The sequence below is a fragment of the Clarias gariepinus genome, chromosome 27 (assembly GCF_024256425.1).
Source record: "Clarias gariepinus isolate MV-2021 ecotype Netherlands chromosome 27, CGAR_prim_01v2, whole genome shotgun sequence".
NCBI classification, from domain to species: Eukaryota; Metazoa; Chordata; class Actinopteri; order Siluriformes; family Clariidae; genus Clarias; species Clarias gariepinus.
Genome location: NC_071126.1, coordinates 3,636,879 through 3,708,967, shown reverse-complemented (window position 1 = coordinate 3,708,967; position 72,089 = coordinate 3,636,879). Strand labels below are relative to the sequence as shown.

At 39.3% G+C, this 72,089-nt stretch overlaps 4 protein-coding genes across 4 annotated transcripts; 1 reads left to right on the top strand and 3 right to left on the bottom strand.

The window, feature by feature from the left end:
* Positions 1-26,156: 26,156 nt before the first annotated feature.
* LOC128515077 (flavin-containing monooxygenase 3-like) lies at positions 26,157-28,115 on the bottom strand. Its single transcript, XM_053489100.1, has 4 exons — positions 28,043-28,115; positions 27,766-27,960; positions 26,841-26,913; positions 26,157-26,730 (listed from the first exon to the last, which is right to left on the bottom strand). Exons 2-4 carry the CDS (start codon positions 27,917-27,919, stop codon positions 26,364-26,366), a joined length of 594 nt encoding a protein of 197 aa, XP_053345075.1. The 5' UTR covers positions 27,920-27,960; positions 28,043-28,115; the 3' UTR covers positions 26,157-26,363.
* A 324-nt stretch (positions 28,116-28,439) lies between these two features.
* Positions 28,440-37,492, bottom strand: LOC128515078 (flavin-containing monooxygenase 5-like). The gene is made up of 5 exons (XM_053489101.1): positions 37,267-37,492; positions 35,923-36,111; positions 35,682-35,838; positions 33,923-34,065; positions 28,440-28,643 (listed from the first exon to the last, which is right to left on the bottom strand). The coding sequence occupies exons 1-5, from the start codon at positions 37,396-37,398 to the stop codon at positions 28,440-28,442; spliced, it is 825 nt and encodes a 274-aa protein (XP_053345076.1). The 5' UTR covers positions 37,399-37,492.
* Positions 37,493-51,789: 14,297 nt separating this feature from the next.
* plpp6 (phospholipid phosphatase 6) lies at positions 51,790-55,619 on the bottom strand. The gene is made up of 2 exons (XM_053488508.1): positions 54,933-55,619; positions 51,790-53,188 (listed from the first exon to the last, which is right to left on the bottom strand). Exons 1-2 carry the CDS (start codon positions 55,465-55,467, stop codon positions 52,821-52,823), a joined length of 903 nt encoding a protein of 300 aa, XP_053344483.1. The 5' UTR covers positions 55,468-55,619; the 3' UTR covers positions 51,790-52,820.
* Positions 55,620-56,754: 1,135 nt separating this feature from the next.
* Positions 56,755-67,197, top strand: prdx6 (peroxiredoxin 6). The gene is made up of 5 exons (XM_053489517.1): positions 56,755-56,929; positions 60,383-60,539; positions 64,450-64,596; positions 66,636-66,782; positions 66,875-67,197. Exons 1-5 carry the CDS (start codon positions 56,838-56,840, stop codon positions 67,001-67,003), a joined length of 672 nt encoding a protein of 223 aa, XP_053345492.1. The 5' UTR covers positions 56,755-56,837; the 3' UTR covers positions 67,004-67,197.
* Positions 67,198-72,089: the final 4,892 nt, after the last annotated feature.

The following is a 72,089-nucleotide window of genomic DNA, read 5'->3' as shown; positions in this document are numbered from 1 at the left end:
AAAACCGCATTTACCACCGCACCTATTTAAACTTCCCGACCCAGAGAAGCCCTTTTTAATAGAAGTTGATGCGTCAGAGGTAGGGATAGGAACGGTGCTGTCTCAACGTCTAGGCAACCCAGAAAAACTCCACCCTTGCGCATTTTTTTCTCGTAAACTAACACCTGCCGAACGAAACTATGATATTGGTAATCGAGCAGTAAAAGCGGCGGCATTGGTTGGAGGGAGCTAAACATCCATTTACAGTACTCACAGATCACTGCAACCTAGAGTACAGTGGAACCTCAGATTACGAGTAACGCGGTTTACGAGTGTTTCGCAAGACGAGTAACAATTTTTTATAATTTTTGACTTGAAAAACGAGCATTGTCTTAGTTTACGAGCACCGAGTATCATGTTTCACGCATGCGCTTCTTGTTTTAACAACGAGCGTTACATCATCACAAGTGAGCCAACGGTTTTTCTCTCTCTTGCAGCAGAATTGTAGGTAATCGCCTCTCCTGGTGGGTGAATACACACATACACACACACACACACGTGTGTGTGTGTGTGTGTGTGTGAGATGTGCGTGCGTGCGCACACACACATTAACGGAGAGAGCATTTTTAAAACCTTTTTAAAAATTAGCAAGGAACATTCCTAGTCACACTAACGCATACTAACAGGATCACTGCTGTCAGTAAAACAACAACAAAAAACAAATTAAACAGCTCCTCACCTTTGAAAACAATCGCGACAGAGAGTAGTTTGTGTGTTTATTTGGCAACCTGAGAGAAGGGGAGTTGTAAAGCAGAGACCTATCGTCTCCCCTGCTGGGTCTTTTTGAGTGCGCATGTGTGTTTGTGTCTGTGTAAGGCAGAGAGTTTGTGTGTTTGGCAACCTGAGAGAAGGGGGCCGTAAACGCGAGCGAGCCCCCCCTTCAGCCCCCCTCCTCTCAGGTTGCCAAATAAACACACAAACTACTCTCTGTCGCGATTGTTTTCAAAGGTGAGGAGCTGTTTAATTTGTTTTTTGTTGTTGTTGTTGTTGTTTTACTTACAGCAGTGACCCTGTTAGTATGCGCTCACGTGAGTGTGATTAGGAATGTTCCTTGCTAATTTTTAAACGGTTTTAAAAACGGTCTATCCGTTAATGTGTTTGTGTGTGTGTGTGTGTGCACAAACGAAAACCCTTATCTGTCGGGATTTATTTTTATTTTATTTTTTTTTAACGTAAAGTACAGGTTAATTTGTTTTATTTTTACTTTATATTTTGTATTAATTATATTTATGTATTTATTTTTTGGGGCTGTAGAACGAATAATTTAAGTTTCCATTATTTCCTATAGGTAAATTTAATTTGGTTTACGAGTGTTTTGGAATACGAGCCCGCTTCCGGAACGAATTAAGCTCGTAATCCGAGGTTGCACTGTATATCCAACAAGCCAAAAGATTAAACACTCGCCAAGCCCGCTGGGCGCTGTACTTCACGTGTTTCCAATTCCATATCACCTACAGGCCTGGCTCAAAAAAAAAAGAAAACAGATGCCTTATCTCGTTACTACCTAAAACTCGTTGTGCCACTCTGCAACCGGCCTAACACCGTTTCAGTGTGTGTTAGGGCATCAGCCACCGCTTTGTCCCTGGGATGCCACTCCCACCGACGTTTCCATGGTGGATCAGTGGTTCAAAAAAGTGGAAAAAGTATGGGAGAATGCACACACAAAGATCTCCCAAGCAGTTTGTCGTTTAAAAAAAATTTCTGATAGACGACGAAGAGAAAGTCCTCCGCTCCAGGTACAGATGGAGCCACGCCAAATAGCCGCGACCGTGTGAATGGCGTGCGAATGGCCTACGGCTGCCCTATGCACGCCGTAATCCCCCCTCCTTTTCCTTTGAGAAATGCGTGTCAAGATTTCACAGTAAACATGCCCATTCAAGCCCTATTTATGCATTTACCTGGTTCCACCACTAGATGGCGCTTTGTTCTCAAGAACCCGTTAACACAAGCCAGCAATTTAGCTGCGCTGAGTTGCAATCACGTGATTTAAACAACCCACCCCCGCCGAACTGACGCTACCAAACTGCACTAGAAATGAAGATGGCGGCTTAATGTACTATTCGCGGTAAGTGGTGTTTTAATTTATAAAAATTTTTTGGGATTAGTTTACAGTTTATTTCCCAGTTTAGTTTTTTATCTGCCGTTTTGAAAATCACTGGCAGCACCAGCAGCGTGCGATGTAACTTTAGATAACTTAATGATCTGTTTACCAAGTCTTAATTTAATGCAGACGATATACAGACAGACCGTGGTTAACGCTAACAAAGTTGAAGTTAGCACAGGCAGTTTACACTCCAGAATTTCCCAAAAAAGTATTTAACACACTCTGTGGTGTAGGTTTACTAATATCTTTTATATTTATTACAACTAGATATTCTGTAAAGTTTATTTATCTTTGTCTTCACTGAATTCTCCTGTTTTCTTTAATCAGAGCTCTGCTGTGGAGGATTGGGGGGTCAGACGGATGACGGTTGGCCCTTTGGAGATACTGGAGGAGCCTGAACAAGCTGTTGAGGGAGCTGTAAGAGGGATGACGTCACAGTGTAACAGCTTTAGAATGATGTTTGGTCAGGTCTACTGTATATTTTGAACATAGAATTGCAAAACGTCTGATACTAGGACAATAATAGGAGAGAAACAAAGAATTAAACAATTCCATCTTTAATATTTTTAAAAAGTGATATTTTAATATAAAAGAACCAGATAGAGACTGATATGCAGCTGGTGTTATTCTGGTATTTTAATGACCTTTAGGCAAAAATTAAACATGCTTTCACCTGTTTTATACAAATTATTGTTTTACCTTCGACTAGTTTTGGAAGAATAAATTTTATTTTTAAAGTCATGTGTGTGTGTTTTATTGTTGGGGGATTGTTTGGGTATTTAAAAATACATTTACTTGAACCAACAACTTCAATGTGCAAAAAATGGGAACCGACATTGTTTTAAATAGTTTAAGAGTTGGGCTAATAATAACTTAGAAGACAAACTTAGAAGGAGTGGAAGGTAAGAAACCTCAGTGGAGAATACTGACTATGACATGGTGCTAATTGTGTGAGTGTGTTTTGGGCGGGGGGAGGGGTTCTTTAGACTTACTTGTCTGTGCGCAAATGTTTGTGTTAAACCAACGGAGAAATGCAGGAGCGCACATAGACACACCTCTCATCCACAAACGCTTTAACTGTTGTCTTGTAAATCGTTGATTAAACCTATGAACACAGCTGTTCAGCATCAGTTCTAAACAAAAAGTGCTGTGTATAACCAAGTGCCCCATCAAACATAGCAACAGTGTAGAGAGTGTGTGCGCTGTGGGGGTTTGAAAGGTGAATGAGGATAATCATTTACAAGACAAAAGATGTTCAGAGGTGTGTTATGCGCCCCCTAAAACAGCTTTAGTAACTCTGGATAAATCACAATATAAGCCCTCTCTCACGCACGCGCTCTCTCTCACTCTCTCTCTCTCACACACACACACAAACAAATAACACATGAAATCATATAAAACCAAATAAAACTATGGCAAAAATATATAAGCAGTGAAAAATACAGTAGTATCCTGTAGGTGATTCCTGTCCTGATAACAGTAGCTGACCCTCTGGAACTGTTTAATTCTGTTAGTATTGTGTTCAAGTGTAAATGTTAATGGGGATTTAATCTGTCTCTGCTGCCGCATCTATTCACCGTAGTGATAAGTGATTAATGTCCCATCAGATCTTTGATGGGGAAACGTTATGCTGGTTAAATGACTAAAGAAATACCGATCCGTATGGACAGATATTTGTTCCAGATATTATGCGTTATTAATCGATTTGTTATGCCAATTTTTGACTATCAGCGAAAAAAAACATCAGCGAAAACATCAGAAATATAACGAAAACAAACCCAAGCAGAAGTTAAATTTTAAGCTTTACTTTGCAGCAAAATACTATCTACCAGTGTATTGAACGAAAATAGATAAAATACACCATAATGTAAAATACTGTACATACTGTGGCTCGCACTTGTATTCCGTACCTACAACGACCAGTATAGATAAATTATAGATGTTACCCTGTCTTTAAGGAATATTAGGGATGTCATGAAAAATATTGCAATAAGTAGTTTTATTAATTAATTAATTAAAAATAGCATAAGCATCATGGGTTGTGTATTGAGTGATTTAAATCTTTTTTTTGTTCAAATTTTTTTTATTAGTTTCCGCAGCATATATAACACATACATAGAAATCCAAGCATAAAAGTACAGAAACAAACACAGAAATACAAAATCACCAAACTAAACTAAGGTCAAACATCCCAACTCCCCAATCGCCAGACATATATATATACAATGCATACATACTGAAGCCCAAAAAAGGATGGAAACAAACAGTGTATTCTAAGCCTAGGGTAGCATATCCTAATAAAGATTCCCCGTTCTGTTACTTTTTCTTTGTCTTTGTCACATTACCGCCTTATCTGCATCCATATCTACTATGACAGTTAAAAAAGGCTGCCAAATATTATAAAATTTCTCAGTAGACCCTTTAACGGTATATCTAATTTTTTCCAGCTTAAGTTGACCCATACTCTCTCTTATCCAGTGGGTGTGTGTCGGTGGAGCAGAGTCCTTCCATTTAAAGAGAATCAGCCTCCTAGCTAGGAGAGATCCGAAGGCCAGCACAGTGTTCATCCTTTTGTTAATAATTATGTTTTCTGGGGCCACACCAAACAACGCAATGAATGGAGATGGTTCTATCCTCTCTCCAAACGTCTTGGAGAAGGTCTCAAAGATGTTAACCCAATATGTGTAAAGCTTCGGGCATGTCCAAAACATGTGCAGCAGGGTGGCAGGATACTGTCTGCATCGATCACATATAGGGTCTATATCAGGCATAATTTTAGAGAGTCGGGTCTTGGACCAATGCAAGCGATGAACAATTTTAAACTGTATCACAGCATGCCTAAGACAGATGGATGACGAAAAAATTCCTTTTATTATATTGTGCCAAATTTCTTCTGAAATAGGTTCCTCTAAATCTGTTTCCCATTTATTTTTAAGCAAATTAAGTGACTCTAGATTATGCCTATTAAGTAATTCATATATCCTACTTACAGTTTGTTTTCCGATTGATTTATATTCAAAAATTGAGTCTAATAGAGAAGCAGGAGGCAATGATGGAAAGCAATTAGAGTTCAACGCTACAAAGCTCCGAAGCTGAAGATATCTATAAAAATGCGAATTAGGGATGTCATATTTTTGTACCAACTGCTCAAAGCTAGCAAAATTCCCCTCGATATAAAGATCAGATAATGAAACCACACCCTTTTTAGCCCAAACATCAAAAGCTTCATCCATCATTGATGGGGTGAACATGAAGTTCTTTGCAACTGGAGCAGCCTTTAATAGATCTTTAAGTGCAAAGGACCGTCTGATTTGGTTCCAGATCTTAACTGAGTGTATAACTATTGGGTTAGAGGTTAAGCTAGATATGGGCTGTGTAAATGGTAGTTTAGAACACAATAAAGCTATTAACGAAGTAGGTCTAACTGCCGCCGCCTCTAAAGCGGGCCAAGCATGGGATGAGTCATCCTCAGTTATCCAGTAGAACATTGGTCTTATGTTGGCTGCCCAATAGTAGTACATGAAATTCGGGAGTGCCATCCCCCCCATTGAACGCGGTCTCTGTAATATACTTCGTTTGATTCTTGGCGGTTTTTTATTCCAAATGAATGATGATATTTGATTATTCAGTTTAGAAAAGAAAGATTTAGTTAGAAAAAATGGAAGGCACTGAAAAATATATAAAAACTTTGGCAGTATAGCCATCTTTACTGTATTAATTCGTCCACCCAGTGAAAGAGGCAGATTGACCCAACGTTCAAAATCATATTTCAAATTAGATAAAAGGGGCTGAAAATTGGCTATATATAAGTCTTTATATCTGCGCGTAATCCAAACACCCAAATATTTCAATTTATTATGACTAATTTTGAAAGGGACTGAGCCTAAGCAAGACAAATTAATTTTATCACCAATAAACATTAATTCACTTTTTTGAACATTAATTTTATATCCAGATATTTTACTAAATTCGGTAAGTAAGTTCAACAATTTAGGAAGACTTGAGCTGGGGTTTGATAGATACAGCAACATATCATCTGCATATAATGAGACTTTATGCTCCAGCCCCGCCCGCTGAATGCCCTCGATATCAGCCCTTTGCCTCAGGGCTAGGGCCAACGGTTCCATTGCTACTGCAAACAAGAGTGGGGACAGAGGACAGCCCTGTCGCGTGCCACGATGGAGCTCAAAGTAAGCAGATATATTATTGTTAGTCCGGACAGCAGCTAGCGGAGTTGTATAGAGGAGTCTGATCCAAGCAATAAATCTGTGCCCAAAACCAAATTTCCCCAAAATATCAAAAAGATAGTCCCATTCCACCCGATCAAATGCTTTTTCAGCATCTAATGAAAGAACTATCTCCAGCACACCGGGCGGGGAGGGGCTATGGAAAATGTTTAAAAGTCGCCTGACATTAGAGAAAGAATAACGATTTTTAATAAACCCTGTTTGGTCTGGGGATATAATAGATGGTAAAACCCCTTTCAAACGTCGCGCAAGGACCTTAGCCAGCACTTTGGCATCAGTATTTAAAAGGGAAATTGGTCGGTATGAGTTGCACTCTAGGGGATTCCTATCCTTTTTAAGAATTAAAGAGATAACTGCTTGCCGCGTAGTTAGTGGCAGGGATTTTAGTAGGAGCGATTCTTCATAAACAGAAAGCAATAAAGGAGAGAGCTGATCCGAAAAATTTTTAAAGAAATCTGTTGGGAATCCATCCGGTCCCGGTGATTTGCCACTTTGCATAGATCTAATGGCTAAACTAATCTCTTCGACGGTAAGGTCTTTTTCCAACCCAGCAACCAGCTCTGGATTGACGGAGGGAATGTGAATTTTTCCAGAAAAGTCCTCCAAGGAAGAAGGGTCCTCATAAGCCTCAGAGGTGTATAATGACTGGTAGTAGTTTTCAAAACATGCATTAATTTTTAAGCTATCAGTATTTTTGCAGCCCTGCTCATCATTAATTGCAGAGATTGTCTGATTGGCAGTTTTTTGCTTCAACTGATGAGCAAGTAATCGCCCAGCCTTTTCCCCGTGCTCATAACATGTATGCCGTGATTTAGAAATGAGATATTCTACCTGCCGCGTTGATAGAAGATCAAATTCAGTTTGTAATAATATACGCTTTTTCATCATATCCACAGAGGGCGTATGACTGTTAAGCATATCTATCCTCTGTATTTCATCTGTCAGCTCTTTGAGGCGCATAGTGTTAATTTTATTTTTATTTGCACAATATGATATTATCTGGCCTCTTAGGTATGCTTTTAGCGCCTCCCAAACAGTTAAAGAGGACATCCCTGGCGTTTGATTTATCTCGAGGAATGATGCAATCTCAGAAGAAATAAATTTAATAAAATTATTTTCTGACAGAAGCAGAGGATTGAGTCTCCAAGGGCGATAGCTGGTCTGTGTATCAGGAATACACATTGTCATGGCTAAGGGACCGTGATCTGAAATGACTATGCTTTCATAACCACAGTTAGTAACGAGGGGAAGAAGTCTATTATCCAGAAAGAAATTGTCTATACGGGAGTAGGTATTATGAACTGGGGAAAAAAATGAGTATTCTCTTGAGGTAGGATTACGAAACCGCCATAAGTCAGCCACTCCATAGTTTTTAAGAAAGAGTTTAATTGAGCGAGCCGACCTGGACAGTGATACCCTTTTGGGCGAACTACGATCTAAAACAGGGGAAAGTACACAATTTGTATCGCCACCAAGAATAAGGTGGTGTGTTGTCAGATTTGGTAAAAGGGAAAAAATTTTTGAAAAAAATGCAGGATTATCCCAGTTTGGTGCATAAATGTTGGCCAAGATGACTGGAAACGAGAACAGCTGTCCCACAACAACAACATAACGCCCGAATGGATCAATTTCTGTTTTAGTCATTGTAAATGGTATATTTTTATTAATAAGTATGGCAGCCCCTCTAGCCTTTGAGTTAAAATTAGAGTGATATATCTGTCCCGACCAACTGCTTTTAAGTCGAGAAAGATCCATAGTGCGCAAATGGGTCTCCTGAAGGTAGGCAATATCCACATTATGTTGCTTTAAATGTGCAAATACCTTTTTGCGTTTCACTGGGTGGTTAAGCGATTTAACATTCCAAGTCATGAAATTGACTCGGCAGCCTTCCATTCTTCTAGCTTTATTAGTATCGGTCATATTATAGGGATATAATTGGATACATGAAAATTAGGAATGCTACAGTGTAATAAAGAACGCAAGATACAGTGGGCATCTGTCAAAATAAGTCTGGCACTTAAGCTAACCCCACCCACCCCTTTATCACCAACAAGAACAGGGTGAACCCTATACCCTTCCAAAACAAATCCACACATCGAGTGTTTGTGCGTGTCGGGGACGCTATAAGATCAACAACAACAAAAAAGAACAAACAACAACACAACCCCCCCAGGCTCTCGACAAACCCCTCAATCAAAAATCCTTTAAGCAGCGTGCACTGTTATTAAATCAGATTCCACTTTGAACAGTGCCATACGCAACACGAACATTAACATCTTTCAGTGAAACATGGCTGATCATCACGATTCCTTAATAGGTGAACCAAGTTATTAACCAAAGGGAACAAAAACAAATAGCAATTTAGGTCAATTAAACCTTCACATTCTTGTACCTGCGTAGCACTTGGAGTACGGTATACATCAGTAAAGTTCAGTCTCAGTCCTTCTCAGGGGGAAATGATGTTCTTCTTGACATACCTCTTCCCTTCCTCCGCATCTGTGAATTCTTTTTCTTTACCGTCATGTGAGATACGTAGCCGGGCTGGGAACAAAATACCGAAACGGACGCCTTGACGATTGTGCAATAATTTCCGGACCTCCGTGAACGCAGCCCTGGCCTTAGCAACGTTTGCCGTATAATCTGGGAAGATGGCGATTGATTCCCCGTTGTAACTTAACGGAGCTCGGGCGCGCGCGCTTCAGAACTTCCGCCACATCCTGATAGTAATGAAGTTTAGCTACGATGGCCCGCGGCTTTCCATCCGATCTCCTTGGCGCCAAGCTTCTATGGGAACGATCCACAAGTATATCTTTTTCCAAATGCAGCGATTCCCTCAGAAGCCTAGCCACCGACACGGTGGAACTTGACCCATCTGTCTCAGCTACTCCAAGTATCCTAATGTTACACCGTCTCATCCTTCCCTCCAGGTCATCGCATTTTCCTTTCAGAGCGGTCACCTCGGCTTTCAAGTCTGTTACCACAGTCTGTAGACTATTTACTTCGTCTGACCATGTTGACAATCCACTTTTCACCTCTTTGATCGAGGTTTTCATTTGATCTATCTCGGAGTGAATCGCCGCTGTATTATTCATAATTTCGGCCTTAACCGCCTGCATTTCGTTTTTAAGGTAGTTGAAATCGTCAGCAAGCGCATTTTTCAACTCAGATTTAATCACCTCCGAAATGTCCGTTCTGAGGGAGCGAAGTATCTCTGCTTTTAAATCTGCCACCTCCATCTTTTCTGGGCTGTCCAGCGGGGGCGGATTCGTTCGCGATCTAGTAACGGTGGAACTCGAGGCCGGTGCGGCGCTGGGCCTAGCAGCCGATGGTGTGTCGAATTTGTATTTACGCAGTTTTTCAGCCATTAGTTCGTACATCAACTATTTTCCGGGTTTAGGAACACATTCACACAGATTTCAAACAGATTTCTCGTGCTGGTATGTAAGATAAGGCACTTATTAATTTTATAGAACAGGGGTTCAGCGAGAGCCCAAGCTAAATACGTCCTACTCCATTGACATCTCCCAGCATCCCCTGAGTGATTTAAATCTGTTTTATTAATCGTTTTTTCCCTTTTTCATCTATTTATGAAACTATGTTGACATAAGTTATGTTATATATGGTAAATATAGTAACCGGCTGCTTGGACACTGCAGTTAAATGAAGCAGTCAATGCTCCATTTGGCGTGATTATACAGCATTGCAACCATCTTTTTAAAAAGCGCATGGGGGCGTTTATGGGGCGGGGCATCATTAACTACGTCATCGCGGGGGATCACATTCCGTGCACGGATCGATCATGGTCCTGTCACGGTCCTGTCATGGACCTGTCATGTTCCAAGCGGCTGTTTGACGTGGCTCCCACTGTAGGCGATCGAGTGTGGCTCTCGACATGGGACCTTCACCTCAACCTCCCCTGTCGGAAACTTACACCCAAATACATAGGTCCATTCCCCATAATCGCTCAAATAAATCCAGTGTCTTTTAAGGTAAAACTTTCCTCATATATGAAAATCAACCCAGTTTTCCATGTCTCTCTTTTCAGGTCAGTGATCCGGGGTCCGGGGTTCTGCAACAGAACCTTCGCTCCCCGGGGCTGTGGAAATTGGAGGGGCACAGGCGTTCCGAGTCAAAGACCTACTGGACTCACAAAGGAGGGGGGGTTCCCTCCAATATCTTGTGGATTGGGAAGGGTATGGTCCGGAGGAACGGAGCTGTGTCCCGGCCAAAAGCATCTTAAGCCCCGAGCTTATTGCAGCGTTCCATTGAGCACGACCAGATCGCCCGGCACCGCGAACTCCGGGCCATCCCACCCGCCGGGCGGGTCCCTACTCCCTCCGACAACACAGCGAGCGCGGCCTCGCCTCCCTCGGGAAGCCGGTCCTGATGGGGGGGGGGGGCGGGGGGGGGGGGGGGGGGGGGGGTATACTGTAACACCTGTACCACCACGGTCCCAGGGGGGAAATAAGATCAGGTTCTCCGGATTACTGAGCCGCTGCGCAAAAGGCATGACAAACGGTAGGGGGCGTGTCAAAATGGTTCTCACTGGTGAAAGGAGCTTCTGCAGGTTGCGTGGAGGGGTTATTAATTTTTTTTTAACTTGTGAAGACAAGCTCTTAAATGGAGCAGCTCTGCCTCCACATGTAGAACGAAATAAATGTTTTATTGGTTAAAATTTTGTCTGTTTACTAAATTTTTTCCCCTTTCAAAGATTACTAAACTGTACTTCTTCCCCTCCTTATTGTGGTGTTTTATGAACCATATTTGTCCTTATCAGGCAATGTGTTTTTAGTTTTCATGCACTTTTAGTAAAACTACAGAAAAATAACTGTCAGTTCAAAACATTCTAAATGACTAATTCTGTAACTTTTTTTTGGTCTTGTTTAACCAATACAAAGTTAATAGTTTGCAAAAATATTAAAATTACATAAATTTTATGAACAGCTTGTGGTACTATATTCTTTTAAATAATTGTAATTTGATTTTGATTATGGGTTTAATACGGGTAAGGCTAGAAGGAATACAGCTCTAGCTATTGGGCATGCGCACATCAATCTAACGATATATTTCTCTCACTGTACAACAATAAAACTTTGTATTTCAGAAAGGATTAGGTTTAGACGTGAACAACAATCCAATAGCTATACCAATTCATTTCATTGTTAGTTTCTGGTCGGAGCAATATATCCCTTCTAGCCACGACCATGACTCAAACGTGCAGGAATGACGTCAGTAACCCGTGGCAACGCAGTAGAATGTTTAGAAAGGAATATTTGTAATATCGATATTTTACAGGAAAATTATGTTGGCTGCATTAGAAAGAACAATAGCGTTTAATATTAGCCTTTGTGTGAAACAGGCAACTAGCGCGACCAATTATAAAGACCTTTCGCCACGCCCCAACCTTTCGACATGCCCATTACTCCTATCTGCGGGTACTCCTGTCTCACTTATTATTTAAAAAAAAAACTTTTATTTACATGATATAAACATACCTCTCCTTTACTACATTTCATTACAGATCTAAAGAAGCAAGACGTGCAACAAAAAGACTCAGGAGGCAAACTGAAAATAATGTGATTTAATTACACTTTTTTTTTGTCGTATTCTCTTGACATATGTAGAATTACATGTCTTCTCTGCTATCCTTTTTGAGCACAAAAGTGAATTGCAATTGTGCAATTGTGAACAGGACCCAGTTTAGACAGAAGCACACTATGCATGGCTTGACATATACAAAGCCATGCTTTAACTTAAAGATGGCGCCGGTGAGGTCGGCTGCCGTCACGACTGCTCCGACCACCTTTTCTTTGTTTTGGTTCTTGAAGTTAGTTAACAACGTTTTAAAACCAGGAAAATTACCACCATGGGGTACATTAGTTATGATAGAGACACTCTTGTTTCTATTGGTACTGTAATTGTACTCACAATTCGACGTTTTTAACTCCGGATCCGAGCTGGCCGAGTGAGATCCTGAGGGACAACAAAGGACGCGACGCGAAGCGGCGGCCCCGAGGGAAACGAGCCGGCGTCAGGAACAGGCTGAGAGCCCGTGCACACCGCACACCTGTGCGCCTAGCATCCTGCTCGCCAACGTCCAGTCACTGGAAAACAAGCTCGATGACCTCAGGGCCAGGATAAAGTTCCAGAGAGACATTCGGGACTGATAAATCCGACCACGCCGCCATCTTCCTCATGCCAAAATACAAACGAAGGCTGAAACAGGAAGTTCCGGTTCAGAGGGAGGTCGCGCGCTGGACGGACCAATCGGTGGCCGCGTTACAGGACGCACTCGATGACGCAGACTGGGACATGTTCAGAAACAGCTCCAACGATGACGTCAGCGTGTTTACGGAAGCGGTTGTGGGATTCATCGGGAAACTAGCGGACGATACCGTAGAAAAAAAGACTATTAAAACGTTTCCCAACCAGAAGCCGTGGGTGGATAAAACCATCCGCGACGCTCTGAAATCTCGCACCGCTGCCTACAACACGGGACTCGCGTCGGGGGACATGGAACCATACAAGGCTGCGTCATACAGCGTCCGGAAGGCGGTGAAAGAGGCGAAGCAGCGCTACGGGAGGAAACTAGAGTCACAACTCCAACAGAGTGACTCTAGGAGCCTGTGGCAGGGATTAAGGACAATAACGGATTATAAAGCACCAACATCCGGTATGATGAACGCAGACGTGTCTGGCAGACGAGCTGAACACTTTCTATGCTCGCTTCAAGGCTGCAGCTAAAGACGCTAGCGATGCTAATGATCACGAACAACGATCAGATGGCCTACCTGGAGGAGGTCGGAAATCTGGAGAACTGGTGCCAGAGAAACACTCTCCTCCTGAACGTCAGTAAGACAAAGGAGCTAATAGTGGACTTCAGAACAAAGCAGGTGAGGAACTACCAGACCTCCGTCATCAACAGGAGCCCAGTGGAGAGAGTGGACAGCTTCAGATACCTCGGTGTTCACATCACGCAGGACCTGGCATGGTCCTGTCACATCAACACCGTGGTAAAAAAGGCCCGGCAGCGTCTCTACCACCTCAGACGCTTGAGAGACTTTAGACTGCCCTCCAAGGTGCTCAGGAATTTCTACTCCTGCACCATAGAGAGCATCCTGACGGGAAATATCACGACCTGGTTCGGGAACAGCACCATGCAGGACAGACGAGCTCTACAGAGGGTGGTGTGATCAGCTGAGCGCATCATCCGCATCGAGCTCCCTGACCTGCACTCGATCTACAGCAAGCGGTGCTTGACCAAGGCCAGGAAGATCGTGAAGGACCTCAGCCACCCCAATAACGGACTGTTTTACTCTGTTGCGGTCTGGGAAGCGATTCCGCTCCTTGAAGGCCAACACAGAGAGACTAAGGAGGAGCTTCTTCCCGCAGGCGATAAGGTCTCTCAACCACAACCACGAACTAACAATCTTTTCATAATTGATTAAATCTATTAATCTTTTTACATCCATGAACACTATGGACAATTACACGCTCACCTTCCTTCATATCTACACTACATTTTGTACATCTACATCCTGGACCATTGCACAAAGACACTTTAATAACTTTGCACACCTACCTTCACAACTACACTACATGTTTACGTTTACATCCTGGACCAGTGCACAAAGACACTTTAATAACCTCTGCACGAAGACACTTTGTTTTATGCATATTTGCACACCAGTACAGTATATTTCAATTTGTACAGTATATTTCTATTTTTATGCACATCATATTTCTATGTACAGTATATTTCTATTTTTGTGCATATCATATTTTTATTTTTAGTTAAATTTTTTTTCTAGCACATTTCTATTTTTATTTTTAGTTCTATTTTTTACTAGTTTAATTTAATTTTTTTATTTAATTTCTATCATATTCTTTTATTTATGTTTATTTCTTATTTGTAAACTTTAATTCTCTTTTAGGGTCAATAGCAGTCGTATAATACATTTCACTACATTTCGTACCGTGTATGTTTGTGTATGTGACAAATAAAATTTGAATTTGAATTTGATTTGACAGTAAGCATCCGTCTGTTTCTTTCTTTTTTTTATGTAATTTTGCTTATTGTATTTTTAAATTCAATTCAAATGTATTTATATAGCGCTTTTAACAATGGTCATTGTCTCAAAGCAGCTTCACAAAAATGAAAGAAATTCATTAAAAGAATAATAATTAAAAAAAAATAAATAAATAAAAAAAAAAAATTGTGTATGTGTGAAAAAAATGTGTCTAGATAATAAAATGAATGAATAAAATGTCTCTGATGAGCAAGCCAAGGGTGATAGCGACGGAGATGGCAATAGGAAGAAACCTTGAAAGGAACCCAGACTCAACAGGGAACCCATCCTCATTTGGGTAATAACAGATAAAGATTATATAACATCATGTGTTATGCAGCTGAAAGTACAATATAACAGAAATTCTTTAAATTAACATGAAGTCCAGTTCAGCATAGGGGTGAGTCAGTAGGTGCAGAGGGCAGATGGGGTTTGGATCACTGGGAGCAGGACGTGTAGCTCTAACAATCATAATGCAGAATCCAGCTGGAGCTGGTCTTTCTCTGGATGCCTCAGGATCCTCGCAGGGTTGGGCTTTGTCTACTGAAGCTGGTACAATCTTCAGATGCCAAGGGATGGGTAGAAAAGTACAGAACAAATGGAGAGAATTAGCGTAGTTGCCATTCAGGATAGATGTACTGAAGTATGAAGTTATGGGATGAGTTACGCGTATGCCAGATTAAAGAGATGCGTCTTGAGTCTACAGTACTTTTAAACTGGGAAACTGTGTCTGAGCCCCGAACACTGTCTGGAAGGCTATTCCAAAGCTTTGGAGCTAAATATAAAAAAGCCCTACCCCCTTTTGTAGATTTTGAAATTCTGGGAATTACAAGAAGTCCAGAGTTTTGCGATCTTAAGGAGCGTGGTGGATTATAGCGTATCAGAAGACTGGTTAGGTATGTGGGAGCTAAACCATTTAAAGCCTTGTATGTAAGTAATACTATTTTGTAATTAATTCTAAACTGAACAGGTAGCCAGTGCAGGGATGATAATATTGGGGTTATATGATCATATTTTCTGGATCTAGTAAGAACCCTGGCGCCTGAATTTTGGACTAACTGAAGCTTGTTTATTGAGGATGCAGGACAACCACCTAGTAAGGCATTACAATAGTCCAGTCTGGAGGTCATGAATGCATGAACTAGCTTTTCTGCATCAGATACGGATAAGATGCTCCTAAGTTTGGCAATATCTCTAAGATGGAAAAAGGCTGTTTTTGTGATATTGGAAATATGATTTTCAAAGGACAAGTTACTGTCTAATATTATGCCCAGGTCTTTTACTGTTGCGCTAGTAGTAACAGTACATTCTTCTAAACGCAGGCTAAATTGTGAAAGCTGTTGTGTGCTGGTTTTTGGGCCGATGAGTAATATCTCTGTCTTGTCTGATTTTAGTAAAAGAAAGTTATTGGTCATCCAATCTTTTATGTCCTGGACACACGCGGTTAATCTAGACAACTTAGGTATTTCGTCTGGTTTTGTTGAGATATATAATTGGGTATCATCAGCATAACAATGGAAACTAATCCCATGTCTTCTAATGATGTTACCCAAGTGAAGCATGTATATTGAAAACAGCAGAGGTCCTAAAACTGACCCTTGTGGGACCCCAGATTTCACTGGCATTACACCAGACAGTTCTCGATTTAAATCTACAAAATGGTATCGATTAGACAGGTATGATCTTAACCATTTAATGCCTGTCCCTAATTACCTATGTGATTTTGTAAGCGATCTATGAGAATATCATGATCTATAGTGACGAATGCAGCACTAAGATCAAGCAAGACTAGTATTGAGATGCAGCCTTGGTCCGAAGCTAAGAACAAGTCGTTTGCAATCTTAACTAGTGCAGTTTCTGTACTATGATGGGGCCTAAAACCTGACTGAAATACTTCAAGAATGTTGTTTTCCTGCAAGAATGTGCATATTTGAGCTGATACTATTTTTTCTAATATTTTTGATATAAAGGGGAGGTTTGAAATCGGTCTATAATTTGTTATTTCATTCGCGTCGAAATTAGATTTTTTAAGAAGCGTCTTAATAACTACCAACTTGAAAGGTAAAGGGACGTGACCTAGATATAATGAGGAATTAATAATGTTTAAAAGTAGCTCTCCAACCGTATGCATCACTTCTTTTAAAAATCTGGATGGAATTGGGTCTAATAGGCACGTTGTTGATTTACAGTGGGAGCCACGTCAAACAGCCGCTTGGAGCATGATAGGTCCATGACAGGACCGTGACAGGACCATGATCGATCCGTGCACGGAATGTGATCCCCCGCAATGACGTAGTTAACGATGCCCCGCCCCATAAACGCCCCCATGCGCTTTCTAAAAAGATGGTTGCAATGCTGTATAATTCCGCCAGATGGAGCATTGACTGCTTCAGTTAACTGCAGTGTCCAAGCAGCCGGTTACTATATTTGATATATATATAACATAACTTACATCAACATAGTTTCATAAATAGATGATGTGGTAAAAAAGAGGGATAAAAAACGATTCATAAAACAGATTTAAATCCCTCAATACACAATCCATGATGCTTATGCTATTTTTAATTAATGATTAAATTAAGTAATAAAACTACTTATTGCAATATTTTTCACGACATCCTTAATAATACTTAAAGACACGGTAATATCTGTAATTTATCTATACCAGTCGTTGTAGGTACGGAATACAATGCGGGCTATGTACAGTATTTTACATTACGGTGTATTTTATCTATTTCCGTTTAATACACTGGTAGATAATATTTTACTGCAAAGTAACGCTTAAAATTTAACTTCTGCTTGGGTTTGTTTTCGTTATATTTTTTATGTTTTCGCTAATGTTTTTTTTCGCTGATAGTCAAAAATTGGCAAAACAAATCGATTAATAACGCATAATATATGAAACAAATATCTGTCCATACGGATCAGTATGTCTTTAGTCATTTAACCAGCATAACGTTTCCCCATCAAAGATCTGATGGGACATTAATCACTTATCACTACGGTGAATAGATGCGGCAGCAGTGACAGATTAAATCCCCATAAACATTCACACTTGAACACAATACTAACAGAACTAAACAGTTCCAGAGGGTCAGCGCCTGTTATCAGGACAGGAATCACCTACAGGATACTACTGTAATTTTTACTGCTTATATATTTTTGCCATAGTTTCATTTGGTTTTACGCGATTTCATGTTTTATTTGTTTGTGTGTACGTGTGTGTGTGTGTGTGTGTGAGTGAGAGAGAGAGAGAGAGAGAGAGAGCGTGCGCGCGGGAGAGGGCTTATATTGTGATTTATTCAAGGTTACTAAAGCCTGGCTTACTACTACTAATAAAATATTTCAATGTAACCCATGGGTCTCAATCACAAAATCAGCCAACGCTGTAAACAGACAAGACAAATTATATAGGCTACTCTAAAACGTTAATTTGAACATTAATATATATATATATATATATATATATATATATATATATGGAAACCAATGTGGCTTATTAAAGATGCACTGTTTTATTGGACATGGCTGTTTTGTAATGTTATGCAGAATAAACTCTGTCTACGGTTCGAATATACTGTGAACGTCTCAAAGTCACGTCTCTAGATACTTGCAGATATCTGCAGTAATGTTATCGTGGTGTAAATTATTAACGTATCGATGTATTTCACTTGCAGACAAAATAGTCTAGTAACGAAAGTAACGAATTCGTCACTACTCTTCTCTTACGCAGCACGGCTAAAAAGATAATAAAAATGACACCAATCCTGCCATGATGCTACCCTGTCCATACACAACACTGGCTGGGGAAATGAACTCAAACTTTACAAAACTTACTATTATTTCATGAGATGAAATTAAGCTAGGATGAAGAGAACAGAAGTGAACTCTCCTCTGTGTAATATCTAAGTAGAGTGTAACTGGATCAGCCACAAAATGCCCCCCGTCTAACTCTGATTGGGAAAAAGCTCACAAACACCAAACCTGCAGCACTTTGGTGTAATTTTTATTATCTTTTTAGCCGTGCTGCATGAGAGAAGAGTAGTGACAAATTCGTTACTTTTAATAACTTGATGTTTGATTGAATATTATATAATTTCCAAGTTTGATAGTGTCGATTTTAGAGTGCATTATACGATGCGAAAAGGAAGTAAATAAACACGTAGCAATGCAAAGAGGACAGAGCTGCGAAATATTTAAGCAATATAAATTTAACAAAGTGTGATCATAATGGTTGTTGTTGCTGCTGTTTATGTAATTGGTTCCACCGTGTTACTGAACGCAACTGTGTTCACAAAACCGAGCGGAGGGAAAGAAAAACACTCGCTAACGCGTTTGAATGAAAAGGGGCGGCGGCTTTTCTTTGAAGATAGCGATTGCGTAATGGGCGGCAATCCGTGGAAGGGGGGTATAACACACCTCTGACATCCTTTGTCTTGTAAATGATTATATTTGTTCACCTTCCAATCCCCCACAGCGCACACACTCTCCACACTGTTGCTATGTCTGTTGGGGCACTTGGTTATACACAGCACCTTAATGTATGAAACACTTACTTCCTGGTTTGTTTTATTTTAAATATTGCTTATTACCCTTTCCCGCAAAATAAACATTAAACATAAACAACATGTTATCATTGTGTAAATTATTAACATATTGGTGTCTTTTAATTAAGGACAAAAACATACCCTGCGCTTGTGTTTAGGACTGATGCTGAACAGCTGTGTTCTTAGGTTTAATCAACGATTTACAAGACAACAGTTAAAGCGGTTGTGGATGAGAGGTGTGTGTGCGCGTGTGTGTCCTGCATTTCTCCGTTGGTTTAACACAAACATTTTGCGCACAGACAAGTAAGTCTGAAGTACCCCTCCCCCGCCAAAAACACACACACAGAGCAATTAGCACCATGTCATAGTCAGTATTCTCCACTGAGGTTTCTTACCTTCCAAGTTTGTCTTTGCTCTTTTAATGGATTCTTAAAACCCCCCAAAAAAGTATACTGAGAAAAAAATGATTATGGGTCACAATCACAAACACAAACTAGCACAGATACATATGATCAAGTGTTTAACTGTTGTTTTCATTCGTTTCTATAACCAGTAATAATAATAATTATTATTATTATCATTATTATTAGCCCAACTCTTTGACTATTTAAAACAACGTCGGGTCCCATTTTTTGCACATTGAAGTTGTTGGTTTAAGTAAATGTATTTTTAAATACACAAACAATCCCCCAACAATTAAAACACGCACACATGACTTTAAAATAAAATTTATTCTTTCAAAACTAGTCAAAAGTAAAAGTAAAAACAATTTGTATAAAACAGGTGAAAACATGTTTAATTTTTGCTTAAAGGTCATTAAAATACCCGGATAACACCAGCTGCTTATCAGTCTCTATCTGGTTCTTTTATATTAAAATATCATTTTTTAAAAATATTAAAGATGGAACTGTTTAATTCTTTTTTTCCCCCCTAAAGTATTAGACGTTTCGCAATTCTATGTTCAGAATATACAGTAGACCTGACCAAACATCATTCTAAAGCTGTTGCACTGTGACGTCATCCCTCCTACAGCTCCCTTTAACAGCTTGTTCAGGCTCCTCCAGTAGCTCCAAAAGGCCAACCGTCATCCGTCTGACCCCCCAATCCTCCACAGCGGAGCCCTGATTAAAGACAACAGGAGAATTTAGTGAAGACAAAGATAAATAAACTTTACAAAATATCTAGTTGTAATAGATATAAAAGATATTAGTAAACCTACACCACAGAGTGTGTAAAATACTGTTTTGGGGAATTCTGAAATGTAAATAAACTGGGATAACTTTAACCATTGAACTTTGTTAGTGTTAACCCCGGTCTGTCTGTATTATTGTCTGCATTAAATTAAAATGCGCTTTTCATACAAATAAGTTAGGCGATATAACACTCGTATATATTAGTTAATCTCTGAAGCCAAACTATAAATACCCGAGTACTGAAGCCCCCCTCACCTCCTCCCACACACCCCCCCCCCACACTCCTTAACTGATAAACACTTCAGAGTTTTATCCAGTTCGGTAACTAAGCGCTCGCGCTACAGCGCAAAGTCACGGCCAAACTTAGAAAAATATAAACCCGGTTATGAGCGTTTAGCTCGCGAGCTCCTGTACATCTATCCTCAGCTTGTGTCCTTCATGAACTGCATCACATTATATTCACAGATATAACCTGCAGATTAACTCTTACCCAAAGAATAAATAAATGCTGAATTAATCCAGACAACACGCGGTCAGATTCTAAAGGCATTGTTATAGAGCACAAACACTCTTCATCCGGTAGTGCAGCTTTTGTATTAGGGACATTAATAGTATTTTCGAAGCTTTAGTGTCTTTTTTAGTTAAAGAGGAGTGACATTGTGAGTTTGTGACACTGACAGTAAGCTGTAATGTTAACTCCAGACTTGGAAAACAGATCATTAAGTTATCTAAAGTTACATCTGACCGCTGGTGCTGCCAGTGATTTTTAAAACGGCCGGTAAAAAAAACTAAACTGGAAAATAAACTGTAAACTAATCCCAAACAATTTTTATAAATAAAAACACCACTTACCGCGAATAGTCCATTAAGCCGCCATCTTCATCTCTAGTGCAGTTTGGCAGCGTCAGTTCGGCGGGGGTGGGTTGTTAAAATCACGTGATTGCAACTCAGCGCAACTAAATTGCTGGCTTGTGTTAACGGGTCCTTGAGAACGAAGCGCCATCTAGTGGTGGAACCAGGTAAATGCATAAATATGGCTTGAGTATTGGGTTGTTATATATTGGATGTGTGTGTAGAGAAAGAAAACGCATTTCGAATAAGACCGTGGGGAAATCTTATTGGCGTTTGGCCAAGGAGATTTTCTTGTGGGTTTTTGTTTGTGAAGTTATTTTATTTTTTTGTTTTGGTTAATGTATTGTATTCCTGGGCCAGCTGTGAGGGTGGGCAACCTTTGTCTATTATTTGTGACTGTATTTGTTTAGTACTATCATCAGATCCTTTTTGTACAAGAGCCGGGTGCTTATGGCCGCGGTGGAATTCTAGTGTTTTTTCCTTGAGTGGGTGGAATACGAGCACGTGTGTGTTCGTCACTTGTGTGATTGCAGGCTGCTGTGCTGTGTAGGCTGATTGCGCCCTTAGGCTCCGCCGCCCGGCCTCGGTTCCTGAACTTGAGGCTCTGGATGTTCAGGTTGCTCATGAGTGCATTCCATGTGAATCACTGCTCCCAGTAATTTTCTGTTATTGATTTTTCTTTTTTTTTTGTATTTTTCATTTTTGTAATTAAGTTCTTTTAAATATTTGTAATAAAACTTTAATATTTTTTTCTGGATGTCTGAGTCTCCTGCCTTATCTCGTGAACTGACCTGTGTGCCTTTAGACGAGATTTGCTGAATTTGGGTCCCTGGCCCTTATCCAGGGTGGCGTAATCGGAATTCTAATTTTAATAAACCTTTTCTTGCCACTGCGCTTTGCCACACCAGGTTTCGGTGAGACAGAGTGCGTCAAGGCAATAATCTGATATCATTTCATTAACAATAAGTGCTTTAGGCGCAAGGGATCTAATGTTGACAAGTCCAAACTTTAGAGGTAGATTTTTGTTACTTATTTGGCCTTTTTCTGGTTTGATGGTTATCAGATTGTTTCGGCTGGATTTAACGAGTTTATTCTTTTTTTCCTCACTATTCGGGGAACAGACACAATTTCTATAGGACAGGGTATGTGTGTGCGTCTATTAGTATGGTGAGTTGTATTGTGGCTAATATCCAAAGAATCTAAGGTATGACTTACCGCCAGTCAGATGGTTCGTAGTGTCCTGGAGATGTTGTCAGAGAGGACCGCTGCTCCAGCTCTGCTAGGGTGCAGGCCATTGGTGTGGTAGAGCCTAGGGCGCTCCCAGAAAACATTCCAGTTATCAACAAAGTTTTCTGTTATTGACACCAAGATTGTGACTATTCATTAAAGGAAAATAATCTACTGAACCTCTCGATTCCTCCCTGAAATGTCGGAAGCGGTCCAGATACGATGATCTTTGTCGTGGGTGATGTGCTGCGGACCTTCTCGACCAGGCTCCTGAAGTCCTTCTTTAGGATCTCTGTCTGCCTCAGCCTGGTGTCATTCGTGCCAGCATGAAGGACCACAGCTCGAATGTTCTTCCTCAGGGCCGCAGGCACCAGTGCAGCAACATTAAGAACATGAGCACAAGGTAAACAGCGAGTGTACGCCTTACATTTAGCCGTGGTAGCACGCACGTGCCGTACGATGGAGTCTCCGATGACCAACGCGTCGTGGACCGTCTCACGGAGAGGAGCGAAGCGGTTTCTGGTCGAGATCTCAAAGACGGGTGGTGGCGGAGGAGGAGAGGTCTTTGCCCAGGGCTTGGCGCGCATCTTCCATATCCAGGCCTCGTGGTATCCCGGCGCCGGGGTAAAGGAAACCTGGGCGGGCTGCGGCTTTGGTGCGTTGGACCTGGTCAGAGAAACACGCAAGGTAGTGGTTGTAGGAGAATTCTCATGCCGAGAATTTACCTGGGACAGGTGAGCGTCGGTCCGCGACGATTCCAGCGTGGCTTTTCGCTGCTGTAGCCTGGCCAGCTTCACCTGTAGGTTGCGGATCATCTTCTTCACAGCCTCCCGCTCCAAATCCACCAAGTGCATGGCTAACAATCCTAGATGAGTTCTGCTTTGTGTGTGTGTTTTTGGGTACAGGTGCTGTGAACTGGGAAAAATGGAGTGAAACATTTCGGCAGGGTATGAAGCTTTGGTTGTTTACTTGCTTAAAGTAAGACTTAACATACTGTAACTAGAATATTTACAAAACTGAAAGGTTTTCTTATAAATAATAAAAAAAAAATTAAGTTAAAACAGATCATATGTTTTTTTATATATTTTATTTTTATTTTTTATAGTAAATGAACAGCTCTCTTCTCTCCAATCCACTCTAAAACAACAGTCTCCTATTTCCATTTGGAAAAACTTTTACAAATTCATCCATGAACTACAGTGTGGGCAGGGCTTTACGTAGGGGTCTGTCAAATTCAGCGGACATGGACTCATGGCTGTGCTTGTTGTAACTGAAAAAAAGCTGCAGCTTCTTTAAAGTCTTTCCACTCCGTGTCCTTTCTTCGGCAGATTCGGCATGATGACATATGCCACCTTGGAGCGTTCAGTGGTGAAGGTGGAGGTTTGAAGGTTTTAGCCTGCTAAAGTTGAGCAATGCGTAAAGGATATAAGAGAATGGATGCTAATTAATTTCCTTTTGCTTAATCCTGTTAAGACAAAAGTTCTAGTCATAGGACCGCAGGCAGCTGGAAGCAAGATTTTAGATCACACTAACTATAGATGGACTTTCTGTTCTATGTAGTGCAATAGTTAGAGATCCAGAGATTATAGATTCTAGTCTTCCATTCCATACAGATCAATTTCTGCTCTCTGTTTCACCCAGATGAGAATGGGTTCCCTGTTGAGTCTGTAGTGCCAATTGTTAAAAGTGCTATACAAATAAAATTGAATTGAATTTGAAGCTCATATAGATAATATAACCAGGATAGTATTCTTTCACCTCAGAAATATTGCCAAGTTAAGGAATATATTGTCGCTAAACGATGCAGAAAAACTAGTTCATGCTTTTATCACCTCTAGGTTGGACTATTGTAATGCCTTACTGCCTGGTTGTTCAACTAGGTGCATAAACAAGCTTCAGTTAAATGCATGGTTTAACAGCATATCTACAACAGTTAGTTTCAACTGAGTAATCTGGTAATTAATAACAGCATTAGTTCACTGAACTATATGCATCACTCCACCTTAAAGGTGTTCTAGCAAACACTAATTACGCTGACTCTTTGGCCCAGCATGGGTAAAAGTAAGTTGGTATGGACTGCAGTAGTGCTGCCTGCATTAATGCACATTAAAAATTCACTCACTCATTCTCTATACTGCTTATCCTTTTTGCAGGAGGGACTAGGCAGCGTACACACTGGACAGGGTGGCAATCCATCACAGGGCACACAATCACACACACACTATTAGGAAATGCCAATTAACCTACTCTGCATGCCTTTGGACTGTGGGAGGGAACTTCTGAGGTGGGAAATCCTAGACTCTCAGTGCTAGCCTGTACGCCACCATGCTGCCTGGAACCTAAGGATGATGTTCACACACATACACACATGCTGATGGAATCACTGCTGTTAGCTAAACTTGAAACTTTTTCTTTTTGTGTGACTTAGGTTATAAGTAACCTATCTAATACCAAAAGCGTCACATGATCACAACTAAGCCAACAGTTTGTCGCTCTCTTGTGCTGTGGAATTGTGGGTAATCGTTTCACCTGCTGGGTCTTAGTGCGCGTCTCTCACTGGTATAATCAACATCCGTGCATGCATGTACTGTTTACTATAACACTGTGTCCGTGTGTAAAGCAAAAGCAAGTCTCCATTAGAGAGTTTAAAGATTAAACCCACCCCCTCCTCCTCTCGCCTTCACACACACACACACACACTCTGCACTACATAGAAACACTGCTCGTTCACGATTCTTTAATAATTTTTTATTATTAATTTTTTTACTTTACAGCAGTGATTCGGTAAGCGTGCACTCGTGTGTGTGTGTGTGTGAGAAACTCAACTAAGAGAGGAGGAAGATTTACTGTGCAAGATGAGGAAAAGGTGTGGGGAAAGGTTGATTCCTTCTCTATTTTTTAGGCTGTGGAACAAGTAATTTCAGTTTTCATTATTTCTTATGGGGAAATTCGGTTTACGAGTGTTTTGAATTACGAGCTGCTTCCGGAATGAATTATGTTCGTAATCCAAGGTTCCATTGTATATAACTTTTTGACAGTGCCATTATTTATTTCCCAAAAAATGAAGCCTAAAAAGCAAAAAAATGTGGCCAATACTAAGTACCCCGTTACTGCTCCCAGCTTCATCAGCTGTGTAAACGTCTGTAAAAGCAGAGGTTTTGGCAGTTTGCTGCCCTGGATCATGTAGTTGTATGTTAACATAACACCAAGAAGGCAAAAACCAATGGTCTTCAAAAAGCAACTGTTGCTGCATATCAAACTGGAACAAGGTATAAAACCATTTCCAACCAACTTGGAGTTCTACAGTAAGAAAGATTAAGCACAGGTGGAAAGCTTTTCAAGCAATCTTTGCTGAGAGTTGACCAGGTCAGAAAAACTGCATCTGAACAAAACATAAGGCTTCAAACAATGTGCTGTGAACACACTAAGACAGTGGAGTCTCTTAATTCCCAGTGCCATGTTTGGCAAACAGAATTCCAGCAGAACAAACAGAATTCCAGCAGAACAAACAGAATTCCAGCAGAAACACCTTTTACAGCGGAGGGGTGATGGTTTGGCCTTTTTTTTGCAGCCACAGAATCTGGGCTCCTTGCAGTCATTAAGTTGACCATGAACTCCACTGTAAACCAGAATATTCTAGAGGAAAATTTGATACCATATGTCTGACAGCTACATTAGAAAAATAAAAGAATTAAGGTTTTGGAACTACTAAGTCAATGTCCAGACTTCAACCCAACGGAAATGCCTTAAGAGCATAAGTAAATTCCCAAAAACCTAAATAAAGAAAAGTTGTAAAGATGAATGAGCCAAAATCCCTCCACAATCATATAAAAGCCTAATAAAGTAATACAGAGAACAAATAAGTTAGTGCTGCTAAAGTATTGAATCAGTGTGGTACTTAGTATTGCACAAATATGTTTCCTTTTTTAGCTTCATTTTTGTTAAATAAATAAAAGCACAGTGAAAAAAGTTACATGTTGTTTGTCCGAGGTTATATTTGCCTAATTAGCCTAATAGGAGAAATCATTTAAATAAAATACAAAACATTGCAGCAGTTAATTCAATGAAGGCCAGATTATGTGTAATCAGATACTGAAAAATGGTTTATCTCTCTCCTGCAATATAAAGAGAGCAAAAATCAAGACCACCCCTCCTGCCATACCCAGCCAGAAGAGCATTCCTGATGTTTTGTCCTCAGGAATGGGGCGTGTCTTGAGTGGCTGGTATACGCGTTCCCACTGGGAGAGGATGGCCTGACGAGCCCCAGCCCACTGACCCGGCCCACACAGCCGAAACTGATACGGGGTGCAGGGACCGAACAGAACCCTCCCACCCAAACTAGGATCAGTCAGGAACAGCCACAAGAGGTTGGGACGCACACCGATTTCCCGTGCGATTGAATCCATGTATAGGATAAAGTCCACTTGGAGAGGAGCGTTTGGGCAAAAGCATCTGTATAAAAAGCATTAAAGAAAGAGACACTCACTGTTAGTACTGCAAATATCTGAAGAAAAATGTCGTCTAAAAATTAAATGCAAATCAAAACCTTTAAACTAAATCACCTTCTCATATTTGCCTTCTGGTCTTTCTCATAGATCTTTAACCTTATTGGTACAGAAGGAAGTTGGTTTAAACCTAGGGGAAAAGAAGGAACATCAAGTAACAATACCAACATGTCAATACCAACATTAACATATTAGTCATATTATTTTAAACTGGCTGAAATAAATAAATAATTTTCTCTCCCAAGCTATTACTAATATGACTCATTTGAGTGATTTGGACATTTTGGACATTCGTTTACACTAGTGGCCACTGCACAACTACACTTTGTGGTCATTAGTTAAATCACTTTATCACAAGCCACTTTAAATATGTGGATTGCACAAGACACTTTAAATATGTGGATTGCACAACCCTGGACATTACCATTTTCTTTTTACTATTTATTCTAACTTCATTCCACAAAAATGACATAAATCCATACCTACTTTGTACAGCTGTTTTATTTTTGTTTTATATTTCTTAATAAATTGTCTATATTGTGTATTTTTTTGTACAGTTATTTTATTTTAACTTTTTTTTATATTTTATTTTATTCTTCCTAGTTAAATTTACCTGTTATTTTATTTTTCATATTTATTTCTTATTCATAGTCTTTTATTTTAAGGTCACAAGCAGTTGTCTAAGCATTTCACTGCATATCGTACTGTGTATGACTGTGTATGTGACAAATAAAATTTAAGTTTGATTTGATTTGTATTATTTGCACATTTTGTTATTATTACCAGACATTGACCTACTTGCATTATTTGTCGTTTCTAACAAAAAGGCACGGAGCACCTGAACATAATCACTGCCTCACTATGCTTATAGTTAAATATGCCAATAACTGAGGAAGTCAACTTTATGTGGCATTAACATTCGATTAAGTTGATTTCATGATAATCTTGTGTTTCGGTACAATCTCTCCTTGCTCTGTAATACCTGCAAAGACTCGAGTGGCCCATCGTGCCTGCATCTCCATCATAGGCATCATAGCTCCAGGGCCACTGATTAGCCCTATGACGGCCAGTGTGGGGCGCTCTAAGACCAGAGGGAAGACTTTCTTGTAGAGACTCATTTCCCCCACATGATCCATCTCCTTTGCAGAGATTAAGAATGAGAAGCCTGGCTTGTATCCTGTACAGAAGATAACTGCATCGATCCCATCTTCGACAGCGCCATTATCAAATACTACGGTTGAGCCTCGGAACTCTCTCACGTTTGGTTTCACCTGCACTGCCCCCTGTAAGATGCGTGCTGGTAGTTCATCATTAACCATTCGTCGCTGTTTGTGTATTCTGTAAGAACAATAATTGAAAAAAAGATGTCATTTAAGAAATGCTTTACTTAATCCTTTACACTAACTTTCTATCACAAATACTAGTGAAAAAACAGTGTGCTGCATCATTAAATTATGAATACATTTAAAACTTCATGAGCTACATTGTTTTTTTTTAGTCTTTTAATACACTTTATTATATACTAATGTCGTTTCTGGGATGTACCACGTATCCATAAGAATAAAGCCATTCTTAAACCCTGGGTTAAGAAATGTGCTTTGTGTCTTTTCAGATGTCAATTGTAAAATGCGAGTATGTGAGTAGTCTTGTGTTGTTTCACCTATAAGTGGGCTGCAATCCATACAGCTTGTGGTCATATTTCTCATTGTAGACTCTCTCCACTGCCCAGTTGAGCAGTGCATGGGGAATTACTTGCATCAGTATGTTGTTCAGACGTTTAGTTCGGTTCATATCCAAAGGAAGGCCACAGGTAGACACACGGCTCACAACCCATGCTCCATCACGCATGCTCAGAAAAGTCTTTTAAGTAAAAAATATATATAAGAAACAATACTGTTTAATTAGATATGGTGTAAATAAATAAACAAAGATAGTAACTACCATACTTTTGTGTAAACAAATAAGATATTGCCATCAAGGCAACTTGCGTAACATGTTGGTTTGACACCTTCTTCTGTAAGGGACTTAATGCTTTGTCTCTCTGGTATAGTCCACAAACGATTAAACATTAGTTGTTCTTGGAAATATTAGGTTGAATACTATGTTATAAAGAGACAAATGGCTGGTTTCAGACTAGCTCCAAATAATGATTTTAATTTATTTAAAACCTTTTTTAAAAAACTTTAGTTTAAACAAGTGTCTGGAAAAACTAAAATACTTTTTAACAGTCAGTAGTACAGTAGAGCAGACAATCTGTAGTGTCCATAACCATGCCAATATTATGTTGCAATACCTTAATTTTGCATTTTATATTAATACACTTTTTAATGTTTGTGTGTTTTTTTATGTGAAATCTGAATGAAAATAAAGATAAAATTTAAATTGAAAAAGTTATGGAGACTACATGTTAGGGTATGAAATTAGCAATAGGGCATGTATTTAGCCATTTTTTTTTCTTTTTATCTGATAAAAATATAAATGTATGCATACTGTATTTACAAAAAACAAAGCATGGATTGGGAGATAGGAAGCATTATGAACATTATGGCATTATTGGGGGTATATGATTAATCTGAAAATTCACTTTTAGCACCAATACCATGTTTTGGCTGTTTAAATATTAGAGATCTAATATTTAACAATCCTAGTTTGAAATCAGAGGTGCTGGCTATGCATTCAGTATAGTATAATTTTATGTTAATTACCAAAACAGGTTTTTTAAGCATTTCTACATTTTGGTTTAGCCTGGGGAATGTATTTATTTATTTATGGCCTTACTATCTGGTATCACACCAATGGGATGGATTCCTTTTCCCATTGGTCCCATCCCAATGAGACGTGGTGACATAACTTACAGCAGGTTATGGTCACTGAACCGCTGGATGTCCGGGTGGTGCTCTGAAAACATGGGCTTCATAGATAATTGGAAGACCTTTGAGGGCAAAACTGGCCTGTTAGGGCGGGACGGTGTTTATCCCACTCGGGAAGGTGCTGCTCTCATTTCCTGTAGTATAGCTCATAGTCTCAGAGGAGGCCTAGTTAATCAGTGACAATCCAGAGCCCAGGCCAGGGAGCAGACAGACAGGCTAAACCAACCGTCTGCTAGCTGCATAGAGTCGTCACTCAGGGTTCATCATATTGAGACTATGTCTGTTCCCCGAGCTAAAAGCAAATTTAGAAAGACTCAGAAAGTCTGTTTTAATAATTTAATTAACATAGATATTACAAACTCAGATCATACTGAATGCGCAGCCGGCACCTCTGATCTGAAGCTAGGACTGTTGAATATTAGATCTCTCGCATCTAAAGCAGTTATTATTAACGAAATTATCACAGACCAGGAGCTTGATATATTATGTTTAACTGAAACCTGGATTAAACAGGACGAGTATGTAGCTCTAAATGAAGCTAGTCCTCCTGGATACAGCTACATACACCAGCCTCGGTTAACTGGTAGAGGAGGAGGCGTCGCAGTTATTTACAACGATAATCTGGCTATCGTACAAAAACACAGATTTAAATTTAATGCATTTGAAATTCTCTATAGTAACTTAAAGTCAGCTCAGACAATTCTGCTAATCATCATTTACAGACCCCCAGGGCCGTACTCTGAATTTCTCTGTGAATTTGCAGATTTCCTCTCAAACCTAGTCGTTTCTGTAGACAAAGTGTTAATTCCTGGAGATTTTAATATTCATTTTGAGAATCCAGAAGACCCTCTGAGAACAGCCAGAGTCCATACTGGACTCAGTAGGAGTAAATCAGTGTGTAGTAGGACCCACTCATAAAGCAGGTCACACTTTGGACCTAATAATATCCTTTGGATTAAGTATAAGAAACATAGTAATGTACGCACAGCACCGCGCTACCGCCTTAAACGTACATTCACATCAAATACCACACAGAGCTTTATCGATAATCTTTCAGAGTTATCAACTTTGATTGGATCGCCATCTGATTCCACAGAACTCGATCAAGCGACTGAATATCTAGAGTCTACACTTCGTTATAGCTTAGATAATGTGGCTCCAGTTAAAAGAAAAATGATTAGAGATAAGAAACTTGCTCCTTGGTATAACGATCACACACGCACTCTAAAACAAACTGCTCGGAAATTAGAACGCAAATGGCGTCAAACTAAATTGTTAGTTTTCCTAATAGCATGGAAGGAGAGCATCCTGAACTATAGAAGAGCTCTTAGTGCTGCTAGGTCAATGTATCTCTCCATTCTTATAGAAAATAACAAAAACAATACTAGATTTTTATTTAATATCATAGCTAAATTATATAAAAACAAGACCACTGCAGAAATCTCCACAACAACAACATACAGTAGTGAGGATTTCATAAACTTTTTCAATAACAAAATCATAAATATTAGGCAAAAAATTTAGGCTTTGAAACCAGACAATTTAAGTGATACAGATGATTAATTAATCACATTACATCAGAACCTAGAATACTTTACTCCCCTTGAAGCGAGAGAACTAATTTCACTCATCTCCTCTTCAAAATCGTCAACCTGTCAATTAGATCCTATACCGACACATTTTCTCAAGCAGATAGTTCCAGCAATAATAGAACCCCTGTTAAAAGTAATTAACTGTTCACTCAGCAGTGGGTATTTTCCTAAATCCCTTAAATTAGCAGTTATTAAACCACTAATCAAAAAAACTGACCTTGACCCCTGTCAGCTTTCCAATTACAGGCCGATATCAAACCTCCCCTTTATCTCTAAAAGTCTGGAAAAGGTAGTATCACAGGAGCTATGTTCCTATCTACATAGGAATAGCATACATGAACTGTATCAGTCAGGATTTAGGCCTCATCACAGCACAGAGACAGCACTCGTTAAAGTAGTAAATGACCTCCTAGTGGCCTCTGATCAGGGTTGTGTCACTATACTTGTGTTACTCGACCTCAGTGCAGCTTTTGACACTATTGATCATAGTATTCTCCTTCACAGATTTATGAAAATGTAGTAGGAATTAAGGGAACGGCCCTCTTATGGCTCAGATCCTATTTGACTGATCGTTATCAGTTTGTGGATTTAGATGGTGACCATTCCTCATGTTCTCAAGTTGAGTTTGGTGTTCCACAGGGTTCTGTTTTAGGCCCACTGCTTTTTTCCCTTTACATGCTTCCTCTAGGCAACATAATCCGTAAGCATGGTATTAGTTTTCATTGTTATGCTGATGACACACAAGTATACGTTTCAGCAAAACCAGATGAGAAAAACCAGTTTACTAAAGTTGAGCAATGTGTGCAGGACATAAGAGATTGGATGTTAATTAATTTCCTTCTGCTTAATCCTGATAAGACAGAAGTTCTAGTCATAGGACCACAAGCAGCTAGAAGTAAGCTTTCTGATCAAACTGATTTTAAATGGCCTTTCTGTTCAATCAAGTGCAACAGTAAAAGACCTCGGTGTGATTATAGATTCAAGCCTTTCATTTAAAGCACATGTAGATAATATTACCAGGATAGTATTCTTTCACAAATATTGCCAAGATAAGAAATATATTGTCACCAAATGATGCAGAAAAACTAGTTCATGCTTTTATCATGTCTAGGTTGGATTATTGTAACGCCTTACTGTCTGGTTGTTTAACTAGGTGCTTAAACAAGCTTCAATTAGTCCAGAATGCAGCAGCGAGAGTCCTCACTCGAACCAGAAGATATGAGCACATTACCCCTATCTTATCCACATTGCATCGATTTTAAAATACTACTCTTGACGTATAAAGCATTAAATAGTCTCGCGCCGCAGTATCTGAGTAAACTGCTAGTGTCTTACAATCCGCCACGCCTACTTCGATCAAAGGTTGCAGGCTGCTTGTCAGTACCGCGTATTATTAAAACTACAGCAGGGGGCAGAGCTTTTTCTTACAAAGCCCCAAAGTAATGGAATAGTCTTCCAAATAGTGTTCGGGACTCAGACACAGTCTCAGTGTTTATGTCCAGGCTAAAAACCTATTTATTTAGCCAAGCATTTTTATAAATAAATTAGCCTTGGGTAAAGGAGCAGATCTGGGGGACTCATGGACATAGAGTATTAGATGAACTGGTATGTTTGGATGCTGTCTTCCCCACTCTCATTGATCACTCAGGTTTGTTGACGGTGAGGTGATTGGTTGCCTTACATCTCTGGAAGCCCTCATGTTTGTGTTTCCTTCTGGCTCTCCCTTTTTAGTTATGCTGTCATAGTTAGTCCTGCCGGAGTCTCTGCTTGCACTCTGCACTAAATATACATTCACTTTTTACATTGTTCGACTGTGACCATACCTAACTGTTATTTCTCCATCTCTTTGCTCTTTCCTTTTCTGCTCTCTGCTCTCTCCTCTCTCTCTCTCCCTCTCTCCTTTTTTCTCTACCTATCTCTCTGTCGAGCTATACATGTCGCTCCTGAGCTGCCAGTGATCCAGACCCCCTCTGCCCGCTGGACCTGTCTAACTTATCCTGAAGTCCTGCTTCTGGTTGGAGATCTCATCACATGGATGCCCTGTGTGGTCTGCCTGGAATGTGTGTGGTGACTGGGGATGGTTCCACTTTTCCATGAAGGTGGTTTTGTCCTCGACTGATGCAGACAGCAGTTCTCTGAGCACCTGTGACTTCAGTCGCTCAATAGTTCAGGACTGGAATTTCTCACAGTCTACCTGAGCCTCCAGGAACAAACTGGACTCTAATCTTACACATCTCCTCTTATACTGAACTTCCAGTCTCGCATATTATTATGCACATCAATCCCTGCTATCTGGTTTCACCCAGATGAGGATGGGTTCCCTGTTGAGTCTGGTTCCTCTCAAAGTTTCTTCCTATTACCATCTCAGGGAGTTTTTCCTTGCCACTGTCGCCGTCGTCCTAGGCTTGCTCATCAGAGACAATCATATAATTTTGATTCATACACATTCACATTTCATACAAACTTAATTCTTTTGATTGTGTAAAGCTGCTTTGTGATGATGTAAATCGTTAAAAGCGCTATACAAATAAAATTGAATTTGAGTCATTAATGATGAACATTTTTTAAAATAATATCCAAAATACTTATTCCTGCAAAGCTGCTTTGCCACAATGTCAATTGTTAAAAATGCTACATTAATAAAACTGAATAAAATCAGTTCACTGATTTTGCTTACTTTTTCTGCAACTCTGCTGATCTCCACAGATATGTCTCCAGCAGAGTTGCCACTGCCAATAACCACAACTTTCTTCCCATGGAATGAATGTGGATCCTTATATTCCCAACTGTGACAGCACTTACCTGGAAATGTGTCTATTCCTAAAAAAGAAAAAAGAAAAAGGTTAAAATAAGAATTTTGGCACCCATGTGCTTTGCAGTCAAATCACTTCATACAACACATAACGTATGGGATATCATGCCCTCTTGTGTCCTGACTGAAGACATGGCTCTACTCATGCCGTAACAAAGTAGAAGCCTTTATTTACACGAAGTGTGTCCCATCTGCCTGGGAATTCTCCAGATTATCAGATTTTCCTTAAGTTTGCATGCTTGCCTGTTGAGCAGTTCAATCTAATAGCTAAGGGTCTTCCTCTGAATGTGGTCAAGGCCTTGTCCACTGGAGGCTTAGAGGTGAGCAGTGTTGGGGAATGTTACTTTTTTGAAGTAACTTATTACATAAAAAAATTAGTCATTAAAAATTAATCAGTTACATTACAGCATTACCTTCTAATAAAAGTAATTAGTTAGACTACTTTTTAATTGCAGAAAATAAAACTTCTTCAAACAGTGGCTTTCTCACTGGTGTTACGACCTCTAACTAGGGGTGCAATGAGCATAACATAATAAGACCTCTCACCACCTTCCCACTCCCAAGTTAAGGTAGCCACCAGGTCTAACAAAGTAAATGTAGCCTTTATTTATATTCAGAGTTGAGCAATGCCCAAAACAACAACAACAACAACAACAACAAAATACTCTACGGGTGCCCTAGGCTTGCCTAGTCACAAATTAAACATAAAATAAAATACAGGTTGTCCAACCTAACTTCTAAACAAAAACAGGAGAAAAATACAGAGGTAAAACAAAAGGGCTTCTCACTGCTACAAAGGCTACAAAGTGCTCAATATATACAGTGAATATTTTTACTACTAGTTTAATAACACAACTGAAATTTCAAAATTGCTATATAATTATGGTCAAAGATCAGATTGCACATTTTAGCATCACATCTCACAGTTCACACACAAACGGTTTAGTTGGAAGTGGCAGAACAGAGAGAGAGGGACAGCTGTCATCGGTGGGTTTTAAACATGGGATCCCAGCTGGTCCAATCAGCTTGCTGCAATCTATTCGAATAAGCAAGTCACAGGAGATCTCCTATAACTCCACCCACACGCACCACTCTCACACAACACACACTATGGCCATTGTTCAATGGGATGTTGGCTTTAGAGAATACTATTGTCCAGTTTGATATAACAGCCCCTATCTATGGCTTATCCTGTCCTTTCTGTGGGGTCCATGATACAATAGAGAAGCTATATAGAGTTCTTGTTCCTAAATTTAATGAATGCTTGCCGGTGTGTGAATATATATGTCCCATACGATATGTGTAATACTGAGTGATTTGACTGAGAGGAAACTAATAGTTATGATCATGACCATTCGTTTCCTAAGGGAGAGAAATGAGGTACAACACCTTGCTGCACCGCTGTTGAACTGAAAGTCAACTGTGGTGACGGTGCTTTATATGTATAGATGTAACTGCACATACTTCACCACAGTCACACTGCCTGCCTTTATGGCATGAATAAAGATATCTTCAGCCAGGACACAAGAGGGCCACCCTCCCATCCCATACAATATGCGCTGTATCTCATTTAGAGGTTATAAACATAACCATTCGTTATGAGAAGTGGTACAGCTGAATATACCAGGAAATGCTGAGCGGGGTGTGAAAGGGTGTATGGAGCTCCCCGAACACACAAGCACCCCATCAAACACATGTGTTTCTTTGTGTCCATTTCTCTTTTCAGTCAGCACCTCCCACTGACCAGTGTCATGCCTTTGTTTCACACTACCCACTGTTGTCTAAAAAAATGCAAACATAAGTTTTAGCATATGTGTCTTGACATGCAAGTACAAAAAATAAACAAAGGAGTAAATAATCATAACCTGGAAGTTAATGTACTTGAGCAGGTCAAAGTGCTCAGCATATAGCCGTAAATAGTTCAGCATCATGGAGTGGTCAAAGTAGTTCGGGTAATGTCCTGGCATTGGGAAATCACTAAAGCACGTCATCTCTTTTGAGGTATTTATGGCCAGTGAGCGGTACAAGCTGGAACGTTCAGGCTCTGGTTTCTCCTGCACATATAAAAAAAACACATTAATACTAATAGAGAACTGACAATCTCACCTCACAATTTTTTATTAGTTGTTTATAATCAAGCAAAACAATTTTTGTGCTGACAAGCTTCAGAATTGTGCAACAGAAAGGCTTTTTTCATGCGTGTTAAAAAAACCTCTTCAGCTTTTTTCCTCCAAACTTTGTGAACTAAATAGGTTGACTTTAAATCATGACTTTTTTTTTTTAATTGTTAAGTGTAAATAAATTACATTTACTGCATTCAGCAGATCCCCCTATCCAGAGACTTATAGATTTGGTTTAAAGTCTCTTTCAAACAAACACACTCATGCTAGTTTATCCCTAAACACACACACAGTAAAAGAGCACTTGTTTTCCACTACTCTGCTCTCTAGGTCTTTGACCTGTTTTTCCTTGCGGCAAGATCTTACATTGGTGGAGAATGCAGGCAGCAGACCATGGCACAGGGTCTAACCCCACCCCAGAGCAATATCTTCAACCAGCCTCCGGTAATAAACAACCTTTTAAGTGGGCAGACAGAAACTATTCCTCACTAAAACGCACATGACCGCTGGCTGGAAGTTTGCTAAAAAGCACCCGAAAGAGTTTCGGACCGTGAGAAACAAAGTCCTCTGATCTGATGAAACAAAAAAAAAAAAACTATACTTCGGCACTGCACGTAACTTATTAAAACTATCCCTACAGCCTAACCTGCAAGTCTTTGGACTGTAGGAGGAAACCCACCAAGAAAGTGGCAAGAGGGGAAGGGGTGACACAGAGAGAGAGAGAAAATGGAGAGAGAGAAAATAGTTTTTTAACTTTAAGACTTTAAGATCTTTAACTTTACAACGCGTGCACACACACACACACACACACACACAAATAAAAAATTGCTCATTTTGCGGAACACTCGCAAACTGTGTTACTCGCAATCTGAGTTTCCACTGTATAAATATTGTGAATAATTTTGAAGGACTGTAGGGAAGGCCCTTTTGAGAAAAAGAATGCAAAATGAATTAAACTTCTTTAGGAAAGTCTGGAAATGGTGAGCAGTTTGTAAATGCAAATTGCATTAATCTAATTCACTATGTTAATTGTTCAAAACAAACAGCCAAACAAAATATAATTTCTTCAGCAAAAAAAAAAAATCTCACCTTAAACATCCAGAGACCTCCAATGTCATCGCTGCTTTCAAAACATATCGGATCCAGACCCTCATCCAAGCAGCACTTTATGCTGGTCAGTCCCGCGCTTCCTCCTCCAATCACAGCAATACGTCGAGCCATACTGTGGATCTGAAAATCAGAGATAGTATTAATACAGTACACACAACTATTGAATTAATTTGTGTAACATGTCACGGTGTGCGCCTGTGATAGGCATGTGCCTCAATCTGTTGTCGCTCCTTGCTTACTCCGTAGGCTCACTAGGTAGGCAGCCTCCCCTTCTGCAGCTGCGTGAATGGTTATGTGCTAAAATGTCCCCTGCCCCCTAGATCATCTCTATCAAATATTATATAAGAACATAAACTCATAGGTTTATGATTTACAAATGACAAATTACACCAAAAGAATTTTATTATTAAAAGGAACATAAAAATATATATAGTGTTCTAAATTATATATATACACAGTGGCTTGCAAAAGTATTCGGCCCCCATGAACTTTTCCACATTTTGTCACATTACAGCCACAAACATGAATCAATTTCATTGGAATTTCACGTGAAAGACCAATACAAAGTGGTGTACACTTGAGAAGTGTATGAGAATGAGATTTTCAAAGTAAGGTATTAAGTAAGTAAGATTTTGAAAGATAGTGAATGAGATTTTTAAAGTAAGGGCATGGTTTTGCACATACATGGATATGACTAGCATACACCATACACCTTACCGTGCATGGCCCAGGTTCTGTATATTTTAAGAAAAAGAGGGTTACAAAATCTGCATTGAATTTAATCATGCACAAAACAGTGCATCACTACTTATACGTACAAGAACAATCAGGATGGCATACTTGATAAGGAGAGAATACTACAGAAAAACATGCAATACTGTGTGTAATGCTTAACGGCTCCTGCATACACTCATATTGCCAAAAAGTTCAGAATCAAGTCATAAAACAAAAGATTTATATATCTATTTATTTATATATATACACACACATTTACCTGCACATTCAAACATGAATTGACACTAGGGGTAAAAACTATTAAAGAAGGAAAGAAAAAGGTCATAATAATAATAATAATAATAATAATAATAATAACCACAGCATTACTACTACTAGTACCATTACTACTTTCTTTCGGGTGCTCCAGTCAAGGGGATGCCACAGCGGATCATCTGATCCGCACACAACTTGGCACAGGCTCTATGCCTGTTGCCCTTCCTGACGCAACCCTCACATTTTTCCGAGCTTGGGAAAGGCACTGCATGCAGTGTTTGGGTAATGAAACAAATCATAGTAATGCACACATCTTGCTATATTAATTTTTATCTATCTTTTTATCCATATGTAAACATTGTGAAAATTAAGCCATTTAAAAAAGAAATTTAGGGGAAAAAGCTTGTGGTGGAAAATAAAATTTCTTGTCCCAGGTCTTAATCTAGTGGACATTCTTTAGTACTGCATGAGTCAGGCTAAAAGCCTGTCAGGTCAAAGTAATTGTAAAAATTTGTTGTGGGCTACTTGAGCATCACCAAATAAACAAAATAAGCAAACTTCCTCACAACAACTTGCTCGCCCCAGGAAAAATATTTTAAACCATTAGAACTTACTACTCTTAAGGTATTGAACATTTATTGTCTTCTATTATGTTATTAATTTAATCCCTCTCCATTGCAACACTATTTCTTCTTCTTCTTCTTCTTCTTCGTCTTTTAGCTGTTCTCTTTCAGGGGTCGCCACAGCGAATCATCTGCCTCCATCTAACCCTATCCTCTGCATCCTCTTCTGTCACACCAACTAACTTCATGTCCTCTCTCACTGCATCCATAAATCTCCTCTTTGGTCTTCCTCTAGACCTCCTGCCTGGCAGTTCCAACCACAGCATCCCTCTACCGATATATTTACCATCTATCCTCTGAACATGTCCAAACCACCTCAATCTGGCCTCTCTGACTTTATCTCCAAAACATCTTACATGGGTTGTCCCTCTGATGAACTGATTCTTGATCCTATCCATCCTTGTCAGTCCCAAGGAGAACCTCAACATCTTCAGCTCTGCTACCTCCATCTCTGCCTCCTGTCTTTTCTTCAGTGCCACTTTCTCCAAGCCGTAGAGCATCGCTGGTCTCACCACTGTCCTGTACACCTTTCCTTTCATTCTTGCTGATACTCTTTTATCGCACAACACACCAAAACCTTTTTCCCCCCATTTCAACCTGCCTGTACCCGCCTCTTTACCTCCTTTCCACACTCTCCGTTGCTCTGGACCGTTGACCTTAAGTACTTAAAGTCCTGCACCTTCTTTACCTCTGCTCCCTGTATCCTCACCGTTCCTCTTGGGTTCCTCTCATTTACACACATGTATTCCGTCTTACTGCGGCTAACCTTCATTCCTCTGCTTTCCAGAGCATACCTCCACCTCTCCAAATTTTCTTCCACCTGTTCCCTGCTCTCGCTACAAAGCACACTGTCATCTGCAAACATCATAGTCCATGGAGACTCCTGTCTAACTTCATCTGTCATCCTGTCCATCACCAGAGCAAACAAAAAGGGGCGTAGAGCCGATCCTTGATGCAGACCCACCTCCACCTTGAACACTTCTGTCACACCTACAGCACATCTCACCACTGTCTTACAGCTCTTATACATGTCCTGCACCACTCTAACATACTTCTCTGCCACGCTAGACTCAATACAATACCACAGCTCCTCTCTCGGCACTCTGTCATAATCCTTCTCTAAATCTAGACAGACACAATGCAACTCTTTATTACCTTCCCTGTACTTCTCCCCCAGCATCCTTAAAGCAAATACTGCATTTGATGTACTCTTTCTAGGCATGAAATCATATTGCTGCTCACAGATGCTCACCTCTGCCCTTAACCTAGCTTCCACTACTCTTTCCCACAGCTTCATTGTCTGGCTCATTAGCTTAATGCCTCTGTAATTGCCACAGTTCTGCACACCTCCCTAGTTCTTAAAAATCGGCACCAATACACTTTTCCTTCATTCTTCTGGAATCCTCTCACTCTCCAAGATCTTGTTAAACAAACTAGTTAGAAACTCTACTGCCACCTCTCCCAAGCACTTCCATACCTCCACAGGTATGTCATCAGAGCCAACAGCCTTTCCACTCTTCATCCTCTTCAACGCCATTCTCACCTCACTTTTACTAATATTTGCTACTTCCTGCTCCACAACAGTCACGTCTTCTACTCTTCGTTCTCTTTCATTTTCCTCATTCATCAACTCTTTAAAGTACTCCTTCCATCTTCCTATTACGCTCATGGCATCTGTCAGTACATTTCCATCTTTATCTTAAATCACTCTAACCTGCGGTACATCCATCCCATCTCTATCTTTCTGCCTCGCCAACCTGTACAGATCCACCTCACCCTCCTTACTATCCAATCTAGCATACAAGTCCTCATATGCTCTTTGTTTGGCCATTGCCACCTCTACCTTCACCTTATGCTGCCACCACCATCTGTCCTTCTACATTCCTGTCCTGAAGACCAAACCTGCCCATCACATTTTCATCACCTCTGTTCCCTAAACCAATGTCCATTAAAATTTGCACCAATCACCACTCTCTCACCTCTGGGGATGCTCTGCATCACTTCATCTAACTCACTCCAGAATGTTTCCTTTTCTTCTAGCTTACATCCTACCTGTGGGGCATAGCCACTAACAACATTTAACATCAGCCCTTCAATATCCAGCTTCATACTCATCAACCTATCTGATACTCTTTTTACCTCTAGAACATTCCTAACAAACTCCTCTTTCAGGATAACTCCTACTTCATTTCTTTTCCTATCCACACGATGGTAAAACAATTTGAACCCTGATTCTAAGTTCTAGCCTTACTACCTTTCCACCTGGACGCACAGTGTATCCACCTTCTTTCTCTGCATCATATCAACTAACTCTTGCCTTCTCTGTCATAGTCCCAACATTCAAAGTCCCTACTATCACTCCTTTTCTCTCTCTGCTTTCGAACATGCCTTCCTCCTCTTCATTTAAGATATTTAAAAAATATTTTACAGCTATTTCTTTACATTATTCTAACTGAATTTAAACCAAATCAGGAAGGACAAAATATTAGCGATTTCTAAAAGTAAACACTTCCTACTGCCAGTTGGTGTGCCTCACAGTGCTCACATCCTTGTGCTTTCTTCTCTTAAAATAAGTCTGAAGTTTGATGCGGTTACGAAACGGGGTTTGGGCTTAGGAAGAGACATAGTGGTAGAGGTGATGTGCAGGAATGAGTCTTTAATGGGAAGACCAAAACATAAACAGACACCAAACAAAACTTGAACATACACTATTCTTACAACAGACCTAACTATAACATAAATCTAAGCATGACAGAGAATTAAACATGGAGTTAACACAACACTAGGAATTATACTGGACTAAGAAGCACACCGGACAAAGAGCTAAACATTATAAGGAATTATGCAAGATTACGAGGTTACACCAAACAAAGGAATTACGCCAGACTAGAACTTAGGCCCGACACCGAGTTAACCTTAGTAAAGAACTAAGCACAAGAACTGACATGGCTATGAGGAAAACATAAATAACTAAACATAACATGAGCTGCACAAGGGGCAAAACATAACATGAGCTACTGTACATATAACCAAGGGCTAAAGTAAACAGGAGTTAAGACTACAAGGGTGAAACTAAACAAAACACTAAACAAAACCTAGACCTAAACAAGACCTAGATCTGAACAAGGCAAAGTGCAAAACAGGGCTAGGAGATTAAACAGGACTAGGAGAACACACAAGCTAGACTAAACATCACATTAAAGAAACAGAACAGAACAAACCAAAAAATTTACCAAACACCAGGGATAAACAAAACACACCAAGAGTCAAGAGGGAAAGGGCATGACGCAGAGACCTGGGGCCTGTTTCAGAAAGGAGGTTAAGTGAAAACTCAGAGTTTGGTAACCCTGAGATAAGAGAAAGTCTGAGTTTTCCGTTTCAAAAAGGCAGGTTTGTCAAACCCGAGAAAGCAGGGTAACTCAAGCCTGTTTCTGAAAGAGAGGTAACTATTACTCAGAGTCAGTTCCCATGGTAACTTACTCTGTGAACCTAACCTGGTCGGTAGCAGGTTTTATTCTCTGAACTCGGAGTTTCTGTCGGTCTCCTCTCCTTTTTTAAAGACGCAGCGGTATTTCGCCGTAGCCTTAATCATCCATTGCCCACATTTCGGACACAAACCGAGAAGACAGTTAGGAGAATGGCTTGTCCTTTTTTGGAGGATCCCATAGATGAGGAGGCTGCATTAATTCGAAGAGAATTACATTTACGTCGGGCAAGGATTTTGAGACCCAGAGTGGATTTTTTGTCTTTTTCCTGTACAGTTTTGCTTGAACGTTACCGTTTTTCACCACCACAAAAAAAATAAAATAAAATAAATGAAATAAACACAAGTCACAACCCCTTATTTGGTCTTCTTTATTTCCTAAAAATAAAAAAATGGTAAATTTCTATATTCTTTAAAAACTTTTATATAATCCACGAATCACAATACACACCTTACCTGTAGCTTGTGTTTCAGGATCTCTATATTTCGGACTTTAGGATCTGTCAATCCAAGTATATCATTTCTTTGAGTTTTTTTATTTGCTTAAGTAGATGCAGTCTATATAACTCCTTTACGGGTAACTGAAAATACAGTAGTTTAGGGTTACATCATGTTGTACATTGAATAAAACTCTGGCATTTACTGTACATCACTGAACTGTGTTCATCTGTGCAGAAGAAGTTGATGGACCCTCCTCCTCCTCCTCTTCCACACTCTGGAGGGTGGTGATGGGGGAAGACAAGAATACGTTTATACTTGGATATACTTACATTCTATAGGTTACTGGACACAAAAATGTAAGGATTGTTTGATGTCTACAGACATAACATTATCTCTATAGGCCTCTCTGTATCAGCAGAAATAGTGTCATCATCCCCTACATCTTGAGAAGAGCATTTGGTTGAGCACACTTTATAATATTACTTAGCCTACTCAATACACCAGAAATTAGGACACTTACAACTGCCGGGGGTTCTGATAAGACAGGAGGCTCCAAAACACAGATATTGCCATCAGAATCTACTGACACCAATTTAAAAATGAAAGATATATATAAGAAATATAAGAAAGATATATACAGGCACTTGTGTCCTGTGGAGTGACTGACTCTGATGAACACCCTGCAGGAATTCCCTCAGCCACTGGCCTTCCAGTGTTCAAATTCAGGCCCATCTCCTCAGCATTTGTGAGTGGTGGTGGTGCAGGGCCTCCCCCTGTCTTGCGAGCCTCTGCCTTCTTTCTGTTGGCTGAAGAGACGTCAAATAAAACAAAAAAGAGCACGGTATGAAAACAGCATTACACATGTATTGTCATGTACATACCAAATGTCATTTGTAAAGAAAAACTACATCCATCACATGCTCAAACCTTACCTGATTGAATTATGTTTTTATATTTCATTTTCAGCTGCTGCCATGTTCTTTTAATGCCTACAGGATTGCACCTACATGACAATTACAATTAGATTCAATAACATTTTAAGTTTTACCTTTGATATAACTGCAAAAAAAAAATAAAATAATAATTAGCTTCAATTAACTGACCTTCAACAGGTACATGTACTGTAACTAGAGTAATGGGATTATTACTTGTTCTAAAAACTATTTTTTAGTACTGCTAACATTCTAAAGGTTATATGTTATATGCAGTCATATGCTATTCGTTTTTTCAAATTTGTTGTTGAAACTATGCAGTACCCTATTTTATGTAATTTAATGCAATTCATTCTGAAATTACTTTACAGTTATAGCCAGTTCCCAACATTTTCAAGTGAAAAGTCAATAAACGTCACACATTACTTATTATCTATTATACTGAATATTTAAATACTTTAAATGTAAACTTACGCATTAACTTGAGCAGCTATGTTTTCCCACGCTACCTGTCTCTGTTTCACCGATGCAGTGGTGTTACTTTTTTTTTTTAAATATGTGCTCATATATTTGCTGTAAGTTTGCATGAGCATTTAAAGTTCAAGTTTTTTCTGCTGTTGCCATGGTGACTCGTAATATCTGCGCTCCATTGATAATGGCTTTTTATAGTCGCGGTGTACACACTTAACTCTGAGTTAGTCCACTCTGAGTTGATTGACCTTACTCAGATCAGCTGTTCTGAAACCGAAAACTCTGAGTTTTTAATCTCTGGGTCAATTAACTTAAAGTTCAAGTTTTAACTCCGAGTTGTTTGAACCTCCTTTCTGAAACAGGCCCCTGGAGTTTTTGCAAAAGGAGAACTCAACAAATGCACGACAAGGGAGAAACCAACCACAAAGACTATTTATAAAGAACTTAATTAACTACCTCGAGTCAGGTGATCGCTCCAATCACCTGATCGAGGTGCACATTGGGAAATGGGGTTCAAAAGAAAACAAAAGAAACACAGGAAACACAAAATGGCATCTCTGCGCATGGCGCCCTCTGCTGGCGTTCCGTGACAGATGCACATCAATTAATGTACAAATATGTTATTAGCCATTCCCTGTTTTTTTAGCTTATACACTATTTGGTCGGTTGTTCGTGTGAAGGCACGGGAACCAGAGCAGTGGAAAAGGGGTATCTGAGCACGGGGGCCCCCCAAGGATGTGTGCTGAGCCCCATCCCTGTTGACCGATGACTGCACACCATCTTACAACTCCAACCTCTTCATCAAGTTTGTGGATGACACGACTGTGGTGTGTCTCATTAGCACTGGAGAGAGATGAACTACAGGAGAGATGAACTACAGGAGAGAGATGAGCGGCCTGGCCAGGTGGTGCACATACAACAATTTCTCCCTGAATGTGGAAAAGATGAAGGAGATATTATAGGGTCGATAACAGGAGAGTACACACCCAGCACTCTTCTCTGACCATCAATAGTGCGAACTTGGATGAGTAACAAGAAGTTCCTGGGTGTGCACATTACAAAGGATCTCTCCTAGACCAACAACTTTGCAGCACTGGCCAAGAAAGCCCAGCAGCATCTCCTACTTTCTCTGCAAGCTAAAAAGAGTCAGAGCCCCGACAACTATCATGTGCACCTTCTACAGAGGCACTATCGAGAGCATCCTAATCAGCTGCATCACTGTATGGTCCGACGTCTGCCCTGTGTCCTGCCGAAAAACTTTCCAGTGCATAGTGAGAGCAGCTGAGAAGATCGTTGGCGTCTCTCTCCCCTTCCTCTATGATATTTACAACTCCCGCCTCACATGCAAATCTCTCAACATCGCCCGTGGCCCTACCCACCCAACTCAGAGCTTCTTTAGTCTGCTGCAATCAGGGAGGAGACTAAGGACACTTCAGGCTCGGACCAGTAGACTGAAGGACAGCTTCATCCATCAGGCAATCAGAAAGCTCAACTCCCTCCCAGATCCACCCCCCTTTGCTCTTCAGCCTCTCCCACTCTTGTTCTCTAACTCCATTTCACACACACACACTTGCACCTATCACTTTATGCAACATTGGTCTGTCCACTACCTTAGCCCAGGAAGAAATAACTGAACACATGTCACTTTGTGCAGCACTGGTCTGCCCACTACCTCAGCCCAGCAATAAAGAACTGATCACCCAGGTCACTCTTGAACACATACCCCCCATTTCACATACACTGTCTTGCACCTGTCAATGGTGCAGCATTGGACTGTTCAGTACCTGCACTACGTTTATTTGCACTGTTCCACTTTGTACCATATTGGCCTTCTGTCGTGTTATCAGTCACTTTTTGTAGTACAATTAGTAATTTTTCACCACTGTGTTAGTCTTAGTAGCAGAATCAACAATGAAGTTGACTTTGACTATTATCAATAATAATAACAATTTGAACATGTAGTGGAACCTCGGATTACGAGCATAATTTGTTCCAAATTATTTGTTTTACAGCCCAACAAAAATAAATACATGAAAATAATTACTACAAAATAAAAAGTAAAAATAAAACTAATAAACCTGCAATTTACCTTTAATAAAAGTGTTTCCGTTTGTGCACACAGGCGCTGTGTGTGTGTGTGTGTGTGTGTGTAAGTGTAATGTGCGTGCACACACACACACACACACACACTAACAGAGTAACTGTTTTATCGGAAAATTAGCAAGGAACATCGCTAGTCACACTCGCGTGAGCGCTTACTAATGGAATCACTGATGTAAAAAAAACAACAAAAAAAAACTCATATGAACCAGCACTTTACCTTTGAAAATAATAGCGACACAGCGGAGTTTCTGTGTAAGGCAGAGAGTGTGCATCTGTATGTGTGTGGGAAGCCAAGAGGAGGAGGGCGTGGGAGGGATACTGTAAAGGTGAGAGAGAGAGTGTGTGTGTGTTTGTGTGTGTGTGTGTGTGTGTCTGTATGTGTTGTGAGTGAAGGAGCACAGTGTCAAATTACGCGCACACACACACACACACACTTTCCTGGCTAGGTTGGGGGTAAAGTCAACAGCACTATCTTAAAGAGGACTTTGAGCTGCTTAATAAAAAAAAAAAAAAAAAACACGAAACAGCGCTACCATGCCACCTGAACTAAAACACTGCACAACCCCCTTTTTTTCTTTTACTTTACAAAAGCAGTTTACATTTTTGTGACATTACCCTTGGGCTGGCTTTCAGTCCATCTAGTTCCAGAAATATCTTTTGCAATACCTTCAAAGTGTTCTTCAGTTCTTTGGGATAGCTGAGGTTGAGTGCATATGTCGTCCTCATATACATCTAGGTCTTTCAAAACATCTGTCCCTTTTATAAAAATCTTTACACTGGCTGGGTGAGACACGACTGCGCTTCTGATCATTTCTCCAGTAAACTGCACTTCACCATTCCTGGCAGATGAGTAATAAGTCAATTATCAATAGTGTATGTTTTAAAAAGGAAAAAAAAAATCTCTTTAAAGGGTTACAGTACATTTGTAGGAGAGAAGACAAATTGATCAGGAATTGTGCTTTCAGATATGCAAATATCAGTGTGCATGTTACAAAACTAAACATACTATTGAACCAGATTAAAAGATTTAATTATATTCCATTACGTAATCAATTTTTCTACTTTTACTTTCTAATCTTTTATCTTGTCTCTGCCCAAAGCTTTGAACTAGAATTTACAATGTGTGTGGACAAGTACTGTAATAGCTCTTGGCTTTGTGCATGAATAAACCCTTAAAAGCTCCTATCGTCCGTTGTTAATGTTTGTCACTTTCTTATTTTCACTGTGGAATTTCAGTTACCTTGTAGCAAAGCTGGCATCCCAAGTACTATTTCCAAGATACCTGGAACACTAAGGTATTACCTAACTTGGTTATCTATAATCACAGTACTTACCTTAATTTATTCTGCCCAACTCACTTGTGATGGGCCAAGTGTTTAAGTTACCAATAATGCACTCAGTACTTACCTCAATTTACTTTGCTCAAACTAGTTGTAATGGTTACTTACTTACTTGGAATTACACTCCTCAGTTACCAATAATGTGCTCAATAATTACCTTGATATATTCTCATCTTAACTGTGATGTCTAAGTAGCCAATACTACCCTCAATTTACACTCCTAAACCTAGCTATGACATTAAAGTATTTACTCAACACTCCTAAGTTACACAATATCCGCTTAGTCCTTATGAATTTTACAATTTTGTTTGAAAAAAGAATAAATTTTTTATCATATATATATATATATATATATATATATATATATATATATATACAGTATATACATACACAGTATATATATATATATATATATATATATACACAATCAGCAAAAAAAAATGTCCTTTGACTTTCCACTGTTTTTACTTTCAGTAAACTTAATGTGTAAATATTTGTATAAACACTAAAAAAGTCAACACCATAAGACATCAACTAAAAATGTTTCCCAATGTGTCCCTGAATGAAGGGAGGCTCAAAATCAAAAGTACCAGTCAGTATCTGGTGTGGCCACCAGCTGCTTGAAGTACTGCAGTGCATCTCCTCCTCATGGACTGCCTATTGCGGACAGTCTGAGCACTGATGGAGGGATTGTGTGTTCCTGGTGTGACTCGGCCAGTTGTTGTGGCCATCCTGTACCTGTCACGTGTGTGTGATATTCGGATGTACCCATCCTGTGCATGTGTTGTTACACGTGGTCTTCCGCTGCGAGGATGATCAGCCGTCCTTCCTGTCTCCCTGTAGCGCCGTCTTAGGCGTCTCACAGTGCGGACGTGGCGATTTATCGCCCTAGCCACATCAGCAGTCCTCATGCCTCCCTGCAGCATGCCTAATGCACGTTCACGCAGATGAGCAGGGACCCTGGGCATCTTTCTTTCTTTTTCACAGTCGGTAGACAAGTCTCTTTAGTGTCCTGCGTTTTTAGAACTGTGACCTTAAATGCCTACTTTCCGTAAGCTGTTAAGGTCTTAACGACCATTCCCCAGGTGCATGTTAATTAATTGATTATGGTTAATTGAACATGCGTGGAAAACATTGTTTAAACCCTTTACAATGAAGATCTGTAAAGTTATTTGGATTTTTACAACATTATTGTTGAAATACACAGTCCTGAAAAGGGGACGTTTCTTTTTTTTTGCTGAGTGTATATATATATATATATATATATATATAATCAAATATTTTGCCATTAAACCCATTGTAAAATTAGAAACTTACCGGGTAACCTTATCCAAATGAGTAACAAACTCCTCTCTGTGTTTCCTTTATGTGTTAAATGGCGCCGTCTGGCAAGTCCGGGGAATTCAAACGTTGCTGAACTCAATTATACTAGTTGTGCACACTTAATAGTTTATCTAAAAGATAAACTTTAAGATACTTAAATAATTAAGTTAAGTTTTTTATTTTTCTGTTTCAATGACTTCCTAAAAATTTGTTATTAACTCACTAAAATAAGTTTTACCTACTCTTACCATGAATGATTTTTTATAGTGTGTGCTTCCTTTGTACCTTGACACACACATCGGTCTGGAGTAGGGTCAATCTGAACTCATCAGACACCATGACCTTCTTCCATTGTTTCAAAATCCAATCTTTATTCTCGCTAGCAAATTCAACTTTTTTCTGATGAGTCTTAAAAACAAGTGGCCTTGTGCATGAATAAATAGTGACACAGCTGTTTATTCCCAATGTTGTGGGATCTCATCATATTGTGTGTACTGTATGGAAATGCTCTTACTTTCAGTATTAAACATTGCTCTGGTTTTTCCTGTTGATTTTTAACCCTGCAATTTCACCATGTTTTTAAGTGATCTCCATTCGTGATTTTGTCCCGACCACATTTGTTCCACAAAGTTGAAAGTTCAGCACTTTCTTTCCAGATAATGATAATATGTTAACCCAGTTCCAATCAATTTAAATCTTGTTTTCTTGGCTTGATTTATCCCAATAAGTTGACCTTCCTAAAATGGCGAGTGTTTGTTAGCCAGGCAGACCATTTCATCTTGATAAAAGATCAAATGGTCTGCCTGGTAACAAACACAAAATTATAGACTTGATATGCAAAAATAATTAGAAATGCTTATGGAATTACTCAAACTGGTGAATTTTTTCAATAACCATGAAAGATTCTCCACATCTGTTTGAACAGCTCTCTCTTTTTTAGATCCTATTTGCCAGAAAGAAAAGCATGAATGTCATTAATAGCAGTAAGAATGGGAGTTTGAAAGATTGCAATGATTACACTGTACTATTGATTATTCGCTCTAACTTTTACTTAGAGGCATTCACACACAAAAATATATATTTATATTTTTTTAACATTGATTTTAATATCTACTGTATAAATGCAATATATCGTTACAATATATGGGGTGTTTGAGAGCCTGTAATGCCACACTCCATCCTTAAGCACTTACAGTACACCGAGTCATTTCTAGTGACATACAATAACAGGTTATTCCATAATAATATGGCAAAATTCTGTAAGATAGACTCTTCTATACAAAGACACCAAAATCACAGTAATCCCGTATTTATTTTAGAAAATACAATCACAGCATATTTTATTACATGTATAACCGCCACATTCATATATTACTTTTATAAGCTTGACATTTTGTGCAGCATATTGACACAAACAAAAAAATACATTACACACCCATCAACAGTATATATGGTAACATATATAACATAAAAATTTACATAATTTGTGGATAGCTGGTATGAAGGCATACAGCAAAGAATAGCAGGACCAGAAAGCAGACCTGATACCACAGCCTCAACTGGTCACAGCTACAGTTATAATCAAATCAGGCCATGAACCTTCACTGCCCAGCCCTGCAGTCCTAAAAGATGGTCCCTTGGAAATAAACCCAACTGGGACAAATTATTGCAGTTCATACAAGACAAGGTGCCTTTGGTAAGTCTTAGTTCCTCTTTCTTTAATATTGCAGACATGTAATGAAAATAACAACTCTTATTGCCAAAGTTACAACAGTCAAAAGCACGACACAAACAGAAACAAGACTTATTTTTCAGTTTCATAGCATGCAACATCACAGTAAGCAATGCATTACCTCTCATAAAGTAACCTAGTTGGGATAATACAATTTTATTGTTTTGAAGACTGCAAATCATCATCTTGTACGTTACATCAGCAGAAGAGTGTTACAAGTGCAACTGAGGAGCACAGAATATAGACGAGTGAAGAGAGTGAGGAGAGAACAAAAGAGAGACAAAGAGAAAAGTGATCAAAAAAGAGCCACAAATATGGTTATATGATTCCTTCAGACGGAAATGATAACCTTTTCTACATGCATGGCTTTTGGGTGCTACGGAACTCCTCTTCTAAATCATTGGTGTAGCAGAAGGTGTGGAGAAAGGTCTGAGGAGTACAGCATGCATAACTACAACACAAAGTGCTCCTGCTTAGAATTTTTTTGATGGCTTCAGCATAAATCCTAAAACCAAATTGCATAAGGAAGTATTAAATAAAGGACACTTAAAAGTTATTGCAACATAATGCATGTAGTTATAATAATATAGAAAAGAATAAAATCATGTGGCAGCAGTGCAATCCATAAAATCATGCAGATACAGGTCGAGAGCTAGAGATTGTAGAAAATGTTCGCTCATTGGCTCACTCTTTGCAACCGTGATGAGCAAAAAAAGCACGTCAGAATGGCACAGAGCCTCACATGGACAGGAATGTTAGACTACACTAGGGTCAGAAACTATACAGAAAAAAACATCTACAGCTGTCCAGTTTTAATAGGGTTGTTTCCCCTGCTGATGTAGTTCCTCAGGGATTGTTGTGTTTTAAGATGCCTTTCTGCCTCCTGGTGTGCATGAAAAGTGATTGAGTTACTGTAGCCTTCCTGTAAGCTTAAACCAGTCTGGTCATTCTCCTCTGACCTCTCTCATAAACAAATCAGCTTTTATATATATATATATATATATATATATATATATATAAATATATATATATATATATATATATATATATATATATATATATATATATATATATATATGTTGTGTTGCTTAATAGTTGCATGAATGATCAGTCCTGTTCCCAATAAAGTGGACAGTGAATATAATTTTAGTGTAAAAAAACAGCATGATATACAATCGATCCGTTTCTATAAAAAGAACAAAAACAAAGAAACCGCTAGCTTCATAAATGATTAGTGATTTAAAATGTTAAAATACATAAGAACATCATGTGGTTTGAGAAAATAATGTATTAAAACTATTATTTGTCGCATTAAAATGACCACAGTCATGATGACAGAGTTTTGACAATACAGTGAGGTTCACAATAATTCACATGCTTAAATATTAAAGATAACACAGATTTAGTAGAGTACACAAACGTTAAAATGATTTTAAACGAGTTTAAATGATTTTCCCAATTTGTAGTTTTAATCTGATCAACTGATGTACAGTTTTACAACTGCATGTGATGATTACTGAGAGGAGGCATGCTTCTCAGCTTCATGTCTGTAATGAATCCCTTTATATTGTGAAAAAGCTCACAGAGAGTATCAGCTTGGTACATCAGAACATTTATGTCCAACACACACAAAGTCAAATGTGAAAGGAGTAGATTTCGTTTTTCATTTCTAGTCTCCCAGGTGATACAAAGTTACAACTAACTGGTTACAACAGTGAATTTCACGTCCCTTTTAAGGTTTTGAAGAATTTTTTTTGCTTATTTGATGTAAAAGTTGTTGTTACACAAGTGATTGCGAAGTCAGGAATTACACAAGGGCACAGCAGCATCGGTCAGGAGAGAGGTCAAAGGTCATCCTTTCTGACCATGACTTAATCTATTCATTATTACCCCAACCCATGTGGTCAGTCCCCTCTAAATACCTTAAACATTCATCCTCCAAATAGTTATTAGACGTGCTTCAAAACCGTGGCAAAATCACAAGGTGAAAAGACAAACAACCAAACAAAAAAAAAAAATTTGTGATCATTTGGAATTACTCCTATCACAGTGCCTATAGTTTACGTCTCAAGATCATTATGTCTCTTTTTAGCTTCAATCCAGCAGACCCATCATGCTTTGTAGCGTAGCCGGTGACAACCAGAGCGCCTCCACCAGGTTGTACTGGCAGTAGCCCATGAAGAAACCGAAGGCTACATCTGTGACGTTGTGACGCCCGAGAAGGACCCGAGAGAGGCCAACAAAGATCGCCCAGAGCAGGACAAGCACGCGCAGCGGAGCGGCAAGAACCAAGTGTGCCAGCAGGAAGCGGGCACACATAGCAGCCCGAGTGGCATGGCCTGATGGGAAGGAGTAGCGATCCACAGAGAACGTGGCAAACATGTCCATGCGGTTATGAGAAGGACGCCGGCGACGGACCAGGGCTTTAACCATGGCCACTAGCACCAGGTCCAACACCAAAGCTGGTAAAAAAATAAATAGAGAGTGTCAGTACCCTAAAAAAACAGTATAAACAAAAGACCAACTGCTGTTGCTTTAGCATCAGAAAATATATTTTACATATGGTAAAACATGGTAGAGATTTTAAAGGTAAGTTAATCACTTTTACTAACTCATCGTCTATACCACTTTATATTGTATCGAGGGTAGCGTGGGGCCTGGAGCCTATACCCTTAGGGTACGAGACAGGATACACCGTGGACAGGGTACCAATCCATCGCAGGGCACACACACATACACTCACTTACACACTCATTCACACACTATGGGCAATTTGAGAACGTCAATTAGCTTAATCTGCAGGTCTTTGGTCGGTGGGAGGAAACCCACCCAGCACAGGGAGAACATGCAAACTCCATGCACACAGAGACGGGAATCGAACAAAGACCCGGGAATCGAACACAGACCCTGGAGGTGCAAGGCGACAGTGCTAGCCACTACACCACCGTGCCACCTAATTTAATCAGTATAATTTTTTATGACTCTTCTCACAAAGCAAGGCCTTCAAAACAACAAAGGTATTTTAAGCAAATAGATGGTTCATTGAGATGCTGAAACACAGCTACAATACAGGGACCAACTTGTTTAAAAAAGTACTATTGTGGGCATCAGCAGTACACAGGAACTCAATAATGGGATTTGTACAGGCACCTTTTTAACATCACCTTAGATTAGAGCCATTATGAAGATTCCACAGATTCCCACAGGTATGCTCAAGATCGACTGGAAAGCATCCCCAACAGAGTGATGATTATTACAGTATAACAAATAGAGAAGACTAAATTTGGAATGGGGATGTTCCACTACTACATACACCACAGTTTATGGACAAAAGTATTTGGCCAACCTGATAGTTATTGAGTTCAGGTGTTTCAATCAGGCCCTTATCCCCTGTAAAGAGCAATCTTAATGCTTTAGCATACCAAGACATCTTGAACTATGCTTTGCTATCAACTTTGGAGGAGGCCCTCTTCTATTTCTACATGACTGTGATGCTGTGCAAAAAGCAGGGACTATAAAGACATGGTTTGATGAGTTCAGTGTGGATGAACGTGCCTGACTCACACAGAGCCCTGACATCAACCCCATCAATACAGTGTTTTCGCTGACCAGAGGAGCAAATTCAGCCAGAGACTGCGTACCATCAAGAGTTAAACAGAGTGCCACAGGAGATAAAATTCTCCCAACGACCATAAAATTATATAACTCTTCTCTGTAACTCATACAGTATGTGGCTATTCACTGACAGTAACAGTAACACAATAGAACAATATTACGTACCTGTATAATATAATAATTGCAATATTACGTCTCAACAAAATATGTAATACAATATTACATATATTAATACAATATTACATGCATATATTAGATTACTGTGCAATATTTACAAACGCTCTTGAGTCATACTGTATTTAGTGTGCAATATGGTACTTACTGTTTTAGGACTTATTTTATTCTATTTTTTAAATTTTTTTTGCAGTTATTTATTACTTTTCCTTTCTACTGAGCAACTGTAACCAAGAATAAGCAATTTCTTTCTGGGATTAATAAAGTTCTTTGAATCTTGAATCGGGCACCTTTGGACAAATACTTTTGTCCATATAGTGTGAGTGTGAGGATCAGGTGCCTGGTTATTTCAGACTTGAACTGTCTTACTCGCTGGAAACCATGATGTACTTTCAGGATCTAGGCGCTATTACCTACCCATGAGCAGGTTGAGCATGACCTCCTGGCCCGCGGCGCTGTCGCTCTTGTATAGACAGTAGGCGGCGCCGATGAGCCACGGTATGCCGTGCCCGGAGACCTCCACCAGCTTCATGAGGGGCCGCGCGCTTCCCCAGGACGACTCCTCGCATGCGCACACACCGAGCCGCTTGGAAAGCCACAGATCCACTGCGAGCAGAGAGCTCAGCGCCACACTGCCGATGGACGGGTTCAGGTGCATGCAGTCCTCTTCCGGTAACTGCTGCGCGCCGCCGCCGGTCGATGACGTGGATGCGGTGGAAGAACCAGAGCCCCTGCGCCGCCGGCTCGGGCTCTCGGAGGCACGGAGCCGCGCTGTTGTAGGGTCCGAGCCCTGCCTCTGGAGGAGGTGCGAAGGAGGCGAAGGGGAAAGTGGAGGAGTCCGGGTCAGCGACATGAACTCATAGCGACCGCTGCTGCTGTTACTGCCTCCGCCGACACCGGAAACACTGCTACTGCGCGCGTTGCTAGCTCTGACAGGTTTCGGGGACGGCATCGTTAACAAATATTTCGCTCTTAAGCACTATTATTATTATTATTATTATTGCTGTTTTACACGCTAAAATGTTAGTCAATCGTTTTACAGTAAACACCTGTGCACGCATCCATCCCTACCGTACAGGACCGCCATGTTGGAAATCCTCTGATCAATGTAAATTACAGCGGAATAGCCAAACTCTGAATCACGTGACCAAATGTAAGGCCGCGTTCCAAACCACATGCTCTAACACTATATAGTGTGCACTATTCAATCTTTTGTAACCACTAGGCGCTCTAGCTTTGATTTAGTATTTCGTTTGAGTGGGGACGGAGCCAAAAAAAATAAAAAAATAAAATAATCCTGCTGCAGCTGTGATTTGAATGTAAAGTGACTGAGTGAACATATATGGTATGAATGAATAAAATACTACATTAAAGATAAAATGCATGTAATTCGTGTTTTATTGAAGACGTCTTGTTAATTTTTTAAAACAATAATTTCACTTTTGACATCTAATTATTACTAAAAAGTAAAAAGTTTTCATAACTGAATTAAAGCTAAAACAGTATGCAGAAGATAATATTTTAAATAGGAAAAAAATCTGCTTGTCTGTTTTATTTATTTGTTTAGAAATATCGGAATTTAAAGGAGGGAAGGGACAAAAAAAAAGCAACAACAACAACAACAAAAAAAAAGATTAAGCCTGGTTCCAGAATCTTCCAAAAAAAAAAAAAAAAAAAAAAGCAGCACTATTTCTATGTAGTAGGTTATTAGAAATCAACAATGCTCATAAGGGATTGAGGAATTATGTGTTTTATGTACAATACTGTGCAAAGTCTGATCACACTATGTTTAAAAGGATTAAACATTGGAACGTAGTGACATGCTGCTTGTCTACCTACCTGTATCTTTCATCTCTTAAAAATTAAGACATGTAAACGTTGATGGCTAAAACAGCAAACAGCTGGAACAATGAGAAAGTTTGTCATAAAAGTGTTTCAAAGCAAATAAGAACATTAATATGACTGGTTGCTACTGTGTACAGGTAAAAAAAAAATATATTACTAATATTTATAAAAAATAAATATAAGAAAGCTCACATAAAAATAATTATTGAAGAATTTATTTACAGTTGTGAAACATTATGACCATAAACATTTGGTGTGTTTGTTGTTGTGCACATTTAACACAACATAGTTGACCAAAGTACAACATAGTTGACCAAAGTGCTGTACGAGCCTGAAATGTTCTGCGCATACCCGACGCAGTGTTGATCAGCTCAAGCGCATTTATTAAAGTGCAAGCAGGAACGGTTATATTTAAGAGAGACGGCGTGTGCGTCTTTACTCCGCGTTGTGTCCACTGGAAGAGGGGAGCGTGTCATCATGCCTGGGGTCTTGCTAGGAGACGTTATGCCTAACTTTGAGGCAGACACGACTATCGGCAAGATAAAATTCCACGATTTTTTGGGCGACTCGTAAGTATAAGCTTGGTGTGAATTGTTGATTTGGCCTTTTACGCACTGAAGTTAAATAACATGAAATAATTCCTGACCTGGTTTGCTGTGGCGTTTAATGTCACGTGTATCCGCCCGGATTGGTACAGTACCATGGCGATGTTAATAAATGTTCCCGTTGCTGGCGTGTGGAGTGTGACTACACCCAGTACAAAGGTGAAATGCACCAGAACCATGATTAAAATGTACACTTTCCCTCTGGATTTTATATATAGTGTGTGTTTTGTGTGTGTCAGAGCCCAGGTTTCTGGCAGTGGTACAAATACAAATGGCTGTTTGTTCTCTAACTCTTTTCTAATCATGCTCAGTAAATTACTGAACCTTATGAATTGTTTGTTCCAGACTGCTTCTGAAATCCCCATAGGGAGTATGTTAAGTGTATTACACTGTAGAGGAACATAACTGCAGAGTCACTGTGAATTGACTGAAGAATACAGACTAAGAGAGGTTTCTTCTAAACAAGTGCCATGGGGATTTCTGCATTTAGGTCACCTTTCATCTCTTGGGCAACACAAGATCAGAGGCTTGGGTTATGTTACAATGCATAATAGATGTGCAGTGTCTCAAAACAAAAAAATAATTAAAAAAATGAAATATAGTTGCAAGCAACGATGAGCAGTGTTGGATTCGAGTACTTGGATTACTTTTTTGATGTAACGAGTAATCTAACGCGTTAGGTCCGCCATTTAAGTACTCAGTTATTTAGTTATATTTTCAAACATGTAATCCTTTATTCAGACAGTTTATGTAATCTGTGAGCCAGACAGCAGTCATTCCCAATCTGTTAGTATGTGTGTGTGCGTGTGAAAGTCGTCCTACAAGCCCCACCTCTGATAACCTGCCCCCCTCTCTTATTCCTGCTATTTCACCTATGCGGTTTGAACATGTGAGGACCGACGCGCGGAAAGATGGAAAATAATCGCAGCAAAATCGGCAAAACTTGCGGTGAATCAATCATAATGAGTAAGTATACGGCCACTGCGTGAAACCGCGTAGGTGAGATAGGGGTATTGGTAGTTAACAGATTACGGGCCAAACTTTGCTGATTGATGATGGAAGAATAATTATAAATGTCTTTGTTGCATGTTGGACTAAAACAACATGCACGAGGAATCACAAAGGCGTTTTCATTTATTGCAATAGAAAAGTATTCTAACTAGTTACTTTTATCAGAAAGTAATGCTGTAATGTAACGGATTACTTTTTAAAGACAGTAAAAACGTCCCCCAACACTGACAATGAGCAGGCCCAAGCATCCTGTGCCATTGCCCCTCTGGCACACGTGTGCCTTTTGAGCACGCAGAGATCCCTGAAAAGCCCTGTCACTTAATATGTCAAAAAAGCAACGAATGCAGGAAAAAAAAGCCTCACACTATGATGTTACTTAAAGTGATGTAATTCAATGTAATGTCACAGAATGATGTACAAAGTTATTAACCACTTTTCAGCATAGGTTTGTGGCAATTTTGCATCCTTAATGTCTTGATCACATAAATTCCCTTAGGAGTGTATCGAATTCCAATGGGTGCATTTTGCAAAAAGACCCAAAATAACTGACTTCTTGTTGAGTAGAGAACATGACATGTAAATTTGTTGAGCTTAGTGAGCTCTAAATGAGTACCAGGGTTCGCATGCAAATGTTCAAGTGTGTATGAGCTATGCATTAAAATCTCATGTGCCATGCCCGATGCCCAGACCTTCATGTATCCTACCGGCAGTAGATTCCAACCCGTCTTCTAATTTTCATGAATATTTGAGCATGTTAAGACCGTCAAAAAGGGGTTGTGCCAATACCATTATGACATAATTTTAATATAGTTTATAACATACTTTTAAAGTATAAATTTTATGTCAATACCTTTAAAAAGCCCTGGATGCTGGAAAAAAAAGATTTACAGTGTGATCATAGTATGCTGCCACTCAATATAAATGTCACGCAGGAAGTTATTAACCGCTATTCAGCATAACTTTAAGGTATTGTCATTGCTGACTGTTATGGCAAAAATTTATATTAAAAAATTTTCTGTCTTGACGCCCAGTTTGGTGGTGATGTGTATATGGATATGAATAAATCCCCTAGGAGGAGTATAACAAAATACATTGGGTGCGTTTTGAAAACGACTCAAAATAATTGTCCTTTTGTTGAGTAGAGCTCATGACCTGCAAAGTGAAAGTTCAGCTCAATGAGCTTTAAATGTGCTGATGCCTGGGTTCTAATTAAACCCACGGGACTGAAGTGTGTGCATGCACGTACACATGCACACAGGTGCAATTACTGTAATTTTATTCAGGATGTGCAAAGCCTTTTTTCATAGCAGGGTTACTGAAGAGGTTTCTTCTAGCTGAGCCTCAAATTTCATGTTTGTGTTAGGATTCATATCTCTATATAATGTATGCAGTTAAGTCAATGAAATAACATTAAACATGTGGACAGTTTGATAGGCAACTTGGATGAACATATGTGACAAACTGGTTGTAAATTTCCTACAGACGAATAAATGGTTAGCTATGGGGGAATGGTGGTTTATTAATAAAGAGCTTCCTTTCATTGCAAACATAATTTCAGTAAATGGGTAAATTGGTACCCTACAGTAGGAATAACAATAACAAAGTTAGTCCCCCAAGAATTAAACGAAAAAAAAAAAAAAAAAAAAGGGCATTTTCAACGTGCTGAGAGTACTCTCGGATGACTGAATTTCTACTCTTGAATCTAATCTGCAGAGGTGATGTATAAAATCTCAACATATTGGCCTTCTGCTGTGCGTCAGTCGACTTAATAGAATGGCAATCTTCAATGCGCTACTCTGTCTATAAACAAATAAGATGGTAATATGCTTAGCATTTAGCGAGGAGTGTTCAAGTCAAACCAGGACTTGACCAGTAAAACCTGATTGACATTTATAGAAGACTTTGCACAGTTGACTGATGAGACTTTTAGTTGTAAAACATTTAATTCGTGCAAGCATTTTAAAGAAGGATGTACATTGGTGAATGATGATCCTGGCCAAGGTGGCTCGGAGACCACTGCAGATGTTTGTGTTACATATCAACTCCAGATGTGAAGATGGAAAAATATTGTTCAGGTTGCAGTGGGAAAACATTAAGTAATGTCTGTTATTGCACTTCTGCTTAAATAAGAGTGGTAAATTTGTTGAACTACTGGAGAGCCAGTTTTCTGACTCATTTTACTGACTTCCTGCATTTTCCTGCGAGTTGTGTTTGGGCGATTATTGAGAAAGTTGAATGGGTTTTTGGTGTACTATTTCCACTGGGTACTGAATTATAGTGTTCTCCAGAACATTATTGAATTTCCTGGGCAGTGCTGTGCTAACCAACAGGATTTAACATCTTTTAACTGATGGTATTTTACCCTCCTTTTTGTCCCTCCTTTTCTCTTCTGTCCTTTGAATGTAGATGGGGCATCCTGTTCTCTCATCCTCGTGACTTCACCCCCGTGTGTACCACCGAGCTCGCATGTGCTGCTAGGCTCAGCGATGAATTTAAGAAACGGGATGTGAAGATGATTGCTCTGTCTATAGACAGCGTGGCGGACCACTGTGCATGGAGCAAGGTGTGGTTTGGGATTAGTCAGCTGCAAAAGAGTATTCTACCGCTGGCCCCTGGGGTATTCATTTCTGTTGCTGCTATTACCTAATTATATAAACGGTTATTATGAGGTAATATGAGCTGCAACAGAAACGAATACCCCAGTATATACAGTGTATACAGTATTTTTCACTCTGTTATATTGCAGCCATTTGCTAAAATCATTTTTCAATCAAGTTGTTTTTTTCTTTATTAATGTACACACAGCACCCCATATTCACAGAAAAAACACAGAATTGTTGACATTTTTGCATATTTATTAAAAAAGAAAAACTGAAATATCACATGGGCCTAAGTATTCAGACCCTTTGTACAGTATTTAGTAAAAGCACCTTTTTGATCTAATACAGCCATGAGTCTTTTTGGGAAAGATGCAACAAGTTTTTGCACCTGGATTTGGGGATCCTCTGCCATTCCTTCTTGTAGATCCTCTCCAGTTCTGTCAGGTTGGATGGTAGACGTTGGGGACAGCCATTTTTAGGTCTCTCCAGAGATGCTCAATTGTGTTTAAGTCAGAGCTCTGGCCAGAGTTGTTGTAAAGCCACTCCTTTGCTATTTTAGTTGTGTGCTTAGGGTCATTGTCTTGTTGGAAGGTAAACCTTTGGCCCTGAGCACTCTGGAGAAGGTTTTCGTCCAGGATATCCCTGTACATGGCCTCATTCATCTTTCCCTTGATTGCAACCAGTTGTCCTGTTCCTGTAGCTGAAAAACACACCCACAGCATGATGCTGCCACCACCATGCTTCACTGTTGGGACTGTTTTGAACAGGTAATGAGCAGTGCCTGGTTTTCTTCATACATACCAGGGCTGCACAATATATTAAAAAATTATCATTATCGCGATAATGGGATATGCAATATCTGTATCGCAAAGAGTTGCGATGAATGAAATCGATGAGTGTATGGTTACACATAAACAAAAAGTAATGTTTGAAAGTAATTCATATTGTGTTGGCAGGTCCATGGTAACAGCAAACCAGAAATCAGAATATCTGCTGAGGGTTTTAAGTCATTCATAGTGTTTTAAAGTCTAAATATTTGCAACTACCTTGACATATAGTTTCTTTTTAGCCTGAATTATATTTAATTACATCAGACGGATATCTATTACCTGTTTATTTTAGTATGACCATTACATCTATAAATGATACAAAAAAAAAGCAAATAATTATAAATGCATTTCTCTAGGGAAATGTTGAATCGCAAGAAATATCGTTATCGCAATATTCAACAACAATATTGCATATCGCATGTTTTCCTAATATCGGGCAGCCCTAATACATACCGCTTAGAATTAAGGCCAAAAAGTTATATTTTGGGCTCATCAGACCAGAGAAGCTTATTTCTTACCATCTTTGAGTCCTTCAGGTGCTTTTTAATGTGTCATGCACTGGAGAGAGGCTTCTATTGGGCCATTCTGCCATAAAGCCTCGAAGGGTGGTGGAGGGCTGCAGTGATGATTGACTTTCTACAACTTTCTCCCATCTTACGACTGCATCTCTGGAGCTCAGCCCCAGTGATCTTTGGGTTCTTCTTTACCTCTCTCATCAAGGCTCTTTTCCCTCAATAGCTCAGTTTGGCTGGGCGGCCAGCTCTAGGAAGGGTTCTGGTTCTCCCAAACGTTTAGCATTTAAGGATTATGGAGGCCACTGTGCTCTTAGGAACCTTAAGTGCAGCAAAAAACATATTTGTAACCATGGCCAGATTTGTCCCTTGCCACAATTCTGTCTCTGAGCTCTTCAGGCAGTTCCTTTGTCCTTATGATTCTCATTGGCTCTGACGTGCATTGTGAGCTGTAAGGTCTCATATAGACAGCTGTGTGGCTGTCCTAATCAAGTCCAATCAGTATAATCAAACACAGCTGGATTTAAAAGAAGGTGTAAAACCATCTCAAGGATGATCAGAAGAAATGGACAGCACCTGAATTAAATATATGAGTGTCACAGCAAAGGGTCTGAACATTTGGGCCCATTATGATATTTCAGTTTTTCTTTTTTAATAAATCTGCAAAAGTGTCAACAATTTTGTGTTTCTCTGTCAATATGGGGTGCTATGTGTACATTATTGAGAAAAAAAAATGAAAAATGATTTTAGCAAGTGACTGCAATATAACAAAGTGAAAGATTTAAGGAAGTTTGAATACTTTCCATACGCACTGTATATAATTATTCAGTGATAATAGAGTGAGTCCTGCAGTTTGACCCAGACCCAGTTCATTCTGGTTGGTGGACACAGCTCCACCTCTGTGGTGTCAAAGGGCAGAGATTTTTATTTATTTATTTATTTATTTATTTATTTATGTGTTTATTTAAACAAAGAAAAAAAAAGCTTGGCTGACATGCTACACTGCTACAAAAGTTCTTTAATTAAACTTTGTTATATTGTTGGATTTCTAAAGTTATAACATTTAATCCCCTTGGAACTTTCAGCTTCTATTTGACATAATTTTGACCAAAAGGAAAGTTATACACATTAACTTATTCTGTGACATTGTGTCAGACAGACAGTCATTGATTAACAGAATGGATTTTGTTTTAACTTGTGATAGAAATCCTAAAAAGAGCAAAATTATCACTGGTGTAATATTTGCCAGTTGTAAATATTCAGAAATCTCACGTTCTGGTGTTAAAATGTCATTATAAGTTGTAAATCATCTCTAATGTGATCGAACATGTTTAAATAACAATATATCGTACTTTCATTTCCTTACACATGCAGAAGCTATATTTGAAAGGGCGCATCTCTTTCTGCTTTTCACATTAATGCTTAATCTTTAAACGATGTAAAAGAAATACTCAACCAGGATACAACAGGGTGGGTTATGGCATAAAAGAAAGCACCCAGGGAGGCGTTTCATGGCTTGATGTGAAGTAAGGTCAACTGGTATATACTTGAATGTTATTAAATGTCAGGTTGACTAGGTAGCATACCCATAACAAAAAGTCACAAGTTTTTGAGTCAGTCTGTAAGATGTATAGTGATGACATGCACAGTGACTTTAAATAAGACTTTCCGCTGCTGTTTTCATGAGCTGCATCTCAAAAAAAACTTGAAACCTATATTTAAGGAAGTATTAGTACTTATTAATAATACACAAGAAAGGGATTTGAAACACTTTTTTTCATTTTGGAGGATGTAGAAAAAGGGCAGCTTGGCCAGTCCTTATTGCTGAGCTTCTACATGACTGCTGCGTAGTCTTTGTAGTTAAAGTGATGTGATACTAGTTACAAACAAGCAAAACAAATCTTGTGCCCACATTTTTAAATGCAGTCGCTCCGTTGGCTCATACCCTCTCATTGTCACTGAATTCATGCTGAATTTGGGCTATTAGATGATTTAATAGCTTTTTTTATTCTTATTAGCTGTTTGAGTGTGAGATAAGAATCCTGCCTTTATTTAGTTTTCACACCCACAGACACAAACCTTTGGCTGAACTTGTGTGAACAGCAAAGGCTCGTCTTTCCCACAATGGAATGTTATTTTTTTTTTTCCTAAAGTTCAGTAGCTGATAAAAGATGTTAATTCCCTGAACCCAGTTGAGCATGTGTTTTACTTACAAACCTAAAGCCACAAAGACTCACAAATTAGTAGCAACTGATGATGGCTGCCTTTAAGCCCTGCCAAAGAAGCAAAAGGGAAACTCAGCATTTGGTGATGTGCATAGGTTCCAGACTTAGTGTTTGCATGCAAGCAATATTAGTTTGTCCATTTACTTTTAAGATATTAAAGGAGAATGTGCACACTTCAATCGCACATTGCCTCATTTCAAATCCAATGTTTTGGTGTACTGGGGCAAAAATGCAACATGTGTCCTGGTCTTTGTTTATTCTAGGTTAACCAAGTTTAAAGACTCTTTCTTCTCTTTGTTTTTGTAGGATGTGGTGGCACTTCACTCAGAAACAGCAAGCAGTCCTTTGCCATTCCCCATTATAGCAGATGATAAGCGGGAGCTCTCGGTTCTTCTGGGAATGCTAGACCCTGATGAGTTGGACAAAGATGGCATGCCCCTCACCGCCCGCTGTGTGCGTTTTTCTAGACATTTCTAAAACTCTGCTTTCCTCTTTGTCTATGTTTCATAGAACATGTTTACACTGAAGCCCTAGGGAGTAAATCCTACACCAGTGGTGTCCCGTTTTCAAATGGATGCATGTTGCTCCAGCTGTACAGGAGTACACCTGATTCCAGCGCTTAGTTGTTTGAAGATAAACATCCGTTGATGATGCACGTAGAACTGGTTGTGTTGGATTCACGGTTAGAATAATAGCCACAAGTCCCATGTGTGGATAATATTTCATATCCGCTGACTTTTTAACTTTTACAGAATATCATGGAAACTTAATGTAGACTTTATTTAATTCAATTCAATTAAATTTTATTTGTATAGCGCTTTTAACAATTGTCATTGCCGCAAAGCAGCTTTACACAATCAAAATAATTATTTAAGTTTGTATGAAATGTGAATTTGTATGAATCAAAATGGTCAGTTTGTCCCTGGTGAGCAAGCCGAGGGCGACAGTGGCAAGGAAAAACTCCCTGAGATGGTAATAGGAAGAAACCTTGAGAGGAACCAGACTCAACAGGGAACCCATCCTCATTTGGGTGAAACAGAAAGCAGTAAATGATCTGCATTTATACAGTGTGTAGGGTGGGAGGCAGTTCAGCTATAATAGCTGATGTTAATTGATGTTAATATGGAGTCCAGGTAGTTATTAAAGACCCAGATAGACTTGTAAGAAGTTCCAGTCATGAACTATCGAACTGTCAAGTCCCCAGAGAAACAGTTGCCAACACCAGTCAAGGCCAGAACCATCTTCTAGGTCGAGAGAATCAGAGAGAGACAGGGGGAGAGAGGAAAGAGAAAGAGAAGAAGAGGAGAGATAGCAGTTAGGTATGGTCACAGTCACACAATGTATAATGGGAATGTATATTAACTGTAGAGTGCTCATGTATGTAATTCACATACATAAATAAATGCAAAGAAACATACAAAAATTTAAATTAATTTAAGCACTCCCAGTGCTTTTTTGGAGTGCATTTTCTTCTAGCAAAAATCCATCTTTGAGCACATGCTTCTTCTTGAAGGCATAAATCCAGCTGCAGTATTAGTACGTGGTGGTTCTGATTTACGGTTTTAAATCTGATTTTTCAGAATTTTTTTTTTTTTTTTTTTTTTAGTGCAGCATGCAGCTGTGCCGAGTGCATCAGGTTCAGTTGTCTTGCACAGGTCCCCAACAGTAGCTTTTTGGTGTTGCTGGGATTTGAACCCGCAGCCTACTAGTCACTGGTCCAGAGCCTTTTCAAGTCTGATTAAAAAAATAATAATGTGCATATAAATACATTCCTCTAGGTCTCAGTCATTATACATTTTCCAGCTCTGCACACCAACTGTAAAGTTTGTCACCCTGAACGAGTACAATATAAGTAGGGGGGACCAAATGCCTTCCAAAGTTTATCTGAGACTTGTATGAAGCTTCTGCAGTCCCATTGAGCTAAGTCAAGTTGGTAGCTATATAGCTAACTAGAAGTTGTGGAATTTGGCTGATTACTTGTAACTGTGTTCTTTTCACTGTTGATGTGAAGATCAGGAAAATGTACAATGACTAAGACTTATGGTAATGCACTTATGCACACCATAATTTTAATTTAAGACCAATTTGGAAAAACAAGACTATTGTTTTATGCACTGACATGAAAGGCAAATTTCCTCTCTTGCTCTTCTCTACACAGAACTTGTGATTTCCTGAACACCTTTCTGTTGCACAATGTTCCCACCTCATCACATTATCTCCTTTGTAATCACATTTGTGTTGACTATGAAAGAATGTTGTAGTCTACTGCCCTACTTTCGGTAAAGATGTCAGTTTTGATTTGCCCCACTGAGCTCTAGTTTCATTCAAAGAACTGGAAAGTTCACTTCATAAACATAGAAGCCAAACATGCACTGTTTTGCCTCTATGCGTACAAGATATTTGATTACATACGTAGAGATTATTAAAATTTTCCCAACTGTGCACAAGAGTCTATAAGGTTCTCTCTAAAATATTTTCCCCTTATTTCACAGGTGTTTGTTGTTGGGCCTGATAAGAGGCTGAAACTTTCTATCCTTTATCCTGCCACCACAGGGCGCAATTTTACCGAGATACTTCGGGTTATTGATTCCCTGCAGCTGACAGCAAAAAAGAAGGTGGCTACACCTGTAGACTGGAAGGTAAGACGCAGCTAGTGTCAGCACCCAGTAGTTTTTCTTTCTTGTTTATTACTGATGAATGACTTTCATGACTTTTGATTTGTCTTGATAAGCCTGGAAATGAAGTCATGGTCATCCCGTCTCTCTCAGACGAAGAGGCTAAGAACCTTTTCCCTGCTGGATTCACCACAAAGAATCTGCCTTCTGGGAAAAACTACCTACGCTATACGCCACAGCCATAAACAAACAGCTGGCATTTCAGCATTTAAAAAAATAATAAACCAAGCACTTATTTTCAAACTTTTTTGAAAAGTATGTTACCTAAAGTAGTCACCTCAACACTATGTACATTCATTTGAATTGTGCAAAGTACTTTTCGCTTAAAAAAAAAAAGTGCCTTACATACAATAAAGATGTTTTTCTCCACAAACTGATTCATGTATTATTCTTTCTTAATGATGCAATACTATAGTACATAAAGGCTCACTGGATTGAGTTAGTGTTGTTGCAGTTATATTTGGATTTTTTTTATTTTAATTTTTTTATAACTGTCACACGGTTGTACTTGGGTTAAATTTGAATAAACGTTGTAATTGTACAAAGTACATCTACAGAGCTATTTTTTGATTGTGCAAAATAACAACACATTTTAGAAAGTTAAACTCCCTTTATTTTCTATATAATCCCCTGTTACACTAATGCTTGAATAAATAAAATAAAAAGTTTTTTTTGTTTTTTTTTGAATGCTAGAGCTGCAATTGGACTGCCTGCTTCACATCCAAAACCCTAACCCAACATGTGGAAATTGCTTGAAGCAAGGCCTGGACTGTATGGGGATGTAGCAATAACTCCCAGCCAGGTCCTTTTATGTCCATGTGGTGTTGTGTGTGTGTGTGTGTGTGTGTGTACACTTCCCACAGACAGATGCGTCTCTTCCCCTTCTACTCGCTGAATGTTCATGGGAACGACTGCAGCCTCGGCATCATTCGCAGACTTATGGCCTTTTTAAAAACGTTTGCAGCATTTAAATATTTTACTCCTGTTCAGAGTTTTATTACCGTACTGTACTTGAAGACTTCTTGTTGTAAACGTCAATCGGTTTTACTCTTTACTTCATGATGATTTTAATCGAGTTGGCATAGTAACACTGTAGAAGAATTTGTCTTGGGCTTAATTTTGTAATCACCTTGCTTTGATTTCCTGAAGTGACTGACTGTGTCAATGTATACATCTATTATTTGATGAGTTGCATATGGAGTATGTTCAGGGTTAGGGTTGTAGCCAGAAAGTAAGCTGAATCTTTGGTACTTATTTAGACAAAGTTCTTAGGATGCTGGACTTTAAGCAATAGAAGATACTTTTAACCAAGTTGTGCAATCATATCTTTCGACCACGTTTAAGCTATGATTTCAGTGCAATATACAGTAGAGGGTTAGGGTTAGTATCAATGACCTTTAATGGGCATAGCCAGTAGGTGGCAGCATAGATTAAGTGAATGTAGAAAAGTTTCTAAAAACTGGTAAGATTAACTATAGTTAATGTTTTACGTCATTTAATGCCCTTAGATCTAACTGTCAATAAGCATTATTTACTCTGCAGTTCTGTTTACACTTTGCTGTTGATTTATTTGTACTGGCACATCCGGAAGAATGAACTCGGAGCAGACCAAATCACAAATACATGTCAGTGAGGCATCTGATCAAGTGTCTTAAGAAGCATTCTACCTGTCCAGTTAAAAACTGGACAAAGAATGTCTCCAGGCTGACACTGCGCTGAGTAAATCACTGACACACAATCTTTAGTCCTCTCCTGTAAGAGCAGGAAGCGCTGCCTGCCTCTGGCCCTGAGCCCTCACAAGCAGGTGATAGGAACAGTGTGGGTTACCAGAGCTGCACAACCCACATAGCTACAGCTCATATAACACTTTAAAGGTCCTGAAAGCTATGTGGCTCAGTGGTTTGGAGCCAGATGCTCTGGTGTTTTGTAGTTTCCAGATCTTGTTGCTCGCTCTCTCTGGTTCAGAAGGTCATGGACACAGGCAGGGATTCCCCTCACTGTCCACTGAGGCTTTCACAATGCAGATGGAATGCCTTTGGTTGTTGAGAAAAAGACACCCACATGTTCCATTTGTACAAACTTGACTGGCCAGAGGCCATCCTTCTTTAATACTCCCATTGTTAGAAACGTCCCAGTTGAGAGTGTAACCTTTGTAGTCCGTGATCACAGAAAGTTGTGGGATGAGATGAGATATCTCTCAGGTTGCCATTTCATGCTTTGTGCAGGAAAAACCTATAGCCACTAGATGTCATTAGTGCACCGGTGCACACAAAGAACTATTTAATGTCTCCACAGACTTACCAAGCTCGAGACTTTCTGTAGTAGAGTTATTACCACTTTTTGTTTTTCCATTTTTCTACATTCATTAAAACTTTAAGTGATAATGATGGAGCCAACATTATTAACCTAATCAGCAAACTGAACAATATCTTGACCTGAATTAGTTGTAAAATTTGTGTCTACTACATACCACAGAAAGCTGCATTTAAAGCCCAACTTCAGGCACAATAACATATAATTACCGGACATCAAAACATCAGCCTGTGCAAAACTAATGACAGCCATCAAGATTAGACTTTACTGTCTAACGGGTCTGCCCAAGTTTGTTTTATGACATCAGTCTAAATTGCTTTTTGAAGTCTGAGCTAATAGTATGTTTGATATTGGAAAAGAAACACAATAGTTCTTATTTCTAAGGTAATCTAACTTTTGGATTAGATTGTCATTAACTCGATGTTCACGCTCTAACTATGCGCTGTCTAAGTTTGGCTCTTTTTCGAAAAAGAAAATGAATAAAGCCTATATTTTTGTGTCTTGTTTCTGTTTGTTTGAACTGTTTGTGGTTACTGAACGATTTTGAGAGCTATACCTTAATGAAAGTCTACAGGCAAAAATGACTGTATAACACTGCACTCAAACCAAATATTGGGGCCAGAATTACAATGGAGTTCCTGGGAGGCTAGCATTTTAAGCATAAACCAGGCAATCTGATCATGGGTTGACATACTGGAAAAAAAAAAACTTCATGGTATACAAGCACTAGTGAAACACTAGCATAGATTAGCTAGCATTAGCTAGCGAGAGCCTTAGTGTGCACAGTGTATAGGTGACATGGTGGCTTGGTGAGGTAAGCACTGTCGCCTTGCACCTCCAGGGTTCATGTTTAATTTCTGCCCAGGTTTGATTCCGCCTCTGTGTGCATGGAGTTTGCCTCATGCACTAAGTTTCCTAAGATAAGCTCCAGATACCTCGCGACCCTGTGTACAGGAATAGGCGATATAGATATGTATAGACATGAGTAAGTCGCACACACACATACAGTATATACACAGTATAAAGGATATATATATATATATATATATATATATATATATATATTTAGTTATTTTTTTTTTTTTTTTATTATTATTATTATACTTACTCAATAATAAAGTCAGGTTTGTACGTACTGTATAGTCAAGTGGTGTTAGTCAATTACTCTCTATACACACACACACACACACACAGCGTAAGTCCCTGTAAGTAATGATAAGAGTAAGTAATAAATTTTCGCAGGTAAAAACTAAACAAAAGTAGCTCATCTGTATTGTATGAAAAAATATACAATGCAGTTCACCAGAACAGCTGGTTTCACCAGTTGGTTCACCAGAACGGCATTGTATATATTTTTTATTGGTATCACCAGATATCAATATTTACAATTAGATTTGCAATTAATCAATTACAAATATAAATATTTTCAGTGTGTAAGTGTATGTATAAAATGTCCAAAGTCCGGTATATTGTATCACAGACAGCAGTCTGTATGTCAGACCACAGAGAGTATAATGTGGAACCAAAACACCAAACCTTTTTTTTTTTAATGCTTTACAATGTATATTTGTGTCAAAGGTGTACTTTGTACAAAGACTTACTTTGTCGGACTTATGAACGAATCCCACTTACAAATGTGCCTCTGGAATGTACCTCGTTCATAAGTCGGGTACTTACTGTATATATATATATATATATATATATATATATATATATATATATATATATACAGGAGCACATTTGTAAGTGGGATTGTATAAAGAAACAATTTCAGAATTCTAGACCCAAGATAGCTTTCGAAAATGTAATCAGCAATATATCGAGATCCAGAACATTCACTGCACTAAAGAGGGAAATCTTCACTACATGAAACAACATTTGATACAAAAGAAATGTTCAGTGCTCTTGTTTTCAACATAAACACAAATGCTGCAAAGTCAGAGACCTTCAATTTAAGAGTTTGCTGTAATTTATACTTTTGAATAAACGTTTGTCTATGGAGCCAGTCTTATGGGCCACCCTGTATAACTGGATGATACTTCAAAACACAAACCTGCATAAACATTGGGATTTACGATGACAAAAACAGTATTTAATCTCGTATTTACACTTCAGGGAGTGTACATGAGATTCAATTTCATCTAGCCTGCAGACAGAGAAGCTGAGTACATGCATGCGGCCTGCTCTCGATCCCTAATGAAGTTTATAGGTCTGCAGATGGCATTTACAATTACAGTATTTGCCCAAAAACAACATTAAAAAGTTGTAGGCTTCCTGACTAAGCAGTACATGCACCCCTGCAGACCTAACACCTCACACCTGACACGCAGTTCTCTAGTTTACATTGCCTAAGCTAACGATGTGACACCTGGCTAAAAAAATAAGACATTGTTCTACAAGCATGCCTAAAACTAATTAAATGGTGGTTGCAAGGACCTGAGATTTTATTTTTCATGAATCTGTGTGACCCCTGATTCATGAGTATAGAGTTTTACGTTTTGCAAATGTGTGTGTGTGTGTGTGTGTGTGTGTGTGTGCTCGCTCCCAGGAGCACTTCACAGGATAAGCAACCACACAGACAGAGTGACAGATGAGAAAGGCTTTACGAGGGCTGAGATTATATACAGGCACACACACCCCCTCCACTGCAGCATAGCTATCATGCAAGTGAATCTACAGATCAAACACATTTCTTAAATACCAGACTACAACGATGGCTGTCAAAAATGTTACTAGTGACAGACACTGACTCCTATCCGTAAACCCTGTCACCCAAGCGAACGTCCTCGGGAGAATCAGACTGTCCGTCTCTGCCGTGTAACTGCCACTACTATTTACTACTACTACTGTGCCTCCTGCAGTAATCTATGTCTGGCCTGGAATGAGTTCGGGGTCTGGGATTAATTGTTGTGAGAGTGTGTGGATGTCTGACTGTGTCTATACATATATTTAGTATAA

Bases quoted from the DNA above. Each gene is read 5' to 3' on its own strand.
- LOC128515077 (XM_053489100.1), bottom strand. From the start codon at position 27,919: ATGGATCATGTGGGGGAAATGAGTCTCTACAAGAAAGTCTTCCCTCTG. The intron at 26,914-27,765 runs GTATTACAGAGC...CTTTTCCCCTAG, and splicing joins GGCCACTCGAGTCTTTGCAG to GTTTAAACCAACTTCCTTCT. The intron at 26,731-26,840 runs GTGATTTAGTTT...CTTTTTATACAG, and splicing joins CAGAAGGCAAATATGAGAAG to ATGCTTTTGCCCAAACGCTC.
- LOC128515078 (XM_053489101.1), bottom strand. From the start codon at position 37,398: ATGGCTCGACGTATTGCTGTGATTGGAGGAGGAAGCGCGGGACTGACC. The intron at 36,112-37,266 runs GTGAGATTTTTT...TTATATGTGCAG, and splicing joins GAGGTCTCTGGATGTTTAAG to GAGAAACCAGAGCCTGAACG. The intron at 35,839-35,922 runs GTTATGATTATT...GCATTTTTTTAG, and splicing joins TCAAGTACATTAACTTCCAG to ACAACAGTGGGTAGTGTGAA.
- plpp6 (XM_053488508.1), bottom strand. From the start codon at position 55,467: ATGCCGTCCCCGAAACCTGTCAGAGCTAGCAACGCGCGCAGTAGCAGT. The intron at 53,189-54,932 runs GTAGGTAATAGC...TTTTTTTACCAG, and splicing joins CATGCTCAACCTGCTCATGG to CTTTGGTGTTGGACCTGGTG.
- prdx6 (XM_053489517.1), top strand. From the start codon at position 56,838: ATGCCTGGGGTCTTGCTAGGAGACGTTATGCCTAACTTTGAGGCAGAC. The intron at 64,597-66,635 runs GTGCGTTTTTCT...CTTATTTCACAG, and splicing joins TGCCCCTCACCGCCCGCTGT to GTGTTTGTTGTTGGGCCTGA. The intron at 66,783-66,874 runs GTAAGACGCAGC...TGTCTTGATAAG, and splicing joins CTACACCTGTAGACTGGAAG to CCTGGAAATGAAGTCATGGT.